This window comes from Mustela putorius, unplaced genomic scaffold, assembly GCF_011764305.1.
Source record: "Mustela putorius furo isolate JIRA1106 unplaced genomic scaffold, ASM1176430v1.1 tig00003859_pilon_pilon_pilon, whole genome shotgun sequence".
Taxonomy (NCBI): domain Eukaryota; kingdom Metazoa; phylum Chordata; class Mammalia; order Carnivora; family Mustelidae; genus Mustela; species Mustela putorius.
The window spans coordinates 26,261,807-26,333,895 of NW_025422011.1; the positions used below are offsets into that span (position 1 = coordinate 26,261,807).

The window sequence follows — 72,089 nt, forward strand, 5'->3', positions numbered from 1 at the left end:
AAAAAAAAAAATGTGATGTACAGATTAAAATATTAACCTGATATGCTTTCTGCTTCTTGCTGGCTCTATCCTCATGAGTGGCCTTAGTTTGTTTTCCATTTCTTTGGAAAATCCCCAGTATCAGCTCTTGATCTTGCTTGTGTTCACTTAGGAAAAGTTTCTCCTGCTGACAGTCCCTTGACGCTTGATTGACTTTGGAGGCCTGGGAGAAGAAGGCCTGTGCTTTTGGGTCTTTAGTGGGGCTTCAGCTGCTGCTCACAGTGGTTCCCCCCAACACCCAAGTTGAGGGGCCTCTGGGCTATGGACTGCCATGTGGGGTTGGTTTGGCGGGCAGACTGCAATCCAAGATAGCAGGATGGACGCCCGGGGACCATTTCCAACCCACACGCCGCCAGCTCATTCCAGTGAAGCGGGTTAGTGACGGACCATTGCAAACTTGATTTGTATTTAATTCTTTTTGACTTGTTATGTAGGCTTAAAACAGAAGCCAAGCGGCTAGTTCAGCTTGGGTATGTGTATTTCCAAGTTTGTTGTTATGGTAGTTTTTCTTTATTGCCAAGAAGAGTACCCAAGGTTTAGAGTGACTTTCCAACTATTAATACTGGGGAGAATAGGTTCCAGGGCATTCTGAGCAGGGAACACTGCTGTTTTTTTAGCTACCGATCTCTTTTTGAATTTTAAAATAAGAAAAAAACCTCCCTGGTTTTAAGCATTACTTGAAGGTCTCTCCAAAACAGATGAAAGAGATTTGGGCGGGGTGGGGGGGCATGGAAGAGCAGATATTCCTCAATAACTCAGTACAAAAGTTAAAATATAAAGGAAAAGAAGATACAGAAACCAATACCCCCTACACACAGTGTGGCCATCAGCAGACATACACCTTTTTCAGCAAAAACGTGTCTGCGGTTTTCTTCTTACTGTTGGTCTCAGTTTCTGTTTCGCACATACAATCCGATGTAGGAGAGAAGGTGGCGGCTCTCTGTTTTCTCCAGCTCCAGCCAGGAGAAGGGTAGCCTCTTCTGTAAGAACTGTGACCCAAACGTCAGTCTGCAGAGAGCATGACAGGCTCTCAACTCAGACTCCAGGAAGAGCGCGTGTGTTTTGGAAAAGGCCTGCTGCAGCCATGACGTGTAAGCGGGCAGCAGGGCCTGGCCCCCTTCTCAACCCAATCAAGAGGATTCCTTACTTGAGGTAAGATGGGGCTATCTGTGAAAGTACGCACTGACTGGGGACCTTCCAGATGGGGACCACGCCGGAAAACCCTGCATGGCCTCATGATTCCAGCTTTGCTCCTTAACAGGGGCACAGGGCCCGAGCAGAGTTTGATTGATTGATTGGTTTTTATTTATCTTTTTCTGAGCAGAGTTGTGAACAAGGGGATCGTGGTTGACAAATGTGAGCTCGGTGCTCCTGCATCCATTTGCGACATTCCCCTCCCAAGCTATAACTTTTAACCTGGGCTGGGTTGAGCCCAGGATGTCTATCTAATTTTAGCAAGAACAGATGGGAACACTTTAGGATCTAGTCTGCAGTGGGGGATAGGGATAATTGCCACTTTAGCTTCCTGAACTGCCCAGGTCTTCAGCATGTCCAGGGCATTGTTTCAGTGATACAAGCTGAGATCCACCTGCATTTCTGAGTGCATGTGAAGTAGAGGTCCCCAGACTGGTGGAGGTGCTGAAAACCTTTTGTTTGCTCCCCATCATCCACTTTTCTGCCTGCCTTCATGGCGGGCTGTGAGAGTAGAAACTTCCCTGAGTCTATTTGCTTTCCTCTACCCCCTTGGCTGTGGTTTTCAGTTATACTGGATTCTCTAGAATTTTCCTGGCTATTATAGATTGCAGCCCAAGCCCAGGGAAGCCTCTGTCTTCCCAAGTCAGTCTGGGAATGGCAGGGGTGGGGGTGGATGTGGACCCTGGCTCAGCCCAGCAAGAGCCCATTTTGGGCTTTGGAATTTTCTTCTGCCCGTGGTGATAGTCCTCCATGGCAAGTCCTTTTGTGTTCGCACCAAGGGTGGGAAAGAAGCAGCAAATTATTTGTCTAATCCACAAATCACATTTCTGAGACATGGTAGGCAAATTCTGGGAGCCCCTTGCTTCTGATTCAGCATCAGACGCCAGGGTGCACAAGGGGCTTTGCCCATGTGGGTTTCGTGCCGTTATGAAAAGAACAAAGAGACAAGGCTGGGGGGCTCTGAAAAAATGGCAGCCCCTCCCAGCCCGGTAAACACGCCATCGCTTTGCCGCCTCCACTCCAAAGGCTATCACTTTCATTGCTCTCCGAGCAAAGAAACCTTTCTTCAGAGTGAGTGGCGGGGTACAAAGGCAGAGTACAAAATGTGTGCACATCACAGTCCCTGCAATTCTGTTTGAACAAGCATATTGATTGGGTCTGACCCTGTTACATTTTTTCCCTATTATTTGAAAAGGTGCATCTAAGTGTAGTGAATTGAACCTGTGCAGCTGAACTTTCCATGAAAACTTCTCGAGATATTTCTTGAGTTCAAAGCTTTTGAATTTTAAAGGGCATTTTTAATATGAGTCTGTTGAGTATTCTCTTCTGCAGCCCAACAAGGGATGTTAAATGCAGATGAGGCGGGAACCAGGACACAAGTGGGGGGCGGGGAGCCTTCCTGTCCCATGAGGGGTGCAGGTCATGGTTGGAGGGGGCAGAAGAGCCTAGGAAGGGCTGAGCTTTGGAGCAGCCCCTAAAAAAGGACCCTAAAAAGGACCCCTCTGAGCTCACTGGATCCAGCTAAGGGGTCAGACAAGAGGCTTCCCAGCTGAGCTGCTCAAAGGCTTTTACGTGGAGAGCCAGAAAAAGCACTTGCTAAGAGCGCCTCCTGATAAACGAGGATTTTGGCCTCATGCTCCTGACTGCTCGGCTGCTAGCTTTCTCTCACACTCTGCTTTAGAACTGAGAGGGAATGAGACACAGTCCCTGAGGTCACAGAGTCAGACATGAGGCTCCCATTGTCCTCAGCCCTTGGGCTGACATCACTAATCAGTCGCAGCTGCTTTCCCAGAGACCGGAGCCACATCTCAGTCCTTAACTGACTTGACATCTTGGGGTGTTCTGCTAGTTATGTGGGCTGTCACCGTGGTTCCTCTCGTCATCCTGGTCCTGGGCCCTGGAAGCTTCCACAAAGTCTCATTTTCCACACACATACCGGTTCTCCTTGCCCCCTGAAGGCACCTAGTCCCCTTTGAGTCCCTGGCTCCTTGTTGGTCCAAATTCCTGTTTGCCTTTGGAGGCCTCTTGGATCTAGAAAGCGTCTCCTTCCTAGACCTCAAATCCATGTTGAGAGGCAGAATTGTCCCTCGGAGAAGTGGAGCTGTCCTATGGCTCTGGATTTGGGTCACTTGAAATAGAATTGCCCCTGGTAAGAGCAATGAGCTCATGGATAGCCTGCAGAGAGGCCTACGGGAGAGTGCCTAACACAGTGCCTAGTGAGTAATGGAAGCTGCCGTTTTGGCTTTGATCTGACAGTGAGCATCTCCTGAGGATTCCACATAGAGGTGTTACTTTGGTGTGCTTGACCCAGTCCTCCATCCCTGGGCTTTGGGGCTCAGAACCCAGATTTGTCAGCCACAAGACTTGGGGCTGTTTCCCAGGGCAATAGTCACACTCACTGGGCTCTGAAGATAGACGGAGAAAATTGGGTGAGAATCTAAATCCCAGGCCACTAGTGTTCACTGACACACATACGCTTCCCAAGGCCAAGTCTTCCTTGGAAGGTTGCCTGGCAGTCTTGAGACCAGGGCAATCTTGGACAGTCCTGGTGTCACTGAGAAGCATCAGCTGAGGACCTATCGCCACTGTAGGCTGCTCCCGTCCTGAGACCTGATGCCATGTTTCTGGACCACAGCTTCCTCTCTAGGGACAGAGTCAGATGAACGGCCCCTCAGATGCTCCCTTCCTCTGTGACTGTGGCTAGCCAGTCTCCTGTTAGTAGGTTGACACCACAGAAAGGAGGCAGTCAGGAGGCAGAGGGAACAATCACAGGCTTTGGGGCCAGGCTGCCTGGAATCTAAACCTGGTTGCTCTATTTGGCCAGCCACGACCTTGGGCAAGTTACTTAACCTCTTTGAAACTGCCTCAGTTTCTTGCCTGTAAGATACAGGTTTATATTAGCAACCTCAGTAGAGTTGTTGTGAGGATCAAATGTTATTACACAGAAAATGCTAAGCACAGTTTCTGGCCCCATAGGAAGCACTAGAGAAAAAAAATGTAGTTATTCACATGCATTTAAGTTATGATCATTAAATACATATCATGCTTTTATTCTTTGTTTACGTAGTCATTGCCTGTCTCCCTCACAAGAATATGTTTCATGAAAGCAAGAGTATTGTCTTGTTCAAAGTATCTCTAGGTCCTAGAATGATGTCTGCCACAAGAAGGGGCTAAGAAATAGTGCCTGAATGAATGAGAGAAAGAAGTCAAGCCTTGTTGACCAGGGAGGCGCCTCTCTTCTTCAGATGATGTTGCCTATCTCTGCTCTACTCTGTTAGGTGCTTTATACTCTAGGTCCCAGAGATCATTTCTAGTACCCTCTTCAGAAGTTCCTTGAGTAGTAGCTAAGAGAAGAGAGTATGCAATTCAAAGCTACCCTTATTAACTCTGACCTTGGGCAAGTGCCTGAACCTCCCTAAGCCTCTGTTTCCTCCTCTGAAAGATGGGAGTAATAGTACCTTCCCTCCTGGGGGATCGCGAGGCCTGAATGAGATCATGCTTGGACGCCGTAGCTGGCATGAGAGCACTCAGCCAAAGTTCACTGTGCTGCTTTGCCCTCATGCATGATCCTTGCTGTGAAGAGAGGGGATCCAGGTGGTTCTTCCACATTTGTACCGCTCCTTTCCCTGATTTGGCAGGATAACCAGGTTTGGGGTCGTCTGTTATCCTCAGTCTGCTGCCCTCCACCATCTGTCTGCCATTTTATGTATTTATTTATTTTTAAAGATTTATTTATTTGGGGGGAAGTAGGGGCAGAGGAGGAGAGTACTCAAGCAGACTCCTGCTGAGCCCAGCGCGGGGCTCCATCTCACGACCCATGAGGTTGGGACCCGAGTGCCATGCAAGAGTTGGATGCTCAACCAACTGAGCCCCTAGGTGCCCCTGTCTGCCATTTCTGACAGGTGCCTGCAGCAGGTGAAAACAGCCTGGGGCTTTGAAGTTGGGGTTCACAAGGCCATGCCCCTGCCAAGCTGCCTCCTTGAACTCCCCAGGGACCGAGGACAGGCGGATCCTCTGAGGCCTCCCCGTGCAGCCCTGCGGCTGTCCACCCAACATGAGATCAGCCTGGGCCTGCCCCTTTGATGTCAATTCCCAAACTGGAGCCTCGTGCCCTGCTCTGAGGACCTGGGCTTTGAAGTTGGCCTATAAACTGAGCTTTCAGGAAGAAAGTTCTCTGTTGTGCCTCAGAGCACGGCTGGGCCCTGTAAAGGCACTGGGAGTGCCATGAACACTTGATAAATAATTCTTTCTGGGCCCAAGAAAGATTCATTCCATTTAAAGGAGAGGAAAATTCCCTTGACCTTTTCGTTGAAGTTGTGGGGGCAGGGGTGGGGGGAGGTGGATGGAGAAGGATTTTGCAGCTGCTCGCTGAAGTCACGTGGGGCAGGCAGGTTGTCTCTGAGAGCTGAGCTGTCCCTGACTCCTGACCTGAGGGCCCCTCAGCCAGTCCTGCTCCCCCTCCCATTTGCTGCCTCCTGTCTGGAACAAGGGAGAGACTGGGTCCTCTAAGGGGAAGAGGGGCTGCAACAAATGGCAGGCCTTCCTTTCCTTCCAGAACCTGTCATGGTCAAGAGGTGAGGCAGACAGGATTTCCTACCTGCAGGAGTCCTGGAAATGGTCCTTATTTCACATCCCCTGAGCACTTAGGCCAAACCCTTCACGGGCCCCCTTTTGTGTGCAGCCGGATAATAGGATGTGTGTTTGTGTGCAGTTTTGTGAAAGCTCTCTTGAGGGCAAGGTCTAACATACATATGTATGGTACACAAAATCACAATGTACAGCTCTGTGAAAGGTCAGAGCACCAGCCCCCGTGCAACCGCTGCATCAGTCAAGAATTCCTTTGGGTGTGGTGCATAAAAAATGAATTCTGGAACACTGAAAAGAAATAAAATGAAAAAAAAAAAAATTCTGTTGGCCAGGAAGCCGGAAGCCCCTCTCACTCTCCTTCCCGCTCAGTAGGCCCTCCCTCCCTCCCTGTCCTGTGCAAGATGACTTTTGTGGTGACTTCTTACTTGCTTTTTCTTCACAGCTTTACTATCCAAGCAGCCATCATCACAATCTGTAGCTTAGTTTTGTTTGTTTTCTGAAATGTGCACGAATGGACTAATAAAGAATGCATTCCCTTGTGTCTGCGTTTTTTTTCACTAAACACTGTATTTATGATAGTCATCCTGGTAACTCTATCCCACTTGTTTTGTGTTGTATAGTATTCATAGGAGGAATATTCGATAAGTATTTATCATTCTACTGTCAAAGGACATTTGGGCATGTCCAGTCAGGAGCTATCACAGATAAGACTGCTACAAACATTTGTGTATGTGTCTCTTGGTGCACGTACATCTTTTGGTAGGTACCCAGTGTAGAGTTGCTAGGTGATAAGATAAGCATATCTTCAGTATAGGTAGAAAAGGCAAACTGTTTTCCAAAGTAGGAGCACTAATTTATAGTCCTAGGATGAATGTGAGTTGTGCCACATCCTTGCTGTGGTGGCAGCCTCTAAGATGACCCCCAATGATCTCTGCCTCTGGTATTTGCATCCTGTGTAAGCCCCTGTTATGAGAAAACATAACAGGATGTCACTTTCAAGATGAGGTTACAAGAAGACTAGCTTCTGTCTTGAGCGTTCTCCCTTGCTTTCTTACTTGCTCACTGTGAGGGAAGCCATGTTGTGAGCTAACCCGTGGAGAGGCCTGCAGGGCAAGGGACTTATGTCTGACCAATAGTCAGCAAGGACCTGAGGATGGCAGCAGTCATGTAAGTGAGCTGGGAAGTGGGTCCTTTCCTCAGGGAGACCTGGAGGTGATGACAGCCCCAGCAGCCATCTTGATTACAGCCTGGTGAGAGACCCTCCTCCAGAGGCATCAGCTAATCAGATTCCTGGCTCATGGAAACCATGAGATAAATGTTTATTGGGTTAAGCCGTTAAGTTTGGGGGTAACTTATACAACAATAGATAATCTACACAACAGAACTTTCTTGTTAACGTTAGCCATTTTGATGTGTATGAAGTAGGTTTATTAGTGTCTCTCTGATTATTAATGATATTGAGCATCTTTTCAAAGTTCATTGACCATTTGGATTTCTTTCTTTCTTCCTTCCTTCCTTCCTTCCTTCCTTCCTTCCTTCCTTCCTTCCTTCCTTCCTTTCTTTCTTTCTTTCTTTCTTTCTTTCTTTCTTTCTTTCTTTCTTTCTTTCTTTCTTTCTTTCTTTCTTTCTTTCTTTCTTTCTTTTCGTGGGTGTGGGTAAAGTACCTGCCAGGAGTTTTGTTATTCTAGGGTTTGCTAACCTTTTCCTTGTTGATTTGTAGGGTTTCTGAATATAAATCTATTTTAGCTTGGGTTACTCCTAGAAAGCAGGGCCTAAGGCAAGGGCTTGCAGGAAGATGGTTTACTTGGGAAATGATCCTATGGAACATAAGTGGAAAGGAAAGAGAAGAAACCAACAGAAGAATGCCTTTTCAACCTGGTGACTGTGGTGGGAAATGGGCTCAATTTTATTGAGGCCTTCTGAAGAGCCATGTAAAATGCACCTCAAAATTATCTGAGGTATGAAAGAGAAGATCACTTATCTAGCTCAGGGACTCCATTGACCAAGGGTTTTCCCCATAGGGTGTCCCACATATCTCCATATCCCACCTGTGTTTCCCAAAAGATCCCTGTATTGGGGCAGCCAAGAAGCCATTGGGCATCAAATGAGAGGTGAGGCTAAATGAGATCCCACAGCAGTAATAGCTAGAGTAAAATGGGGGCCTAGAGGATGTGCAGTGGAGCACGAGAAGTATCTGACACAAAGCCTCATATTGATTATAATGAATTGCTAGATTGCTAGTATCTTCTTACACTCTGTGACTTGAATTTTTACAGTGTCTTTTAATGAATAGACATTACTGATTTTAAGGTAATCAAGTTTGTAAATTTTTCCCTTTGTAGTTTGTGGATTTTGTTTTTTGTTTTTTGTTTTTTTTTAATCTTGTTGAGTCTTCCTATACTTGTCATAAAAATGTTCTTCCATAGTATTTTTTTTTCCCCACAGTGTTTTCTAAGCTTTATTGTTTTGCCTTTTACAGATCTACAATCCACCTGGAATTGATTTTTAAGTGAAGTGGACATCAGTTTTCATTTCTTCTATGTATATATCAAGACTATTGAAGAATCTATCATTTCTCACTGTTGTACTGTGCCACCTTTGTCATAAATCAAGCATTTGTATGTGTGAGAATCTATTTCTGGGCTACTTTTTTTTCCTATTCCATTGTCTATTTGTCTGTTACTCTATCACACTATGCTGATTCCCAGAAAAGCAAGGTGTCTGTTTTATTCTTCACAAATATCTTACCAATTTTTGGTCTTTTCTATTTCCTTACAAATTTTAGAATCAACTTGCCAAGTTTCACCCCCCGCCGTCAAATGGATTTTTTTTTTTTCCTATTGAGATTGCATGATGTGTAGATTACTTTGGAGAGACGTGTATCATCTCTATAATATTGAGTGTCCTAATCCTGAACATAAGTTCATTTATTTAGGCCTTTAAAATTTTCTTTCCAAAATATTTTATAGAAAGAATTCTGCTTCTAGCAATGGTGGACAAGGTGACTTTGAATCAACTTCCTCTATGAGAACAAATAGAAAAGGAGGCTAAAGTACAAAAATAAACAACAAACAACCCCCCCCCCCCCACTGGAGAGTTGTCAAAGCACTGTATGGAGCCAAGATTCAGAGGAAAGGTAGAAGCGGGAGGTCAGCATTTTGTGCCATTTCCCCCTGGAGGTGCATCACCCATTCCAAAGGCTGTCAGCCAAGGGCCCAAAGGAGTGCTTTTGTAGATTTGTAGATTTTGACAGCTCCCCCATTGCCAGGACTCTTACTTCCAAATCCCAATCTCCTTGACAGTCTTGCATGCTGGTCTGTTTTTTCCACCCAGTGAACCTGCTGCTTCTGTCTACACTCCTTTACTGCGGTTGGAAAATGACCTCAGGAGCAAGGAGGGTTGGACGTGGAAATCAGAATGTGCTTCCTTTCTCTCAGTGATCAGAAGTCCCATGTGGGTTGGCCAGCACAGATATCTTTACTCTTGAAAGATATTTTCACTGTGGATAGGATTCCTTGTTGGTGGGGTTCTCCTCCCCCGCCCCCCGCAGTGTTTTGAAGTTACCATTACCTTGTGTTCTGGCTTCTTTTGTTTATGGTGAAAGGTCAGTTGTCTTATTTTTGCACCCTTAAAGATAATGTGTATTTTCTTCTCTGTCTGCAGTTACTTTTCTTCTTGTCTTTGGTTCATAGCACTTTTACTAGAATATGTCTAGATGTGAGTTTGTCTTTATCTACTTTGGAATTTAGAGATTTCAAGTCTGTAAGTGTATATCTTTTGTAAGTTTGGGAAGGTTCTTTTATTGCTTTAAAAGATAGATTTTCCTCGTATTCTATTTTCTTTCTTTAAAGGATGTATAATTGTATGAATGCTAACTCTTTTCACTCTGTTTCCCTGCTAGGCAACAATACTGCATTATGCAAGAATTACATCTGTGTGAGAAGGATTTGACAAATCAATTAGTCTTTCTCTTACTGAAATGCTTTTGACACTCAGATTCTCTCATACTCTAAAGCAGTGTCTGTCTCTGACATTAGCAGTGGCAAAACCCATCCACCATCATGGAATTTGGACATAGTCACCTCTTGTTTCAAGCACAAAGGGCAAAGTATGTGGAGGATTTTCCTGGTCACAAGGTTGAATGTTTAAGGTTTTAGGCTGTACTATGCCAGCCCCAAGTGGCAGATTCTGAGCAATAAAGGCACCTATTTGCCCTTTGATAAATGTATCTGTGATATGCAGTGCCCTTTAAGGCTTGGGCTCCAGAGTAGGAGCCCATCCTACCTGGGTTTAAGGGTAGCATTTCTCAATCTCAACACTAACATTTGGGGCCAGATGATTCTCTGTTGCGGGGGTCCGTCCTGTACTATTATAGGAAATGTAGCAGCATCCCTAGTCTCTGCCCACTAAATACCAGTAGCACCCCCCAGTATCACCAAATATTAGTATCTTCAGACATTGCCAAATGTTCCTTGGGAGGCAAAAATCCCTCCTGGTTGAGAACCACTGGTCTAAGGATCATACTCCAGACAAGACCCACATTAGAACTTAATACCAGTAGTCTGCTTTATAAAGGAAAGCACATAGCCAGTTTAACTAGAGGCCATGGGTTATAATGAGTTGTGTTTTCCTTTGGCTTTGGAAGGAAAGTCTTCCTGTGTAGAAGCTTTTCAAAGCTTAAATTTCATGTTTATTACATTAACTGTAAGCCTCAGTTTTCAGGACTGATCTTTTATCTCTAATATAAGAATCCTTTTGGAAATGGCTTTACTTTAATTTGAAGAGTGGCAGGCAGAATGACTCCATTTGAAGTCAGCCTGAGGAGGCAACATCTTAGTACTGGTAAAGGCGCAAAAGCCACGGTGTTTAGTAGAGTGAATTAGGCTCCTGAAGCAGCTTTGAGCCTTTGAGGGCAGTGAACAGCAGTTTGGTGAGATGGAGAGAAGAGGGAAGGCACTGTTTGGCATCTGTGGGAGGCATACGTTGTGGGGAGCATACAGATGTTCCTTTGGTTTATCCTGTGCCAGAAGTAATTGTGGAATGCCTTCTGAGAGTGGGCTAGGGAGCTGAAGTTTAGAAATCAAACTAGTGGGGGTTTAAGCAGTAATAATTTTGGTGTGATAAGTTAATGTGTACTTCCACTTCTCTCTTCTTTTGGAAATCACCCAAAAGCAGTAAGGAAAATGAGAAATGGAACCTCAAACTCTAGCTTCAACAAGCCTAGGAGACATGTGACACGTGGAACTCTCAAGTGAGTGAGAGTTGAACAAGTAGTGAATATCAAAAGAAGAGTACAGGAGACTTGCTTCTGCAGTATCTGAGAAACCTAACTACTGTCTTTTCGAAGGTGAGCCTATTTGCAGGACCAGTCTGTTAAAGTAGCAGGAAGAGAGGAAAACCCTGCATGTGAAGAGCCCTCTACTGTAGCATATGATCTTCACTGGCAAGGCTAGAGGGGTTCACACACATAACTCTGGATCACAATAAAAAACTGTTAGCTTATCTCCTCCTCAATATGAAAATCCTGCAAATATCTGGGCAGAGCTTAAATTGAAGATGAGTCATCAGTTTTCTTCATACAGGTAAATGGGAACTCATTTTTGACTCCCCTCTCACATGCTACATCCAGTCTTCTGGCAAATACTGGTGCCTCTACCTTCAAAATACATCTCAGAATCAATTTCTCATTACTTCCACCATTACCCTCTAATCTACATTCCTGTGCTCACCTAGAATACTACAATAATTTCATACCTATGCTCTCCATTTTGACGTTTGACTCTCAATAGTATTTTTTTCAAACAGAGCTGCCTGATTACATTAGATCATGTCACTCTAATCAAAAACTCTCTCCGTTATCTCTTCTCAGCATAAAATCCAAAGTTCCTTTTGTGGCTTTAATGATCTTATTCCTAACTGCTATCTCTTTGAACTCATCTCACAACTCTTTGTGACCCCTAGCTTATTCAGTTACTTACATTGCATCCCTTTACCCTGTTTTCTTATGTTTATCTCATTTGATACGTTTGTGTATCACCCCTCCATGAGAATGTAAGCCTCATTAAATCATTAAAGATTTTTGCTCACTGCTGTACTTCCAGTGGCTAGAACTGTGCTGACACACTGTAGGTGCAATAAATATTTGTAGTTGATAAAAGTAAAAACAAAAACAAAAACAAAAAACAAACTAGCACAGGCTTTATATGAAGATATTACAATAGAGGAAAAAAATCAAGAAAAATAGACATTACATGAAGCACACACACAAAAAATTGCCTCAAAGTAGTTGAGAATTGGGGCATGTGGGTGGTTCAGCGGGTTAAAGCCTCTGCCTTCAGCTTAGGTCGTGATCCCAGCGTCCTGGGATCGAGCCCCGCATTGGGCTCTCTCCTCGTTAGGGAGCCTGCTTCCCTTCTTTTCTCTCTCTTTGCATACCTCTCTGCCTACTTGTGATCTCTGTCAAATGAATAAATAAAATCTTTTTAAAAGTTGAGAATTATGATCAAACATTTCATAACCTGAGTATCTTTTTTTTTTAAAAAGATTATTTATTTGAGAGAGAGAAACAGTGAGAGAGAACATGAGCGAGGAGAAGGTCAGAGGGAGAAGCAGACTCCCCATGGAGCTGGGAGCCCGATGTGGGACTCGATCCCGGGACTCCAGGATCATGATCTGAGCCGAAGGCAGTCGTCCAACCAACTGAGCCACCCAGGCGCCCCTTTAACCTGAGTATCTTAATGGAAGATTAATCTCTATAAAATAAGAGCAGACATCAGAAATACAAGAGGATATGATGAAACAACAAAGAATGACATGTGAGCTGCTGGAACCCAGGAATAAAATTTACAAAAATGAATATAGAATTGGAATGACAGAAGATACAGTGCTCAAATCACAATATGGGGAATAGAAAATAGGGTTTAAAAATAAAGAAAAATGACATGGAGAATAGAAGCAACATGTATATAACTTGAATTTCTAAAGGAGAAAATTTATTTTCTATTTTTATAGGTGAAAGCACTGAGAATCCTTGCTCATATGAAGAGTTGGCAATAGGTTTTAAACTTCAAACCTCTGTGGAACTAAGGGTATTATGCTAAGCAAAATAAGCCTATCAGAGAGAGACAATTATTATATGATCTCTTTGATATGAGGGATTGGGGGGCGGGGGGAGGTTTGTGGGGAGTAGGGAAGGAAAAAATGAAACAAGATGGGATTGGGAGGGAGACAAACCGTGAGAGACTCTCAATCTCAGGAAACAAACTGAGGGTTGCAATGGGGTGTGGTGGTGGGGGGAAGGGATAGGGTGGCTGGGTTATGGATATTGGGGAGGTATGTGCTATGGTGAGTGCTGTGAAGTGTGTTAAACCTGATGATTCACAGACCTGAACCCCTGGGGCAAATAGTACATTTTATGTTAATTAAAAAAAACAAAAAACAAAAACCTGAACTCTTGGCATCTAGGCCAAACATCATTATGATCTTTCACCAAAATGTATCCCTAATAAATCAGCTGACAATTCACTTTCTCTACTAATTTTATTAAAGGCATAGAACAGGAAACCACCTGACTTGCATTCAGGCCTCAGTATCAACATTTCAAATTGTCCCCTCTTTTGGAGCCTTAATTTTACCCACAGGGAAGATAAATCACTGTGAAGTTTGGGATGATGAAGAGGTATTGCCTTTCCTTCCTTTCCTGAGAAAGTCAATCATGAAAGGAGAGGTAGGTTTGAGAGAGATCAATTTAGGAACAAGAACATAGAGATGTACAGAAATTGATTCTATTGAATCTCTGTGTAACCCAAGAGTAGATATTCATCTAAAGATTGATGGTTAACAATGCTTAGTACTGCTAACAGGTCAAGCAAGGAATTAACTGAAAAATCCGTTTTAGGAAAATGAGAATCACTGATTTGATGCAAGTTTTCAAAGTAGTTGTGTGAAACCATATTGAAATGAAGTGAGGAGGGAGGGGATGGCAGTGATAGAAGCAAGTTATTAAAACTGGATGTGGAAGGCATGAGGTAGGATGACAATAGCTCAAGTATGTATTATCTAAGAACAATTATTTTTAAGATGTAAAATACTGGGGGTAAAAATGTTGACAGAAAAGGGCCAACAGATTAAGGGAGAAGTTGAAGATGCAAAGGAAGATAATCAAAAGCACTAGGTTCACAAGAAGATTCAAAGGATTAACTATAGCTAGTATTTATTGAGCACTGAATACCTACCAGTGTGAAATGCTTTTAATCTGCTTTATCAAATTGTCACAGTCACCATACAAGGTAGTTGCTATTGCTATCTTTTTACAGACAAGGAAAGGAGACCGAGAGAGATCTAGTTTGCACAAGGTCACTCAGCTTTTTTACTGTGGTGGTAGAGCAGGGCTGTGACCTAAAAGGCCTAAAGCTGTGGAACTTGTCCATGGTTGTGAATTTAGAAGACAGAAGTTGAAGGAATTTCTGCCTGATAAAATCTATTTCTTATGTAAGTTAGGGCATGTTAAGAATGAAGGAGGGTTATAGGTTTATGAATAGAGGCTTTAGACAATCGCTAACAAAATGGGAAAAGAGTTGACTAGAAAAAAACAGTATTGTTAACATGCAGTGTTTAGGCCAGTTAACATTGATTTTTAGTAATACTGGGTCTTCTCCAGAAATAATCCATAAAGGACTGGATAGATCTACACATGGAATTTCCCAGGAAGGTATGACTGAAGAAGATTATTTAGGACACTGACAATAGTGCTATTGAATGGACAGACCAATTAATAATCTAGACAGGGATTGTGAAGGTGAAAATAGATTGACAATGACTTAATTTGAACATATATAAAGAACAGAACTGTCATGGTCAGAGGTAATTTCTAAATTAGCAATTTCAGAGGTAAAGTTGTTTTTGGATATTGGAAGTATCCAAGATATGGCTGTTGTTGGAGACAAAGTAATGGAACCAAAGCCCGGTAAGAAGTGGTCACTGAAGTCAAACAGGTATTTGAAAATTTTTCCTCAAAATTTACTCAAAGAATGTGACCTGTCTTTCTGATCTCAAACTGCTGTTTAATCAGAAAAACAGTAACTTCAAACTTTCTTCTGTAACTTCATTTCTCCCAGGTTTAAAAAATTATAGATTTGAGGACTTTTACCAATTACACAGAAAATTGGAAATTGTGTTCCTAAAAAGCTTTCCAGTAAAGACTGTTATATCATTGGTATAGATAAACAGGTGGGAGAAGCGCATTTCAGTTAAGAAATTATCAGTGATAGAAATTTGCCATTAAACTTTTGACTGAATTAGTCTTTCACTGTACCAAAATAATTTGTATTTTCCAACCTGATTCTTTAATAGGGATATCAAGATGGCAAAGCGTCTGTCTCCGTTTTTTCCCCTAAAATTGATAATGAAAAAAAAAACACAACCCTGATATTCATGCTTAAAAGATAGCCATGATGTTTAATGTGGTGCTGGGACCCTAGGTTACATGGACCAATAGACCTAAATTTATTCCAACCCTGAATTATATAAATGGTCCAATAATATATGAATTAGCTGGAATAAGAACTTCTCCATTTGGTCATGAAGAAAAAGGTCTTTCAGTGAAGTTATTTTAGAAGAAGGCTCTTCTATTTACATATTAAGAACCAAGACTTATAAATAACCCAGCATGTTTCAATAATAAATGGAAAATACTTTTTAAAACGTAATACTGATCTCTCCCACTTCCATTCTTAAACATAAATCAGCCTTCATTTACTACTTCATTTAGTTGTAATAAGGAACCCTAGAAACTAGATATTTAAAAATCTGTGGCCAACTGAAATTTGAATAAAGCCAAACCTATTCAAACCAAGTATCTATTAAAGGTCATATATCCTGTCTACTACCCCCTGACTTGATATATTTTACTATGTGGGGTAGCAACTACTATAAAACAATGTAAGAAATAAGAAAAATCAAAAGCCAAATGTTGGAGGGCTCTAATCTATGAATGGATTGCATGAACCGGATTATCACCTGTTCAAGTTGCTAATACTCCTAAATTTTAAATTTCAAAGTGACATAGGAATTTGTTTTTTAAGTCCAACACATCGAACACGTAAGTAGCTAGATATATAAAAATTCAGCAAACAAACAGGTTTGACTCATGCCTCTGAACATGTTACTTAGAAATATTTTGGACCCAAATATTCAAAGATCATGGACTAGCCCATAATGCAGCCTGTTAATCTGCTGTACACATCAACCACTTAACACCAGGCAGAGAATTCTAATCTCACTCCCAAAGCAGCAGCAACAAAATCAGAAAGCAGTACTACTTTCCAGTAATTCAGTAACCAAGGTAACAACATTGGGATACAATGAAGAAAATTTGTTTCAGCTTCTTCTTAAATAAGGCTATTCCTCATTTTAGATAATGAGGATAAAGGTATCACAAACCAAATATGGGAAACTGCTTTTTCTTTATTTAGGCCTTAGGAAGAAAATTAACTTTGGTCACATATTACCTTAAAAAAAATTCCAGTTTTACATATTCCTAAATAGATAGGACCAAATGATCAGAGAAATAATTTCTTCTGTAAAAACTGGCCAAATTTTATCAAAAATCTAACATACAATGTAATTCAAATTATATAAAGACTGCTTGGGATCATAACATGCCAAATGTATGACAGTTGCAACTCCATCCTAACAGGTGTGAAAGTATTTGCTCTCATGTTGCTTTGGTCCAAAAGAGTAGAGCTGAATCAGTAAGAGTAAACTAAGTACCTAATCTTTGCAAACAATTTAGATAGTTACTGGCAGCAGAAATACCCATGATGAATACTTCTACTGTAGCAAAGTATAATAACTGAGTAGTTTTCATGAACACATCACAGTATCAGATTAAACTTCTTCTAAGAGAAAAATATGAAGGAACAAAAAAGATGAAACAGCTACCACAAAAAAGTGTTTCCTCCATAACTATCTGAAGGGGTAAAAAGGTGAGATTAGAGTTTGATGATGCTAATATGAAATGAAATTGAGTACTGTATTTATTTCTTATTTTATACAACTCTTACTCTTTACAAAAATGGTTATAGTCATGCCCATAAAAGTGTAATCCATGGCATCTGAAAGCAAACACTCTTTGTAATTATTTAAAAGGGCCTTTTTAAAAATTATAATACAAAGGTCTGTGCTCTATAAGCAGTCCTCCACTGTGCATTATAACAATAAGGCTTACTTTTAATACAAAGACTAAGTGTTTGGGAGTTATGAACCACTGGATTTAACAAACATCATTTTATAGTTGCTTTTTGCATCTTTTTTGTTTTTGGGATCCTCTACTTCATCAGGGTGCTCAGTAGCTTGGAGTTCTTCAGCAGACTCTTCTTTCTCTGACTCTGAATCACTTTCAGAGTCATCTGGACTTTCAGGATCAGGTGAATCATCATCATCATCATCATCTCCAGCCACATCACCTTCTCCATCATGATCTTCTACCTATGAACATCAACCAACAGGTTCTTCTTAAATACTACAATTACCCAGCACAAAAACTGGGAAAGACACTAATTTTTGTCACAGTCTCAGAACACCTACTCCCTAGCCATTAACATCAAGTTTTATGATCGACTCAGGCATCCCGGTGTTTTACCCATTAGACTTAAATTAGGATTTTGTTTTAAGAAACAGCTCTGAAGACCACTCACTTGACTCCCCTCCCCCTGGTTTGAAAACTACCATATCTTCCTGAAATAAACAGTATTTTTTTTAAAAGTAAGACAAATTAACCACTGACCCATGGAAATGAGGAAAAGTGATCAATGTTTTACATGTTGTATTACTTTGGTGTACTTAACCAGCACTTATAATATGAAAAGAGATCACAGAGAAAACTGAGAAAGATCCTAAACTAGTATTTACATGAAATATTTTCTCTAGCTTGTATGTTGTTCATGCTTATTAAAGATGTGCCATAATGATTATCTAAGTTGAATTTACATTAAGCTTCTATCAGAAAACGTTTGTAGAACTCAAAAATACCTTTTCTCATTATCTACAAAGACCTATTTGGGCATATGGAAAATTAAGTGACTGTAAAAAGAAAGGCTTCTACATAGGATTCTTGACTGCTGGAGTAATCTAACAGAAATTAAGGTATCAATTTAGAAATTATATTCCCATTTAATGAAAATGTTAATTACTACCTCACTGAAGCCAAGTCCACAATGTCGTCGATATCTTCCTGATAATTTACTGTCCATACTTTGCTGATATTGAGACTCCAGTTCTTCATTAATTTTCTTGTCTTCTTCCCCTGCATGTCCAGTGTACTTTGGTTATGTTTTAGTCAAATTAATAAAAACATTTGATTACACAGAAAAAACCCATATTACAAATGCTAATATATTCAGGGCTGATTTCTCTGTGACTAATTTTAAAACGCATTTTGTGGATGGGTTTCCGCTATACAGTAGATATAATACGAATACCTAACCGCTATTAAAAAACCGAAGGATGTATTTATGATTACTTCTCTAGTAACCTACCCTCTGAACTACAAAAGTGTTGATAAAAGATGAAGAACTTATATTTTTCTATGTGGTAAGTTAAAACTACACAAGTCTCAGAACTGCCTGAAGTTTAGGTATTATAAATACTAATTACCAAGAACTCTGGGCCTTAAAAATTTTAGCTTAATTAGTCTAATAAATAATTGTTCCCAGAAAGTGAGTTTTCTCTCACATTTAAAGCACCAGCAACAAACAAAAAAGTTTGTCTTTTAACAGACATACAATGAAAAGGCAGGCAATTCTGTTCAGAGAATGGCTAAATAAATAATGGCTCTAATTCACGCTTTTCTTACATACCAGTTTACTGAAACAACACAAACTTAATTACAACTAGAACATTACTAATACCATCAAAGCTTTCTGAGGGGTTGCCTGGTTGGCTCAGTCACGTGAGCATCCAACTCTTGATTTTAGCTCAGGTCATGATCTCAGGGTCCCAAGATCAAGCCCTAAATTGGGCTCCCCACTCCGCAGGACGTCTGTTTGAGATTCTCTTTCTTTCCCTCTTGCCCTCCCCCTGCTTGCAAGTGCTCCCGTACTCTCTAAAATACATACATAAATCTTAGGGTGGGGAGAAAAAAAGCTTGAGTATGCCATTTTAATTTGTAAATATAAGAGGAATTTCATTTTAAGTCACAAATGGTGGTGCCTGCACTATTTTTATTCATAAAGTCCACAGTTTTAAAAGAATAAATGTAGTAGTTAAGTATTTTTCCATTCTAGAAAGCTCAGGTATTCTTTTTGCCTCAGAAATTCTTTTTCTAAGAATGCAAATCAATTTGAAATAATTATTTGGAAAAATAAAAAACCTGTTAATTTCTGAAATGTGCTACATATTCTAGGTCAGTATAAAGTTAATTTAAATAATTTAACTAAAAAGTTCGTTAACTATGATCCAGGTCATTATGCCCTATTATTAATAATGTCCAAGATTAGTGTCAATTTTATATAGGAGAAAATTTCATTTTTTAGCAGCCTGAATTCAAATTCAAACTCATTGTTAGTTTTTATTTTAAAACTTTTTCCACTAAAATTAATTTCTTCAGACTTTGCAACAAGTTTATATTCTTTATTAAGGATTTCAAAACAAAACTCAGTGAATAAATTCAAAGCCAGTTTAATATGCCAACAATAATACTGTATGTTAAATAATTTCTGTAAAAAATTCATATATACATACTACATAACAGTTGGCAAGATAATGCATAAAACCTCACTATAATAAGAATGATCAATAAAAACGAAGATAGAAAAAGGTCAGTTTCTTGGTCAGAATATCATTGATATATACTCTCAAATCTTTAAAGTATATGATAATTGTTATATATACACATTTACATATACATTTCCAGATCTAATATTTTAATCATTAACACAATTATACAGAGAATATCCCGCAATACATACGAGTATTTCATGTTCCAAATGCAGCACTGCCTCTTAAATTATATTTTACTTTCTTACCTGTTCGGAAGTGAGATGTTGATTTGTGGTCTCCTATAACAAGACGACCGGTGTGTTCTTTCTATAAGAAAGTAGAAAATATATTAGAATTTGAGACCACAAACTTAAAATAATTATTGAGTGTCTACAATGTGCCCAACATTATTCCAGGCTTCTGAGATAAAGTGAAGAAAAAGAATTAAATCGAGATCCTTGTCTTTATTATAGTCTAGCAAAGATAAAGATGAGGAGGGGAAATGAAATCAGTTAAGTAAATTATAGTACGGTAGAAAGCTGTAAGTGCCTTTAAAACACACAGAGCATAGAAGGGGAGTGGAGAGTATGAAGAGGTCAGGCTGGAATTTTAAATGGGACGGATAACTAAAAAATTGCAGCAATATAAATATTTTCTTTCCTAAAAGGCCAATTAAATGAGTTGCTTTAACTTTCCCATCTCCTCTTTCTGATACCTTTCTGATACCTATACTTTATAGAAAGAAAGCAAATGAAATTATTTAGCTAGATAAAAATAAAGTAATAGACTCATAATGAAAAAAGTGATAGATCTTTAACAAATAGCCAGCTCATCATTATTTGACTACAATAAGTACCTAATCTTAAACTGTCAAGAACATAATTTAAAGCAATCTATTCTACTCTAAAATATACAAATAAATCCTGATTCAATGTTACTAATTAGTTACCCCACACAATTACTCTCAATTATCAGTTCTAATTCACTCCTTATGGTTTATATTTAGTTTCATAAACAAAAGAAATTCTTCACTAAAACACAGTGAAGGGAAAATAAATGTGACTGCAAAGTAATCTTAACCACCTGTGAAGATATAGTACATAACAAATCTTCCTATTGTGAAAGGATGACAGACACATTTTCCATACTCCAAGATATTACTGAAAGGCTTCAAGTATTAATACTTAACTGCTTTACAGGCCATTATCACAGAAGCAAATCAATGATTCAATATGCTGCTTCTTTAGATTGCAAAAGACACTCCATTATCAAGATTTGAAAATGTGTAATACATTGTTATCTGAGAATGATGACAGTAGTGCACTAGTCTATTCACACTTTCTCCTAGCTGGTTCTCCCTGTGACCAGTAAAATACTCATGGTAGCTGGCTAGGGTTAGGAATATACTTCATTGCCACAGAACGGAGTAAAACTAAACAGCCTATATATAAGATCAAAGCTACAATCTTGGCCTTGCTAGGAAATAATTTAATGTATGCTAAATAGCTCATATACTGGTAGTTAATTTTTTAAATTGTTCAATCTGTTCTTTCTTCCCCACAGTTCTGAGATACATTTGACTATATAACTGGTATATAAAACTGGTAGCTAAATCTCATATACTTTATGTTAGGGTATTCTTCCTAAGTACTCAAGGAGTTTTCATTCTACTAGGTTGAGCACGTCCCCTAAATTATTACTTACTTCATATATTCTTAACAAATACTTAATTTGCATAAATCAAGACAAACTTCAGTTTACTTTCCATGATAAATCACAAAATTATTGGGAAATCTGGGTTAAAAAGATATTATAAAAATGCATCCTTGTACAGGTCTTACTGTGTTGCATGATCTCTCGCTACCCTGAACCCCACTATTCTAATCTGGCTAACTCCTCTTTGTTTCACCAATTCTATTTCTGGGATGCTTTCTTGTACCACTAAGGCAGACTTAGCCACCCTTGTCTGTTGACTCCACAGTTCTTTCATAGTACATGCAGAGTTCTTTCATAGCAATTATAATTCTAAATTATCTGGTTTCCTCTATTACATGATGGCTCCAAACATGCAATCTATGTAACCTCTAGGACCTAGCATGGTCCCTGGCATCTTGTAAACAGTCAATAATGGTTGGTAAAATGCATGAATGAGTCCCCATATGAATAACAAAAACAAAGGGCAGAATTTAATTTTGAGGCACTTAAAAAAAAAAAGCAAAAAAAAAAGTTTTCTTATTTTATCCACATAAATTGACTTGCTTACACAAAATAAATTGACTTGCTTACACAAAATAAATTATCTAGAAATAACTGAATTTGCATGTAAAAATTATTGCTAGGAACAAGACGGGTGTTTTTCCCCAAAAGGTGTTTTCCTGGCACCTATATTTTCTATTTTCTACCACGTTAATCAATTTGAAAGGGATTTCAAAATATATTGAACATTTTAAAGATTAAGTTTTTGATAAAGGCTTGACTAGTACTTCATGGGCTAGAGGGAGCTATAAAATATGAAAGGCCTACCAACTGGTCTGCCCAGAAAACTATTAAGTCATTAAGCTAACAGATAGCAAATTATAAACTTTCTTCCACAGGAGTCTCCTCAAACCAAGGTTTCTCTATATAGAGTCTCTAAACTTTACTGCTCAGTGGCACTGAGACTCCCAGAAGTGGTTCAGAAATAGTATAAATTTTAAGCGCTTGGTTAGGTCAGCTGTATTTCCTAAGCAGAACAGGAAAATGGGATCCAAGTATATTCAGTCTGGCTCACTCAACAAAGTAAGGACATTATTTATACAGAAAGACTAAAAAAACACAAACTGTTTGATGCTTACCTTTCCTGCACCCATAAGTCTCAAGAACTTTTGTTTTCTTTCTTCATTACCTAAGTCTGCTGCTTCCCAATTGCTAGATCCAAGCTACAAAAGAAATCAGCCATTAGTTCTTTTGCATACTAATACTTAAAAATTTAAACTCTCCCCACAACTCCCAAGGTTTAAAAAAAACCCTGTCATTTTTAAATATAAACAGGGCTCATTGATTTGGTTTAGGTACCTAAGCGTATATATCATACTCAATATATACTCCTTTTCTATTACCTCAAGGCAGTATCCTTTATTTCTTTTGCAGCCAGAGCTTTGATTCTGAAGATTGCACTTATCAGAATCACCTGGAGGGTGTGTTAAAACCCAAACTGCCAGACTACACCCCAAGAGTTTCAGATCCAGTAAGTCTGGGCTCAAGTAAGGTGGGCTCAAGGATTTCATTCCTAACAAATTCCTAAGTGATGATGCTGTTGATGCTCATGTGAGGACCACACCTTGAGACCTACTATCCTAGAGCTTTGCAAGGCCCCGGAGTACCTAGGATTTCGAACCCAGAGCCTGCCACGGTCATTACTTAAAAGTTAGTCTGGCTTTAGTGCTGTCTAAAGGACCACGGAACACAAAATGGACCCAATTTTAGGTTTTCAACTTCTTTTCTGTGCAGTTTGTTTGTAAGGATTGATATATTAAGACTTATATTCTTTTTTAAAGGTCTTCTGAAAGAGGAAACAGAAAACGGAAACAGAGAAAACTTACTTTAAAAAAAAGTAAAATGTATTCTACCTTGCAATTACCAAATGGTCAGTTGGGCCCTTTTACAATCTTAAGAAATATTATGGAGTCCTAGTGATCATATTTTTCCCTACATCTTGAAACAAATATAGGAAATATTATGATTCATTAGTTTTTGCCAACTATACTAAAAATGACTAAAATAAGGAAACAGAAAAAAACAGCTAAAGAGTTTTCTCATCCTGTTGTCCAAGGTAGTGCATCATCTTTCAAGATGTCACTCCCCATTGTATACTTCTAGCTTTCATGGACACAGTTGAGTCCAGAATTTTCATTTCTACCCATAATGGCAACTAGGTAAAAACCAGAAACTGACAAAAGCCATGTCACAATTATTATATGAATAAAGTGAATGCAAAATGATAGGTGGTATACCCTAAACAAATGATAATGGCAACATTAATCATATATGCAAAAATCTTAAAGACTGAATTTTTGAATGCTGAAATACTACATGACTTCTCTCCAATCAAGGAATCAAGAGACAAAGAAAAAAAAAGAAAAAATTCAATACTCTCATCTAGAAAGTCATTCAATAGGGATTCTTCATCTTGAATACTGTGCAGTAAGAGCCTGGACCATCCTGTTTTTCTAAAAAAATGTGACTGCTTCAGCTTTTATATTTGTACACCAATATTTATTTACTTGACAGGATCTGAAACTGAACAAGTGCTAAAGGAAGATGTATATACAAAGGTGACTAGAAGGAATGTAGAAAGGAAACATTCATTGGCTTGATCATTCTAATTGAGTTTATAATCTAAATATGAAAATGTTTTGCAATTATGGAGCAAAGATGACAACCCCCCCTTTCAGCACAAAATTATGGGCACAAAGGTTTAAATTCTTCATATTATATTTTGATGATGAAAATGCTAGAACTACAAATAATGATAAAGCTAAAATCTATTAGAAATTATTTGAAATCTGAAACTATGTGTTCCAGATTTACACACAAAAATTGATAAGCAGTTAGCGGACTCAGAGGATGCTAACCATTTTAGGTATGTATGTCACAAAAATCAGAAAGCCATGTAATAGAAATTTGGGCTTGCTATGGTTACATTCATATTGAAATTTTCAATAAAACTGGTTTTCACTATTTTTGTTCTGAAAATTATTTGTAGAAGGTTTAGAAAATATAAAAAAAGAATGGTGGGCGCCTAAGTGGCTCAGCTGCTAAAGCGACTGCCTTTGGCTCAGGTCATGATCCTGAAGTCCCAGGATTGAGTCTGCATCCAGCTCCCTGTTTAGCAGGGAGTCTGCTTCTCCCTCTGACCCCTCCCCCTTCTCATGCTCTCTCTCTCTCATTCTCTCTAATTAAAACAAAACGAAACAAAAACCAAAACACCAGAAAAACAAAACAAACTCAATGGTGACCATTTCTCTAGGGATATGAGTGTTAAAGTATTTGTTCATGGAATATTAGCCATCAAAAAAGTGAAATCTTCCCACTGGCAATGACGTGGATAGAACTAGAGAGTATTTTGTAAAGTGAAGTAAGTCAATCAGAAAAAGACAATTATCATATTTCACTTATATGTGGAATTTAAGAAACAAAACAGAGAATTATAGGGAAGGGAGGAAAAAATAAAGATGAAATCAGAGAGGGAGACCAACCATAAGAGACTCTTAACTACAGGAAACAAACTTGAGAGTTGCTGGGGGAGGGGGGTGCTGGTGGGGAGGTGGGGTAACTGGGTGATGGGCATTAAGGAGGGCACTTAATGTAATGAGCACTGGGTGTTAATATACAACTGATGAATCACTGAACTCTACCTCTGAAACTAATAATACACTATATGTTAACCAATCGAATTTAAGTAAAAATAAATTTTAAAAAATTAAGTATTTGTACAACACTGGTTAATCACTTGTGGTTCTTGCAAATTCCTTTTTTTGGGAAGCTTATATGCTTTCATGATTTTGGCTACCTAACTTCCAAATCTCCACTTCTTTCCATCTGACAACTCATTATCTTTATATAAGACAGTTAGTTCCTAACTTTTTCTGGCTCAACACAGTTAAGCAATAAAAAAACCAAAGTACTAGCGAAAGTTAAGTTATGATTCTCACTAAATCACTTGCTCTTGGAGTCTGGACCGCACATTTAACTTCCCAGTTTCCACTCTTAATCTACACAGAGTAGCTTCTTTAAAAGACTGTCTTAAGAACACCACCACCTAAGAACTGCAGTGTTTCACAACTTACAACATACTAATGACTGCTCACTTATGTTCTCTCAAGAGTCCAGTTAATAAATAAGAACACTGAGGCAAAGTCACTTAAAAGTTTAAGTGACTGATCCTCTTGCCTTAAGTTCTATGCTCTTTCCACATCATGCTGTACATGATCAAATGAGATAGAATATGTGATAGTTTATGAACTAGTTATAATAGTTACAGAATCAAGTTAAAAACCAAACAACTTTCTGAAAGCCAAAACTTTTCTATTAAAAGAGCAAATATCTTCCGAAGTCTTTACAGAAATAATCCTACCATTAACAGTATTTAATCCTATTGTTTTTTTCCAATCGTCAAGTCCTTCTGGTTCTTCCTTTCAAAGACCTCAGCATACAACAGCAACTACCTTGCTCAAGTGCTGCATTTTCAAAAGCACATGGGTGCCTGATACATTCTTGGAGGGTCTCTGCCAGTTACTAAAATTAACTTCCCTTCACCTCCCATTCTCTTAAAAATAGTTTTCATTTCTCCACTCCAAATAAACCAATGAGACCATTTTTAAGTTATCCTTAATACCTTTCATTATAGAACTGTAGTCAATTTACTTCCGCCTGAATACATAATGTAGTAACTCTTAGAATTTATTTCTAACACTGTCAGCATTTTCTTAAAGCCGGATTCCATGCTTAATATCTATTTTGAACATCTTTCTTTCCTTTTAAAATATTTTATTTATTTGAGAGAGAGGCAATGTGCATGAGGTGGGGGGAAGAGCAGAGTGAGAGGGTGAAGCCAACTCCCTACTGAGCAGGGAGCTTGACATGGATGGGGCACTATCCTAGGACCCTGGGATTATGACCAGAGCTGAAGGCAAATGCTTAACTGAGGTGTCTTCTACTTTTAACATCTTTCAAATGTTTTGTTATCTCCATTTAATATGTGAGGTGAGTAAGCAGAGAAACTGATTATCTTTCACATGCAGTGTAAGTTCATTAGAAATTGATGATCAATTACAACTTCAATTATAATTAACTGATTTTCTACAACTTAAATGTATATTTAAAAAATAATTTTTAATTTTGTATATAGTATTTAAAGATGTTTTTAAAACAAGTAAACTCCTAATTACCAGTAAAAGTAATAGTCACATGGAAGAAACTGACTTAAAAAAATCACTATCAAAAGACAATTACTCTACTGCACTTTAAATTAGCAACATAATCATTTTTAGATAATGTGTGAAAGTTGTAGGACCTAATCTTGAATTGCAACTACAACCATTCCCTCCAAAAGAATGCTTATAAGATTGGAAAAGGTCTTAAAGGTCATTTTACACTGATCCCAATAGAAGCTGTGGAGTTATCCCTTTAACGTTCTGTTAAATTACCTAACATCAACAGTTTTCTGTCAAGCTAAAAGATATTTCTGAGTCTAGCAAAACAGGTGCCTGACATTCTAGGAATCAAGTCACAGTTATATGCCAGGAGGAAAACAATGTAATTGCTTTTAAAATGGCACCCAGGTTACTCAAATGCCTTAGATAAATGCCTAACAATTACTGGATTACCATATTAACAAGATCTAGGAGGCAGTAGAAGGGAAGAACAGAGGGCACCAAAAAAATCTCACTATATAATTCTTCATCCCCAAATCTTTCCTGATTACTAATCTTTCTGCAAAATTAAATTCAATTTAAGAACCTTGGTATTCCGGTCGTAATCCCACCTCCCATCCGAAGAGGGGTGGGTCTTATACAAATTACGCACTAGTAGTAGTCTTTAGTGAGCTTTTAACGGTTCACAAAGGTATTATGAAAGTGCACCGAACTGCACTATAAAGAATTCTACATATTCAGAAATAGTACTTTAAACAATAACGTAAAGAAAATTAGATTTAGTTCTTTTTTCATCCTTAAAGATGACCTCTCCACGCCCCCACCGACCCGTCCCTAAAATTTCTTAGTCAACGTTTCCATGGCGTTTATCCATTGTATGAAGGACCTAGTTTTCCGTTTACTGCAGTCTCCATGACACTGCGCTAAGAGCTAGGACAAATATACAGAAAGACCTAGGATAAGCACCGTACTCATTCGTCTTTGAATTCCCAACACCTGGCATAGCAGTAAATATTTAATGGATTACTTTAAGGAATGAATGGTTTGCTATTTAAGCTGACAAGCTTGGGTGGGGGGAAAAAGGAGAAGGTAGCTGAAATCAAAATGGGCTTCTAGGTCCCAACATTTTAGACCTCATCACCATGCGTCAGTACGAAATGCCCCTCCCGGTACAATTTTCGGTTCAATACTGTTTTCGGTTTATTCCCAATAGTACACTGGGCGAAAATAATTCCGGTCGGAAAAATCTGTCCAAATGTGCACCAACATCTTGACATTGTCACAGGAGCATTTTAAATCTCAAACAGGAGGGATCTTGCCATCCCTATCCCAAGTAGAAACGCCCGACAAAGAAGCTTCATCAGCCCCGAGATACGCTTCCCGACCCTCTCAGGACCTCCTTCCTCGATCCCCCCTTCCTACGCAGGTCTCTGGCTCTTAAGATGTAGACCTCTACAAACCTTCCGACCCTAAGTTAGGAAAGGAGACATTTCCTATTCTTCTGGTTCCTCCCTCTCGACCCTCCCCCTTCGGGCCACCTCGAACCCTTCCTCCTTCTTAAACCACCCTTCCCGGCCTACCCCAGCCTTTAGTAGGCCTCAACCCTCATCCACTCCGCCATTGTTATTTACATCGTCGTCTGGGGAGGCTGAACGCTTCACCCCGTGCGGATGGGACTCCCTGGCAGCACTCATCGTTGCTGGGACCCCGACGGGAAACGCCGAACCCACTCGCCGTTCTCTTCAGCAGCGGCGCCAGCAGTCTGCAACCTGCCACCGGCCCAAGCAGCGCCACTCCAGAACGCCGAGCCCCTCCAGGCCTTCGCCGCCGCGGTCGTCACCGCCGCGGCTACTCGCCGCTACGGAGCACTCTGGTAGTTGTAGTTTTCTGGCTCACTCCATACCGATCTGAACAAAACGCATAGATAAGAAAACTAAAACTACAATTCCCAGGAAGCCCAGCGGCGCAGATCGCGCTGTGTGGCGGGAGTGCCCTCTGAAGTTCCGCCTTCTTCAGCTGGTGATGGGAGCTTTCCCGCGGATGGGTATGGCGGTGAGAGTTCATTTAAAGCGTCGTCGCCACAGAAAGCGGCTTAGAGACTTAGTCGCCACAGAAAGAGGCATTTCGCCGTGAGATGCTGTGCGCCTGACAGATGCATCTGTCACAGTTAAGCCTCTAGGTTTAAGTGTAATGTTTGAAGATTTTTGAATCCTCACTGGTACCGTCCCCCCGCGACAAAAACCTTAAAAAAAAAAAAAAAAAAAATGGCTTCTACTGTTTCCACCCGCATGTTCGCTGTTGCTCCTGAGGGTGACCGGCGGTGCGGCTTTCTAGAAGATTCTGATGAATATTTAGCCGCTTTCTCATTCTCACCGAAATGAGTTCAAGATGGTGCAGGTTAATTGGCTGTTACTGAAACTAGGGTCTGCCAGAGGGAATTCTGTAAACTGCCCACACAGCGTTTTGTGAGGTGGGAGTGACCCTAACCGACCTCCCTGCGCTTCGGGGAGGTGTTGTACTTCTTGGGGCCTTCACGAAGTAAAGTCCCTTTCTGCCAGAAGGCCCTGTATCTTTTAATTTTCATTAAAATTTTTTCGAATTGAGGTGAAATCCACACAATGTAAAATTAACCACTTTAAGGTGTACAATTAAGTGGCATTTGGTACATTCACAATGCTGTGCAACAATCACCTCTATCTAGTTCCAAGTTATTTTCATCACCGCAAAAAGAAGGTCAGTACCCAATGAGTAGCTCTTCCCCATTTCCCCCGTGCGGATGGGACACCCACAGCAGCTACGCTACTAGTCTACTCAGAAAGTGTTGTATCTAAAGGTTTTATTCAACTATTGAAGATTCATTCATGCAGGATCAAGGTGTCTGATTTTTTTTTTAACCAGGCCTGAACCTGTGTGCTTTCAACCCTAACATTCTTCCAGGATGCTTGTCCTTATTTATTCTGAAGCTTTCTGACCTTGATTAAATATTTAATTTTTTTAAAGCAAAAATCAGCTAAATGGCACGACAATATAGATCTAGTGTGCATTTTGGTAATGATAGCAGCCTGTGAAACTGCTTAACTATCGGTTTCTGAATTTAGCAATTATTGTAGCTTTGACTGCCTCTGTAGAAATAATATTACTGTACTAGATTTCAGATGATCTTTGTACCATTTACAGAACTGTGACAAGTGGAAGATAGTTCTTTAATTTTGCAGTCATGTATCCAAATTCTCCTTTATTCTGGAAGCAAAGGAATGACAATGCTAATTAGGATTATATGAAAAAAATCTCAGGGTCATATTTTATAACCAAACAAGGGATCTTAATCAATTAGTTTCTATGGTAAGAATAAAACAAGTGGAGGAGAAGAGTAAAGCTATGAGGAGAAGTATTTTGGGGAAGTGGTTACTTGCTGTTTACTGTGAATGAAAATAATTTGCATATTAACTGTGATTCTACAAAGATTCTATAAATATAATTATAATGAAATTACAGTTAAGTTACAGAATTTTCAAGGATGAACTATAGTTCATATCCAAATGATTTGACAGACTGTAAATTATACAATTTAGAACTTAGCTTTATTAATAAATAAATAAATGAGATGGCTGAATATGTAATTTTGAACTGCTAAAAGAATTCAGAAATAAAAAAGGACTATCAATAAGGTTAGTAGTTACTAAATAGTTTTAACTTAAATTGGTGACCATCAAGAAGAGTTTAATGAACTAGCAACCTGCCTTTTATTTCTTTACCAGAATTGTTGGCACCTGGATGACTAAATCTTCAAGTTACCGTAAATCAAGATCACAAGCCAAAAAGTAACATAGGAAATAAAAAGGACTGGATCATTTTACAGTTTTACTCAGTTTGATTGCAGAAGTCTATGTAGGTAAGGATGGAATTATAGTGCAAAGGATATTCATATATGACACAGAAACTCAGTAATACCCTTCCTCCTTGTACTGTGTGCAACTGTTCCATTTTGGGAGTCAGGGGGGATGGGGCAGAGGCAGAGGGAGAGAGAGAATCTTAAGTAGGCTCCATGCCCAGCGTGGAGCCCTATGAGGGGTTTGAGCTCACAACCCTGAGACTGTGACCTGAGGTGAATTCAAGGATCAGATGCTTAACTGCTTAACTGAGTGAGCCACCCAGGCACTCCGACAGCTGTTTGTCTTAATTTTTTGTTTCTGTATCTTCCGGTACAATGTGCCATGGAGTAGTTAATAAGTTTTTTTGAATTAATGAAATAAGAAATTATATAATGTAACCGAGTGGTACCTCATATAAGTCCTGGAAACTCAGCAATAGCCATACTTATTGGATAGTAAAGACAAGGAGAGGAGGACCTACATGTTCCTAATAGCATTTTGAAATACTTTCCTGACCATGCCTTCTTCATTTTTTAATATACCCAATGCTTTAGCATATAGTAGGCTTTCGTAAATGTTTGTTGAGTGTGTACATCAATTTTTCTTCAACCATAACTGAATATAGTTAACAAATCTATAGAAGACATAAAAGCTCTGATGAATATGCTCTGTACAAAAAACTTGCTGCTGTTTTATCTGAGACTAAAAAAAATTCCTCAACCCATAGTTATAACTACTATTTATTGAATATCCACTATGCACTGTGTACATTGCTAGGTGCTTTCAAAGCTTCTCAATTTGCAAGGATTTTTTATTTTATATATGATGAAGCTTAAGAAAAGTTAAATGCTTGCTCATAATCATATAGCTAATGAGTGAATGGCTAATCTGCAGTTTAATTTTTAAATCTAACTCCAAAAACCTGTGCATGTTCCTCTGTGCCAGTATAACTCATTGTTTATATAGGGAGCTTAGTATGTGTCAGGTAGTATGCTAAATTTGAAGAAAACCAGAATAAATAATGTATAATGCCTTACCTCAAGGAGTTTATAGCTTTGTGGGGGAGGAATGACTAAACGGCACCAGGAAGTTACAGATAAAATGCTATGGAAGCAGTTTATTTTAGCTGAGGGCAATAGGGAAATTCTTTCCTGAAAGTTTTTGATTTAGATTCTAAAGAACTGTGGAAGCAGGGTGGGGCATGTATTCAGGAATGGTCAGTGTCTTGTGCAGCTAAAACCCGATAAACACAGAAGTATATTCTGAGACAAAACTCTATAGGCTGATCAAAGCCTTGAATTTGAATCTCTCACTGTGTTCAGGTTCAAATCCTCTGTTTCATCAATTTATAGTAACGTTTTCCCATACTCTAATAGTTCCCCACTTAAATCCTTTTTTACATATCATATTCAGACTCATCATCTGAAAATGAAATGTAGAGACTCTCTGCTCAAAAACTGCTTAGAGTTTCCCACTTTTACACAATTAAGTTGATAAAGTCGATATAATTAGCCTATAATTGAAGGTCTATATTCTGACCGCAATCATCCACTCCAATCTTATTTTCCACTGCTACCTATTATTTATCTTGGTTAGTCAGTCATTGCTAGTTAAAATAAAAATATGTGTGCTATAATAGAGGTATGAACAAAGATATGATGTCGTTCTGGACTGGCTATTCTAGACCATCTAAGAATCTTTTGAGTAGAATCTAAACTTCGCACCATGACTTGTGTATAAACCATGACTCAACAAATTTTTGTTGTATTATATGAATGAATGTGGTCAGAGAGGAGCAGGTTTACATGGTAAGATAATGAATTTTTTATTTTAGACAGGTTAAACTTAAGGTATTAGTGGGGTGCCAAGTGGAACTGTCTAGTAGGCAGTTAGAAATACTGGCTTCAAAGTTGGGAGAGAGCCATAAATTTGTAAATCCCCAACGTAGAGATGATGGCTAAACTAGGAGAGTGACTGAGCTTACTGAGTGATCACATAGAAGAGAGGTCCTTGGAAAAGGGAAAAAAGAAAATAACATTTAAGGGTAGGAAGAGCCTGAGGTTAAAACATAGATGAGAACAGTGAGAGTTAAATATCATCGAATCCAAAAGAAAAAATATTTGAAGAATGCATTGTTTAATTGGGAGACTAAGAGATGAAACTTACCTTAAACCTGATTTTAAAGGTGTCGTATAAAGAGAACTGTAAGGCCTAACATACAACCCTGAAGACAAGGAATAAAAAAAGTATTTGTGATTGATGATGGTTGATGATGATGAGATCAGTTCCCATTCTGTCCATGGAACATACACATTTACCACATTGCTACTATAATTTAAAATATGGTGGCATAAATATTGGGTTGATTATTTTACATATACCTAGAAACTTTAAAGACTAGAAAATGAAAAGGGAAGTGAAAATGTATTTGCTTATAAAATTGCTTCAATATAGTTGTTGATATGTCTCTTTAATATGGTCATAAGGTCTTCAGATACAAAAAGCAGCAATATTCCAATAGTTGTTGTCAAAAAGAATTTGTGACTTTAAATCAATGGTGATACCTTTTTTGGGTGGGAGTGGAATTTGAGAACATTTTAGTTTATTCTCCCAAGTTACTTTGTTGTTCTTGCCAAATATAAAAGTATTCTGTCAATATGAGACTGGCTAAATGTATTATGGTAAATCCTTACTGTAGATCACCATGCAGCCATTAAAAGGAAAGAGGAGACTCTCAAAAATTAAAAATGGAACTACCCTATTATCCAGTAATTGTTCAACTGGGTATTTACCCCAAAATATGCAAAAACAGTAATTCAAATGGATACATTACCCTATATTTATTGCAGTATTATTTACAACAACCAAACTATAAAAGAAACCCAAGTGACAATTGATTGATGAATGAATAAAGAATATATGGTGTGTGTGTGTGTATGTATTTATATTTATATATAATGGAATATTATTCAGCCATAAATAGAATGAAATCTTGCTGTTTACAACAACATGGATAGAGCTAGAGAGTATAATGCTAAGTGAAATAACTCAGCCAGGGAAAGATAAATACTTTATAATGTCACTCATATGTGGAATTTAAGAAACAAAATAAATGAGAAAAAAATAAAAGACAAGCTGAGAGAGAGACTTAACTATGGGAACAAACTGATCGTTACCAAGAGAGGTGGATGGCAGGATGGGTGAAATAAGTGATGGGAATTAAAGAGTATACTTATCATGATGAAAAAAATAAAGTAAAAAAAAAAAAAAAAAAAGGAAAGGTATACCTGGGTGGCTCAGTCAGTTGTTTCTGCATTACCTCAGGTGATGATCCCAGGGTTCTAGGATTGACTGCCGCATCATGCTCCTTGCTCAGCAAGGAACCTGCTTCTCCCTCTGCCTGCCACTCTCTCAATTTCTCTCTCTGACAAATAAGAAAAAAATGAAGTAAAATAAAAATAAATAAAACAATTTAAAAAGGGAAACTTTTTAAGAACTGATGAGGGACAGTCTTGAAGACATTGTTGAATAAAAAAGTGAAGTGGAGAACAGTACTTATATTACACTGTATTTGCATTAAAAAATGAAAGAGTCAATATATATGCATAAATTATTTTCACAAAGATACCCAATAAACTGAGAATATTTATAGATTCCATGCTAGAAATGGTGGGCTGGGGCAGCTGAGGTGCAAAGGTGGCAGGGATACTTTTCAACATACCTTTTTAATCTTTTGAATTCCAAATTGTCTGACTATATAAACTTATTAAAAATTAACCATAAATGAATGCATAAGTAAATTAAATTGGGTTTAAAAAAAGTCAGTTACAAAGAAAAGCAGATTCATACAAAGATAAACCATTATAAAAATGTGGAAAACAAGGTATAAAGAAGAAATACAAATCACTCATAGTGTCATAGTAATGAGGTGACTACACTTAACTTGTAAGTGTAATTCCATCTAATTTATTTTTCCTAGTGATTTGGAGGACATACATTTTGGTCTCAATACTATTAAGGTTGTATTTTAGTTTTTACTCTAATCAAGGGTAAAACAATATGTAACTGTCTCATGACTCCATGTATGTGTGAGAAATTTCACACCTCTCCTTTTGTCCTGTTCTTCCCTCCCTCAATTCCAGGATATTTATATTTATGGTTTAGGTGCAGATTATTGTTATGGCATCAGTTTTTTTTTTTAAAGATTTTATTTATTTATTTGACAGAGATCATAAGTAGGCAGAAAGACAGGCAGAGAGACAGGGAAAGCAGGCTCAATGCTGAGCAGAGAGCCTAATGCAGGGCTCAATCCCAGGACCTGACCTGAGCCAAAGGCAGAGGCTTTAACCCACTGAGCCATCCAGGCACCCCTATTGCATCAGTTTTTATATCACATATATTTTCCATGAATAATATTTGGGCATGTACCTTTAGCTTTTTAAAATACAGCTTTATTGAGATGAAATTCACATGCCACATAATTTATCTATTTACACAATTGATTTTTTTTAAAGTAGAGTCCATGTCCAATATGGGGCTTGAATTCACAACTCTGATATCAGAGTCACATGCTCTACCAACTGAGCCAGCCAGGTGCTCCACAAGTTTTTAAATATAGTCTCAGAGTTGTACAGTCATCATCACCATCAATTTTATAGCATTTATTATTATTATTTTTGTTAACATATAATGTATCATCTGCCCCAGGGGTACAGGTCTGTGAATCATCATGCTTACACATTTCACAGCACTCACCATATCACATACCCTCCCCAGTGTCCCTAACCCAGCCACCCTATCCCTTCCCCCCCACCCCCCGGAACCCTAAATTTGTTTTGTAAGATTAAGAGTCTCTTATGGTTTGTCTTCCTCCTGATCCCATCTTGTTTCATCTTTTCCTTCCTTACCCCCCAAACCCCCCACCCTGCGTCTCAAATTCCTTATATCAGGGAGATCATATGATAATTGTCTTCCTCCAACTGACTTATTTTGCTCAGCATAGTACTCTCTAGTTCCATGCATGTTGTCACAAATGGCAAGATTTCATTTCTTTTGATGGCTGCATAGTATTCCATTATATATGTATTTCCATTATATATATATATAAAATATTATATATATTTTTTGTATTTCCCTGATGCCAAGTAATGTGGAACATTTTTTCATGTGTCTGTTGGCCATCTGGATGACGTCTTTGCAGAAATGTCTGTTCATGTCCTCTGCCCATTTCTTGATTGGATTATTTGTTCTTTGGGTATTGAGTTTGATAAGTTCTTTTTTTTTCCTTTAATTTTTATTTATTTATTTTTTATTTGACACAGACAGAGAGAGCACAAGCAGGTGGAGTAGCAGGCAGAGGGAGAGGGAAACACAGGCTCCCCCCTGAGTAAGGAGCCCAATGTAGGGCTCGAGCCCAGGACTCCGGGACCATGACCCGAGCCGAAGGCAGTTGCTTAACCAACTGAGCCACGCAGGCGCCCTGAGTTTGATAAGTTCTTTACAGATTTTGGATACTAGACCTTTATCTGATATGGCATTTGCAAATATCTTCTCCATTTCTGTTGGTTGTCTTTTGGTTTTGTTGGTTGTTTCCTTTGCTGTGCAAAGGCTTTTGATCTTGATGAAGCCCTAATAGCTCATTTTTGCCCTTACTTCCCTTCCCTTTGGCAATGTTTCTAGGAAGAAGTTGCTGTGGCTGAGGTCGAAGAGGTTGCTGCCTGTGTTTTCCTCAAGGATTTTAATGGGTTCCTTTCTCACACAGGTCTTTCATCTGTTTTGAGTCTATTTGTGTGTGTGGTGTAAGGAAATGGTCCAGTTTCATTCTTCTGCATGTGGCTGTCCAATTTTCCCAACACCATTTGTTGAAAAGACTGTCTTTTTTCCACTGGACGTTCCTTCCTGATTTGTCAAAGATTAGTTGACCCTAGAGTTGAGGGTCTATTTCTGGGCTCTCTATTCTGTTGCATTGATCTATGTGTATGTTTTTGTGCCAGGACCATACTGTCTTGATGATGACAGCTTGTAACAGAGCTTGAAGTCTGGAACTGTGATGCCACCAACTTTGGCTTTTTCTTACAAAATCCCTCTGGCCATTTGGGGTCTCTTCTGGTTCCATATAAATTTTAGGATTATTTGCTCCATTTCCTTAAAAAAATTGATGGAATTTTGATAGGGATTGCATTAAACATGTAGATTGCTTTAGGTAGCATAGACATTTTCACAATATTTGTTCTTCCAATCCAGGAGCATGGAACATTTTTCCAATTCTTTGTGTCTTCCTCAATTTCTTTTTTTAATTTTTTATTTTTTATAAATATACATTTTTATCCCCAGGGGTACAGGTCTGTGAATCGCCAGGTTTACACACTTCACAGCACTCACCAAAGCACATGCCCTCCCCAATGTCCATAACCCCACCCCCCTTCTCCCAACCATCCCTCTCCCCAGCAACCCTCAGCTTGTTTTATGAGATTAAGAGTCACTTATGGTTTGTCTCACTCCCAATCCCATCTTGTTTCATTGATTCTTCTCCTACCCACTTAAGCCCCCATGTTGCATCACCACTTCCTCATATCAGGGAGATCATATGAGAGTTGTCTTTCTCCGCTTGACTTATTTCGCTAAGCATGATACGCTCTAGTTCCATCCATGTTGTCGCAAATGGCAAGATTTCATTTCTTTTGATGGCTGCATAGTATTCCATTGTGTATATATACCACATCTTCTTGATCCATTCATCTGTTGATGGACATCTAGGTTCTTTCCATAGTTTGGCTATTGTGGACATTGCTGCTATAAACATTCGGGTGCACGTGCTCCTTCGGATCACTACGTTTGTATCTTTAGGGTAAATACCCAGTAGTGCAATTGCTGGGTCATAGGGCAGTTCTATTTTCAACATTTTGAGGAACCTCCATGCTGTTTTCCAGAGCAGTTGCACCAGCTTGCATTCCCACCAACAGTGTAGGAGGGTTCCCCTTTCTCCGCATCCTCGCCAGCATCTGTCATTTCCTGACTTGTTGATTTTAGCCATTCTGACTGGTGTGAGGTGATATCTCATTGTGGTTTTGATTTGTATTTCCCTGATGTCGAGTGATATGGAGCACTTTTTCATGTGTCTGTTGGCCCTCTGGATGTCTTCTTTGCAGAAATGTCTGTTCATGTCCTCTGCCCATTTCTTGATTGGATTATTTGTTCTTTGGGTGTTGAGTTTGCTATGTTCTTTATAGATTTTGGACACTAGTCCTTTATCTCATATGTCGTTTGCAAATATCTTCTCCCATTCTGTCAGTTGTCTTTTGATTTTGTTAACTGTTTCCTTTGCTGTGCAAAAGCTTTTGATCTTGATGAAATCCCAATAGTTCATTTTTGCCCTTGCTTCCCTTGCCTTTGGCGATGTTCCTAGGAAGATGTTGCTGTGGCTGAGGTCGAAGAGGTTGCTGCCTGTGTTCTCCTCAAGGATTTTGATGGATTCCTTTCTCACATTGAGGTCCTTCATCCATTTTGAGTTTATTTTTGTGTATGGTGTAAGGAAATGGTCCAATTTCATTTTTCTGCATGTGGCTGTCCAATTTTCCCAACACCATTTATTGAAGAGGCTGTCTTTTTTCCATTGGACATTCTTTCCTGCTTTGTCAAAGATGAGTTGACCATAGAGTTGAGGGTCTATTTCTGGGCTCTCTATTCTGTTCCATGGATCTATGTATCTGTTTTTGTGCCAGTACCATGCTGTCTTGATGATGACAGCTTTGTAATAGAGCTTGAAGTCCAGAATTGTGATGCCACCAACTTTGGCTTTCTTTTTCAATATCCCTTTGGCTATTCGAGGTCTTTTCTGGTTCCATATAAATTTTAGAATTATTTGTTCCATTTCTTTGAAAAAGATGGATGGTACTTTGAAAGGAATTGCATTAAATGTGTAGATTGCTTTAGGTAGCATAGACATTTTCACAATATTTATTCTTCCAATCCAGGAGCATGGAACATTTTTCCAATTCTTTGTGTCTTCCTCAATTTCTTTCATGAGTATTTTATAGTTTTCTGGGTATAGATTCTTTGCCTCTTTGGTTAGGTTTATTCCTAGGTATCTTGTGGTTTTGGGTGCCGTCGTAAATGGGATTGACTCCTTAGTTTCTCTTTCTTCTGTCTCGTTGGTGTAAAGAAATACAACTGCTTTCTGTGCATTGATTTTATATCCTGACACTTTACTGAATTCCTATACAAGTTCTAGCAGTTTTAGAGTGGAGTCTTTTGGGTTTTCCACATATAATATCATATCTGCGAAGAGTGGTAGTTTGACTTCTTCTTTGCCAATTTGGATGCCTTTAGTTTCTTTTTGTTGTCTGATTGCTGAGGCTAGGACTTCTAGTACTATGTTGAATAGCAGTGGTGATAATGGACATCCCTGTCATGTTCCTGACCTTAGCCGAAAAGGTTTCAGTTTTTCTCCATCAAGAATGATATTTGCGGTGGGTTTTTCATAGATGGCTTTGATAAAATTGAGGTATGTGCCCTCTATCCCTACACTTTGAAGGGTTTTGATCAGGAAGGGTGCTGTACTTTGTCAAAAGCTTTTTTCAGCATCTATTGAGAGTATCATATGGTTCTTGTTCTTTCTTTCATTAATGTATTGTATGACATTGATTGATTTGCAGATGTTGAACCAACCTTGCAGCCCTGGAATAAATCCCACTTGGTTGTGGTGAATAATCCTTTTAATGTTCTGTTGGATCCTATTGGCTAGTATTTTGGTGAGAATTTTCGCGTCTGTGTTCATCAAGGATATTGGTTTTTAATTCTTCTTTTTGGTGGGGTCTTTGTTTGGTTTTGGGATCAAATTGATGCTGGCCTCATAAAATGAGTTTGGAAGTTTTCCTTCCATTTCTATTTTTTGGAACAGTTTCAGGAGAATAGGTATTAATTCTTCTTCAGATGTTTGGTAGAATTCCACTGGGAAGCCGTCTGGCCCTGGGCTCTTCTTTGTGGGGAGATGTTTGATGACTTCTTCAATCTCCTTACTGGTTATGGGTCTGTTCAGGTTATCTTTTTCTTCCTGGTTCAGTTTTGGTAGTTTCTACATCTCTAGGAATGCATCCATTTCTTCCAGATTGTCAAATTTGCTGGTGTATAAGTTGCTCAGAATATGTTCTTTCTCAGAATATGTTCTTGTATTTCTTTGGTGTTGGCTGTGATCTCCCCTCTTTCATTCATGATTTTATTTACTTGGGTCCTTTCTCTTTTCTTTTTGATAAGTCTGGCCAGGGGCTTATCAATCTTATTAATTCTTTCCAAGAACCAGTTCCAAGTTTCATTGATTTGTTCTATTGTTTTTTTGGGTTTCTATTTCATTGACTTCTTCTCTGATCTTCATTATTTCTCTTCTCCTGGTGCGCTTAGGCTTTCTTTGCTGTTCTTTCTCCAGCTCCTTTAGGTGTGGGGTTAGGTTGTATATTTGAGATCATTCTTGTTTCTTGAGGAAGGCTTGAATCACTGTATACTTTCCTCTCAGGACTGTCTTTGCTGTGTCCCACAGATTTGGAACAGTTTTGTTTTCATTTTCATTTGTTTCCATGAATTTTTTCAATTCTTCTTTAATTTCCTGGTTGACCCATTCATTCTTTAGTAGGATGCTCTTTAGCCTTCATGCATTTGAGTTCTTTCTAGCTTTCCTCTTGTGATTGAGTTCTTGCTTCAGAGCATTGTGGTCTGAAAGTATGCAGGGAATGATCTCAGTCTTTTGGTACTGGTTGAGAACCTGATTTGTGACCCAGGATGTGATCTATTCTGGGGAATGTTCTGTGTGCACTAGAGAAGAATGTGTTTTCTGTTGCTTTGGGATGGAATTCCTGAATATATCAATGATGTCTGTCTGGTCCAGTGTGTCATTTAAGGCCTTTATTTCCTTGTTGATCTTTTTCTTGGATGATCTGTCCATCTCAGTGAGGAGGGTGTAAAAGTCCCCTTCTATTATTGTATTATTGCTGATGTGTTTCTTGATTTTGTTATTAATTGGTTTATATAGTTAGCTGCTCCCATGTTAGGGGCATAGATATTTAAAATCGTTAGATCTTCTTGTTGGACAGACCCTTTAAGTATGATATAGTGTCCTTCCTCATCTCTGATTATAGTCTTTGGCTTAAAATCTAATTTATCTGATCTAAGGATTGCCACCCCAGCTTTCTTTTGATGTCCATTAGTACGGTAAATTGTTTTCCACCCCCTCACTTTAAATCTGAAGGTGTCTTTGGGTCTAAAATGAGTTTCTTGTAGACAGCATATTGATGGGTCTTGTTTTTTAATCCATTCTGATACTCTGTGTCTTTTGATTGGGGCATTTAGCCCATTTACATTCAGGGTAACTATTGAAAGATATGAATTTAGTGCCAGTGTATTGCCTGTAAGGTGACTGTTACTGTATATTGTTTCTGTTCCTTTCTGGTCTACTACTTTTAGGTTTTCTCTTTGCTTCGCGGACCCCTTTCAATATTTCCCGTAGGGCTGGTTCTGTGTTTGCAAATTCTTTTAATTTTTGTTTGTCCTGGAAGCTTTTGATCTCTCCTATTTTCAATGATAGTCTAGCTGGATATAATATTCTTGGCTGCATGTTTTTCCCATTTAGTGCTCTGAGTATCTCATGCCAGTTCTTTCTGGCCTGCCAGGTCTCTGTGGATAAGTCTGCTGCCAGTTTATATTTCTACCGCTGTATGTTACAGACTTCTTGTCCCGAGCTGCTTTCAGGAATTTCTCTTTGTCACTAAGACTTGTAAGTTTTCTATTAGATGATGGGGTGTGGACCAACTTTTACTGATTTTGAGGGGGTTTCTCTGCATCTCCTGGATTTTGAGCCTGTTCCCTTTGCCATATTATGGAAATTCTCTATTATAATTTGCTCCAACATACCTTCTGCCCCTCTCTTTCTTCTTCTTCTGGAATCCCAATTATTCTAATATTGTTTTGTCTTATGGTATCACTTATCTCTCAAATTCTCCCCTTGTGGTCCAGTAGTAGTTTGTCTCTCTTTTGCTCAGCTTCTTTATTCTCCGTCATTTGGTCTTCTATATCACTAATTCTCTCTTCTGCCTCATTTATCCTAGAAGTAAGTGCCTCCATTTTTAATTGCACCTCATCAATAGCTTTTTTGATTTCAGCTTGGTTAGATTTTAGTTCTTTCATTTCTCCAGAAAGGGCTTTTATTTATCCAAGAAGGGTTTCTCTAATCTCTTCCATGCCTTTTTTGAGCCCAGCCCGCACCTTGAAATCATCATTCTGAAATCTAGTTCTGACATATTTCCAATGTCTGTATTGATTAGGTCCATAGCCATTGGTACTCCTGCTTGTTCTTTTTTTTGTGGTGAGTTTTTCTTCCTTGTCATTTTATCCACGTAAGAATATATGAATGAGAGAATAAAATCCTAAGAGGTTGCCAAAGCTGCAGAAAAAATTACACTAACCAAATTAGAAGAGACCCAAAACTGGTGGGAGAAGAAAGGGTGAAAAAAGAAATAAAAATAATAAAATAAAAAAAATTAGAAAATGTATATATTAGATTGGTAAATAGAACAGAGCCAGGATATATATATTCTTTGTGTGTGTGTGTGTGTGTGTGTGTGTGCGTGTATACAGATACACATAAAGAAAATATTATATTTTTTTCACACCAAGGTAAGGGTAAACATAATGAAGGGATAAAATATGACTGTAAAGATGATAAATTTAAAAAAAATTCTAAAAAAGCAATTGATAAGATAAATTGGTTTAAAAAAGAAAAAGAAAGGGGAGAGAATGTGCTCAGGCTGGAGAGTAGAACAAAGCCATATGCTAGATTTAGGGTTTATTTTGATATATTAGAAGAGATTTTATCCCCAAATTTTAAAGAGAAAATAAATTATATGTATATAAAAAATAAGATTAAATACAATGAAGTGTTAAAATATGACTATAACAATGAAGGTTTATAAAGATTCTTTTTTGAAAGGTATTTTTAGGAAAACCAGTTAAAAATGTTAAAAGAGGAAAGAGTAAAAGTTCAACAAAATAGAATATAAGAAAATAAAATAAAAAAAAATTTTGCTTTGCATGACTAAAGAATTCTGGGGCAAAATGCCATGAATTCTATGTGTTGCTTTCCTCTAGTCCTGGAGTTCTGCTGTTTTCCTTGATTGTGTGCTTGGTCTTGCCTGGATGTTCTTGCTGATCTTCTGGGGAAGGGGCCTGTTGCAGTGAGTATCAAATGTCTTTGCCTGAGGTGAAATTATACCACCCTTGCCCGGGGATAGGCTATGTAATCTGCTCGGGTTCACTCTTGGTAACTTTTGTTCCCTGAATGCTCTCCACAGAGCTCTGGAAGATAGGAATGAAAATGTTGTCCTCCCAATCTCCAGCCTGGAGGAGCCAAGAGCTCGGGGCCCCACTCCTGTGTGCCCTTGGAGAAAAGCAGTCCATCCCTTCCATCTCTCTGATCTTTAGCCTCACTCTGTGCTTACTCAGCCTGTGACCAAACATTTCTGTCTCTGGCACATAGCCCTGCTTGGAGCTTCCAAACCCAGCAGATTCCTGCCACATGTTCCTATACTACTCTTTGTAGAGGAGGTAGGAGGAAGTCTTTCCAGATCTGCCACTTGTGGGTCCCTGCTTATAAAGCAGCAGTCTGACTGTGCCTTGGATCACAGTTTAAGGTAACTCCCATTTGAAAGCTCACTCCTTGGCTCTGTCTTTGTAGTCGGCTTCCCCGCTCTGATACCTGGGAACTCTGTCACACTCAGAGACCTCTGATCCTTCTGTGATTCTTCAGGACCTGAGACCACATTGTCTACATGAGGGCTCAATCCCTGCTTAGCCTCTGGAATGATGTCCCTCAGTGGAGCAGACTTCTAAAAGTTCTGATTTGTGCTATGCTGTTCCACCACTTGCCGGGAGCTGGCCCCTCCCTCTATGGTCTATCTTCCTGTTGTTTCAGACTCACTTCTCCACACATCCTACCTTTCACAAAGTTGTGAATTTTCTGTTCCTAGAATTGCTGATTTTCTTCTCTTCTATCTCCTGGTGAGTCTGTAGGTGTTTGGAATGGTTTGATAACTATCTAGCTGAACTCCTGGGACCTGATGTCATTTCAGTCTGCTACTTTCTGCCATCTTGGCCCCAGCTCTTTTATAGGATTTTTAGCACCCCCAAAAGAAACCTGGTATCTATCAGCAGTCACTCTATTTTCCTCCCACTGACCCTAGTCCTAGACAACCACTAATCTACTCTCTGTCTCTATAGATGTGGTTATTCTAGCGATTTTATGACATGGTATCATATAACACATGGTCTTTTGTGGCTGATTTCTTTTACTTATAATATTTTCAAAGGTTCATCCATATTGTAGCACATATCAGTACTTTATTCCTTTTTATGGTTGAGTAAGATCCTGTTGTATAGATATACCACATTTTGTTTATGCATTCATCACTTCATAGATATTTAGGTTGTTTCCATATTTTGGCTATTATGAATAATGCTGCTATGAACATTTGTGTACATTTTTTTGTTTGAACATGTTTTCAGTACTCATGGGTATATGCTGGGTCATGTGATTACACTAGGGTTGATTTTTTAAGGAGCCATCAGACTGTTCTCCAAGGTGTCTAGACCATTTTACATTCTCATTAGCATTTTACATTCTCATTAGCATTGTATAAGGGGGCCAATTTCTCCATACTCTGGCCAACACTTGTTATCTGTCTTTTTGGTTATAACTATCTTAGTGGATATAAACTTGCCTTCAGTTTTGAAACCAAGTCTTTTAAGTAGTTTTCTGACAACAGATGAAATATGTAAAGCATCAAGTATACTAATGGCTTTATATACTAAAGGCTTTATAGAAGTCCAGAGAGAAAGGGATAAAAATCTTACTAATTTTCACCAATTGTTCTCAAGCTTTTATGTGCATTGGAATCACTTAGAAGACTTTTTGTGAATCTGTATTATTGGGTCCTACCCAGAGCTTCTAATTCAGTGGAATTGCAATGGGTGAGAAAATTTACATTTATAACAAGTTTCTATATGTTACTGTTGGTCTAAAGACCAAATTTTTGGAACCATTGATTTAATACACATGATGGTAATACTTACTTTGAGCCCAGCTTCTTCCTTAAGTGTTTTACGTATGTTACTTTATGTAATCTTCACACAGGTATGCTCCACTATTAGATCATTTTACAGATGAAGAAATTGAGTCATGGAGAGATTAAGTAACTTGCTCAAGGAAATTGATTATATAAAGCTTAAGAAATTTTCTCAAGATCACATATCTGAAATTAGTGGAGCTGATACCTGGTTTGGTTCTAGTATTTATGCTCTTAATCACTATGTATTGCTGCTATACATAAAGTTAATTCATATGGTATACATGTTTATTGAGCGAAAACTTGAGAATAATCCATTTCTTGCAAATTTGGGATGCTTAGTTCCAAGAAAGAATTCTTTTCTTTCAAGACAATAATCTAAAAAATCAAGGATTTCCTCAGTGTGCTTATATCTACTAATTCATTCATTACTGTGTTCAGTTATTCTCAAAGTTCTTTTGTGTTTATGATTCAGTTTTATGTAACATAGAACTACTGTGAATTATAATTTTTATGTTAACAAGTATTATTGAATATCTAAGTAATTGTTATGATCTTGGAGAATGCCTGAAATTCTCTGGGCCTCAGTTTCTTCATCAAACTATGCCTTTATAATTTGGATTTAGTTGTCCTTTTATAAAATTCAGATGGCAATCATTTCTTAGTTGAGAGGGGAATTTAGTTAAGTGGATGCAATTTCCTGTTTTAAGATTTTCTCCTTTGACATTTTCTCAACTTTGGAAGTTACTGATAGAAAAAGTCAGAGTTGATCAAGCTTTCTTTGAGACCTTTTTTTTTTTTTTAAATGAACATTTGTGTTTGTGATTGTGATTTTGTATTCCTTACCTATAAATTGCTCATAATTTCTTACACAGTTTTTCCCATTTTGTATTAGTACTTCATAATTTTTTAGTTTACTAATGTGCAATCATTTAAACTGGTCTGAAGTTTCTAAAGTTTGTAGTACCTCAAATATTTTGTGATATACCTTGATTGTATACATACTAAGTTCAGAACACTTTACTAAACAGTTTTAGAACATAGGTTTGAAAGAGACACACTATATTTTCTGCCGTAGAAGAATTTACATTTTAATTGTAACAGTTTTAATTCAGTTTACTAATTAGTAAAGCATATCTGGAAAATTCATCAGACTTGGGCATGGACAAAAGTGATTACTGGATTTCCTTTCAGGGAAATGCTGAATGTCTAGAGACCCTGAAAGGTTTATCTGATTCTAAGTAAGTGTGCACTTTGGATCATCTTTGATCGACCAGGCTATTTTATAACTCTAAGGATAAAATTTAAATTGTAGAAAACAAAACATTGCAAACATTTTCTGCTTTTGACACTGCAAATGATTCTTGTTCTTGGCAATACAAATGGGTTTTGTCCAGGAGAAAATATAAATTTCTATAAGTCAGACTCTACAATTTGGTTTTCACTTCTTTCTGATTTTCTCCTTAATTAATAAGGAAATGAAATCTGACAGGTAACATTTTGATTCATGGTCTTTTAATATTTACATGAGAATCATGATTTTATAATTTTGGAATTTATGCTTTAGAATTTTTATCTACTTATATAATGCATATGTAGTTAAATATAAATATATATGAATTTATAAGACATACCATTATATATGCTGAAAAGTAGTAAGACAGCACTAATTTTTTTAGACTAAGAGTGATATTTTCCCTTATCACAAATAAAGCATGTACATGTAAGATGAACTAAAATATATTCATAAACAAGAAGAAAATTAAAAAATAAAAGCATTTTATGGCCTCAACATCTAGAAATAATCACTGTTAAGACCTTGGGATACAGTATTTCTGACTTTTTTTGTATTTATGTAGCTTTTTTCTTAAGTAGGATAATACTATGTCCTATATTGATTTAAGCCTTTTTGTTTTAACTCAAAAGTATATAAATGAGCACCTTTTTGACATTTTGTTTTTGAAGATTGTATTTAGCATTTCTAAGGAGAGGGGGCTAACAAAGGTTCTTGTTATCTATCTTAACTCTAATTACTTAGTAGGTAACATGTCATTATTTTTAACATGACAACATGTTAAAATTGGCACATGAAACCACCATGTGTAGAAGAAATTAAAGCAAAACTGTTTGAATACTTTACAAGAGGTAGCCACTCTGTTAGGGATCTTCTCCCTGTACACACATCATGATTAAATATTTTTTGGTTTGTTTTTGTTTTTGTTTGTTTTGTTTTTTAAAAAGAAGCTGGTAGGGGTACCTAGGTGGTTCAGTGAGTTAAACATCTGACTCAGCTCAGGTCTGGATCCAAGGTTGTGAGTTCAAGCCCTATGTTGGGCTTCATGCCAGGTTATTGAGGAACTGAGGGTGGGGAAGAATCTAAGACTACAAAGGAAAGGAAGCCAGGAATATCAGTATAGGAAAGCAGTCCTATCCTAGCTGTTAACATTTAAAAAGCCCTTTCAAGGACTAAAGAAATAAAGGCTACAAATGTCTGCAGCTTGAAATGGCTTTTATACTTTTGAACCTGTTATGAAAGCTTTTCTTAGAATTCTTTCCTCCCCCTCCTCCAAAACAAAATAGTTTTAAAAAAGAAATTAAACAGGAAAAGACCAGATAAAAAGGATGTTGCCACATAGTCTATTTTAAATTTCGGAGCCAGAAGAATAGCTTTTTGAAAAAAAAAAAATTGAACAAAGAATTGCCATATTTGAAAGTCTGAAGGAAACAAAGAGAATAAGTTGTTTTATTCTTGAATCTTGTGAATTGCTAGCAATTGAAATGTAGGTGCAATTCCAGCAGGGATCAACACCTCTTGATTTTGTTGCTCTTACACTTGTTTACAAACGTGTTAGAAAAAGTAAAAGAGAAAGAAGCAATATATACCCAGACCATTCTGTTTTTAATACAGTATTTGGTTGAACACAAAGGTTTTGTATCTATCTTCATAAAGAGTAACATTTACTTCATAAAGAGTAATAGTTCAACATTTAAAAAAAATGTTGAAAGGACATGGATTGCCAATCCTTATAAAGTTACTCACCAAAAAGCTAGGTATGACTTTCTTCCCTTATTTTATGATTTATTTCTTATTATAAATGAAATGGAAAAATAAATGACAGACATGTAGTGGCTTACAGATTTTATCCTTTTAGCCTTATAAACCATCAAGATTGCAGAGGTATTTCCAGTCTCTCTAATGGAGTCTAACTCTACTTAAATTAAAAACTTTTAAAAGTCCTGCAATGTGATATGGAAGTTCTGAATTTTAGTCCCATCACTTCTATTAATTTAGTCATGGCACAGTCACCCAACCTGTCTCAGAGCCAACTAGTTTATTCTGTTTTTTCCATCTCTAAAGCTCTGTAATTCTGTGAATTTTAAAAAGTGAAAGTAATGTTAAGGATAAAATTTTCCTAAAGAAAAATTCTCAACAAATATTCTTAAATTCAAAATGATGTTTTCTTAATTGGCAATATAAAACAAAATTTTAGTATACCACAGAATTTTTTTGACCACCTAATTTTTTTTCTTTTGAGCCCAATTTCATTGTTTTTTAATATTAGAAGGGCTACTGCTCCTTCTACATTTGGCAAAAATGGAGTACCTGGGTGGCTCAGGTCATGATCCCAGTGTCCTAGGGTCGAGCCCCACATCGGGCTCCTGCTCAGTGGGAAGCCTGCTTCTCCCTCTCCCACTCCCCCTGCTTGTGATCCCTGTCTCACTGTGTCTCTCTCTGTCAAATAAATGAATTAAATCTTAAAAAAATTTTTTTTGATGTATATTAGTTTCAGGTGTACAATATAGTGATTCAACAATTCCCTATATATTATAAAATGCTCACCACAGCATACTCCCCATTTGTTACCACATAGTTAATACAATGGTACCGACTATATTTGCTATGCTGTACATTTCAGCGCTGTGACTTATTTATAACTGGAAGTTTGTACAGATTAATCTTCTTCATCTATTTTTTCATTGAAATATAATGGACATATAGAAAAGTGCACAAAGCATAATTGTGTAGTTCATTGTTACAAAATGGGTATATCTATATAACCACTGCCCACATCAAGAAATAAAATATATTTAGTGCCCCTTATGTCTTCCTTCCCTCCCAGTGACTATTCTCTTTTTCCCCAAAGATAGCTATCTTGACTTCAAAGAACATGCATTAATTTTCCCTGTTTTATTGTTAAAATGTAAATCAAGTCATATTAAAAATTATAAGACTTTATTTGAGTGAAATTTGATTTGAATCAGGCAACATCCAATCTAGCAGATAAAATGGAGCTTTGAGGAGCTATACAAAATGAAAGACTTTTATAGGCAGAAGGGAGCAAGAACAAGGACGTTTTATTAGCAAAAGCTGGATTACTTCTGGCAAGGTCACTTTCTTTTAGGGTAAGCAGGGGACCTATCAGGCAGATTACCTCACTGGTGCTGACCAGGTGATTTTTTTTTTTAAGATTATTTATTTATTTGAGGAGAGAGAGAATGAGAGAGAGAGCATGAGAGGAGAGAGGTCAGTGGGAGAAGCAGGCTCCCTGCTTAGCAAGGAGCTTGATGTGGGACTTGATCCTGAGACTCCAGGATCATGACCTGAGCTGAAGGCAGTTGCTTAACCAATGAGCCACCCAGGTGCCCTGACCAGGTGGTTTTTGATTAACTGGTTTAAGATTCTGAGGGGTGCCTGAGTGGCTCAGTGGGTTAAGTGTCTGCCTTCGGCTCAGGTCATGATCTCAGGGTCCTTGGATTGAGCCCCCACATCGGGCTCTCTGCTCAGCAGGGGGCCTGCTCCCCACTCCCCTCCCTGCCTCTCTGCCTACTTGTGATCTCTCTCTCTGGCAAATAAATAATTAAAAAAAAAAAGATTCCATTTCTGAAAGGTCAAAGCTCTAATTAAGTTAGGGCACCTAGGTGGCTCAGCCATTTAACCATCTGACCTTGGCTCAGGTCATTATCTCTGGGTCCTGGGATGGAGCCCTGAGTGAGGCTCTCCACTTAGCAAGGAGTCTGCTTGTCCCTCTTCTTCTGCTCCTTGCCCCACAATGCTCTCTCTGTCTCCCTCTCAAATAAATAAAATCTTTAAAAAAAAAATCTATCCATCTGAGAGAGACAGAGAGAGAGAATTGGCAAAGGGAGAGAATATCAAGCAGACCCCCCACCAAGGGCTGAGCCTGACCAACCCTTGGTCACTCAACTGACTAAGCCATCCAAGTGCCCCAATAAATAAAATCTTAAAAAAAAACCCTGTAATTAAGTCTTGGTTTAGTGATGTGAGGCTTAGCATAAGTGACTCAATTTGGGGGCCGTTGTCTTGTTTTTAACATGAACTTTATTTAAATAGACCCAGATAGTATACTGAGGTACCTGGGTGACTCAGTCAGTTAAGTGTCTGCTTTCAGCTCAAGTCATGACTCCAGTGTCTTGGGATCAAGGCCCACACTGGGCTCCCTGCTAACTGGGGAGCCTGCTTCTCCTCTCTCCTACACCCCTTGCTTGTGCTCTCTTTCTCTCTCTCTGTTAAATAACTAAAATCTTAAAAAGAAAAAAAAAAGAACCAGACAGTATGTATTCTTTTGGATCTAGCTTTTTTTTTTTTTAACTACACAATATTATATTTGTGTGGATCATCACTGTCATTATGTAGTAGTGGTTGGTTCATTTTATTTCTGTATAGTATTCTACTGTATGAATTCACCTATTGATAGGTCTATGGATTTCTGGTTTGGGACTAGTATGAATAATGCTGCTGTAAGATTTTGTGTAAGTTTTTTTTTATATAAATGTGCATGCTTTATTGTTGGATATATGCTTAAGAGTAGAAAATAACATGAAAAGCTTTTCCAAAGTATATGTACAAATTTATATTTCCACTTGCTCAGGCCATAGAATTTTACCATTTCCTTTATGATTATCAAAATGAATTGATCTCTAATATGAAGCATTTGAATTTTCCCAAGAGAAAATTGGTATGTGGACACTGATTAAACTTATTAAATCTTATTTTTTTTTAAATGTCATAGCCCTACTCTTTGGTGACTAGGACTCTGGAATTTCTCACTACCTATTATTTGATACATGGAAAAGCAATCGATTTTTTGCTAACTTTTGTTCCCTCAGAGAACTAAGAGTGGTTGGAAAAAGAAAACCTCAAAATCATTGAACTGTTTTTTTCATTTTCTTTTTTTACTCCCTTGGCTAAACTAAGCAGTGTTCTAATAATAAACTCCTTTAGCTGTCATAACATTCTTGAATAATATAGTACTTTCTGCTTTGAGCAGAGAAGAGATTAGTATTTATTTTCTATTCCTATGATGTTTCTCCCTCCTTCGTTCTCTCTCTTTCTCTTTGTGCTAATTCTTATATAAAATATTCTATATTTTCATTTAAGGACCTTGCTGTGGTCTGTCCACCCACCAGAACATATTAATCAAAAGCTGTTTCTTTAAGACAACTATCATATGATCTCCCCGATATGAGGAAGTGGAGATGCAACGTGGGGAGTTTGGAGGGTAGGAAAAGAACAAATGAAACAAGATGGGATAGGGAGGGAGACAAACCATAAGCGACTCTTAATCTCACAAAACAAACTGAGGGTTGCTGGGGGGACGGGGGTTGGGATAAGGGGGGTGGGGTTATGGACATTGGTGAGGGTATGTGCTTTGGTGAGTGCTGTGAAGTGTGTAAACCTGGCGATTCACAGACCTGTACCCCTGGAGATAAAAATATATGTTTATCGGGACGCCTGGGTGGCTCAGTTGGTTGGACGACTGCCTTCGGCTCAGGTCATGATCCCGGAGTCCCGGGATCGAGTCCCTCATTGGTCTCCCGGCTCCACGGGAGTCTGCTTCTCTCTCTGACCTTCTCCTCGCTCATGTTCTCTCTCACTGTCTCTCTCTCAAATAAATAAATAAAATCTTTAAAAATATATATATATATGTTTATAAAAAATAAAAAATTAAAAAAAAACAGTTACAAAATATAATAAGTGACATAAGGAATCAAGGGACTCTTGACAGATTGGCTTAGGAATATTTCTTTGAGTTAATGACTCAAGGATGAGAAATTGCTAGATAGGTAATTAATGGGGCAGTGTTTCAGGTGAAAGGAACAGCAAATGAAAAGGGCTTGAAGCTGAAAAGAGCTTAGTGCATTCTGGGTGCTGAAGAAAGACTAGTATAAATTAGAGTGTAGTGAAAAGAGGGGAGAGTGGCATAAGATGAGATTGGAAAGATAGGCAGAGTTTTGTAGATCAGGATAATGGAGTTTGGATTTTATCCTAAGTGCAATGGTAAGCCATTGTAGGGTCTTTCAGCAGAGGAGTGATTGATTTAATGTTTTAAGAAGCCCCCTCTTATTACAGTCTCAGGAATTGATTAGAGGAGGTTCAAGATGAGAGGTGAACCTGTTTCATAGTCTAGGTGAGAAATAATGAAGACCTGGGCTAAAGTGGTAGTGGTAGAGATAAAGAGATGTGGAGCAGTTTAAGATCTATATTACAGGAAGAAACAACTGAATTTGCTACTGGATTGGATATTGAGGATAATGGAAAGGAAGGAACAAAAGATGGCTCTTAGGTTTCTGGTTTGAACAACTTTTGGGACTCGGTGGGGAAAGATGGACAGATTTAGGTGGATAGGTATCATGATTTCTTTTTTGATTCCTTCTTTGGACATACTAAGTTTACAATGTCTTTGACATGTTTAGGTGGTGATGTAAAAAACTAGTCAATTAGATATTTGAATTTCAGGTTTTCTGACATTCACAGAAGTCAGGGCTAGAGATACATGCTTGGGAGTCATGAGCATGAGGATAGTATTTAAATCCAAGGGAATGGATGAAATGACCTAGGAAAAGAGACAAATCTCATGGGCTCTAGCCTGAGTCTGAGGGATCCTAGAACTTACAAGTCAGGCAGAAGAGGTAGATTAGAGTAGAGGCTGGGGGGTACTGGTAGTGAGAATGGATTAAATCAGGAGAGTGTAGTATTTGGAAGCCAAGAGAGGTCAGTGTTTCAAGAAAGAGGGAGCTGGTTGCATTGATTTTGTTTAACACTTGTGAGAAACAAAGATGATCACAGAGAAATGATCATTGGATTTTGTAACATTTGATTTTAATTCCAACTATGCTACTTACTAGTTGTGTGAACTGGAACACTATTTCACATCATTGTCTCAGTTTTCTCATCTTCAGAAAAGGCAATAACAATACTTCTATCATGTGGTTATTGTAAGCGTTGATGAGCTAACATGTGTTTACCTAGAACGGCATCTGACAAATTTGGGATGCTCAATTGATATTAGTTAATTCCTTTCTTTACTAGGTCTGTGATGCCTTTTGAAACTTTGAATAAAGTACACCTATCCCTTATTTAAAGATGTTAATTTATTTCTGGAAATTCTGTTGCTTAGTGTAAATCTATAAAATAAAAAATATTGTCATTAATTTAATTGTAAAAATTATGATGTATTTCATCTCAACCCAAGATACCCAAATATTTACACAGATAGAAAAATGTATCATTTAGGGAACAATGAAAACAAATTTATATAAGGAGTAGATAATATTTGAAAGTAAATAGATAGATTATATATAAGCTATTAAGTAATAAAGGTTTATTATACCTACCAAAGAAGGAAAAGAATTGATAATGGTTGTCGGCTGGTAGAGGAGGAGTGTGAGGTATTCATTTTTTGGAAGGTATGTTATTCTTTCTGAGCCATTTTTCCCAATCAATTTTTTTTAGCCCTTTAGGGGCTTCTGATTACCTTGCCTTCATGTGAACTTAATATAAAATTACAGCATACTTTTAGAGTTGTGTAGGATGCTACCTTTTCATTCCTTTTTGGCAATGCAGAACATTTGGGTCATCTAAGCATGCAATGTTTAGGTACACAATGCAAAATTTTCCACATGATATTCTTTGATGAGGAGTTGTTATATTGAATAAATGGGTGAGTGTTTTTGCCTGAAAGTGTAACATCAAAATATTGTATCTTATAGTGTATTTATTTAGTGTATTTTGGGTGAGAAAATATTTTGGAAAAACAAAAGATGTCATCTGAAAGCAATAAAACTTTTTCAGAGCCATTTTAAACTAATAATTTGCTATCTATTGTAAGTATTTACTGATCATCTACTCCATGCATGGCTATGATAGGCTCTGGGGAGATAGCTAATATGTTTATAATTTAGTGAGTAACTTTTAGCAAGCAGAAGTTTTAGGTGATTTTTAATTTTTTAAAAATATTTTATTTATTTATTTGATAGAGAGAGAGAGAGAGAGAGAGAGAACAAGCAGGGGGAGCCGCAGAGGGAGAGGAATAAGCAGGTTCCCTGCCGAGCAAGGAGCCCAATGTGGAACTCAATCCCTGGACCTTGGGATCATGACCTGAGCCAAAAGCAGAGGCTTAACCATCTGAGCCACCCAGGCACCCCTGATTTTTAATTTTAAAGACAAACTATTGAAAAGGCAAAAGCCGTTTATTAGTGGCATCTCTCTAACAACGTGAAATACTCTCTTAACTGAGGAAAAAATATGGAAACCTAATGTATATAAACTGGAAATAAGAAATCCAATTATAAAAAATGAAGTTACACTTTTAAACTATGTATTTTAAAAAGTATATTTTTAAAAATTGCCACCTATACCCCCAGACTGGCAAACCATCTTGTGGGGACTCATAAAGCCACTCTGGCAGATGGATAGGAGTATGGTTGCACCAGAGAACCACTGTCCAGACAGGTTGGATTTCCATTTCATGCCGAGTTTATACATCTAAGGCACATGTATTTCTTGGCAAAAGTCTGAATTTCCTGCTGAAAGTCTTGGCATAGATAAGCGTAAGATCAATGAGTTCCAAGGTAGGGTTTTTGCTTTAAGTATCTGTGTATAACTCCTATTGGCATGGTGTTTTAAAGGGAATATATTTGATAAGTTACTCATTTACCCCTCTAAACTATAAAGTTACTATATGATAGTTTTAATAATATACCATACAACTGTTGTTACTGGTTGGTGTTGTACATATCTTGGTCTCAGAGCAAGAGTATGTGCAGATTGGAAATCAACCCAAAAGACTTCTTGAGTGTTTATTACAAACTGAGACTTAATTCTGTTTCTCTCTAATCATTTTCTTTTTGTACTGATACTAGACTCAGTATCTACCCTAGTAGCCCATCCAGTGGTGGGGTTTGTAGGCATCCCTAAACCTGAAAAAGTGGCTGAGATGAACTCAGGGGTGTTCTTTACTTTTCTGAAAGTAATTCTGTGTGGCTTATTTCAATTTATTTACTTTTTTCTCTAGAATTACTGTAAAGGTTTTCTATTTCACTCATTACAGCACAGTGTTTTTCACATTTGAATAGACTGCATCAACATGAATTCTTTATAAGGACCTTAAAAACAAACTTTGCCAAGTCCCCGAATACAGAAGTGAATTCACATCCCAATACTCAGCTGGCTCATGAATAAAGGAGAGCCTGTGCCTGACACTTTGAAGCTGTAGCTGTTAAACCATACAGAATATTTACCTCAATAAATCATTATAAGAAACTAAGGTACAATTATACCCACAGAGAAAAAGAATTCAAAACACTGATTTATGTGTTTCAGTGCCTATTCCCTTTCCCACTATGTTTTGAATTTTATGCGTGTTTGTCATCTTTGGCTGCTCCTATGTATCTTTAAACTAATGGGTTCTGATTTTTTTAACATTCCTCATTAAGTTTGTTATTTTTCTTAGACACACAGACATGATTTGCATAGTGTACAAAGTTTTACATTCAAAATGAACTATATCTCATTTCTTAGGACTGAAGCATAAAATGGAAAAAGTGACTTACCTATTTTAAATAAAACACTGACTTTGCTTAATTTGTGGACATTTAAGCACAGTTTCATATAAAGAATTTCATTTGGCATTTATTTAGGAGTACTGGGAAATAGTAAAGAATTGGTATATAAGCAGGACATAGACCACTACCTTAAAGAACCACCTTCTACAGAACTGTTTTGCTTACTTAAAATAACAATAATACTGTGGAAAGAACATTTGTTCACCAACGTGTGTTTTGTCTTTCTGAAAATAAAGGCCCCAAAGCAAAAGTTAACCAGTAACATGGAGAAAGGAATGGCAGTTAAACTTGACAAAGAATCAATGTACAGACAGAAAAACTTTTGCCTAGAATAATTTACAATGTCATCTAGATGTGGTAGGAAAAAAAGGTTTTCTAATGACATGTTGTAAATTGAAAAATTATAAAAAGTACTTTAAAGAAGTGAAATAATTCATAAACAAGGATAAAAATGTTATATCTTTAATTTAATTTAAAGCAATTTAATCTTTATGATTTTAGAAACATCAGAGTACATACTATTCCTGAAACTTATTGTAGAAATCAGGGACTGAATTTAACTTAATTATGTGATCAGTTTGGATCACAGGGTTGTACCTTCGAACAATGTAATGTTATCTAGATGTTATCCCCTTTTGCAATCAGTGTGAAATTTTGGATATTAGTTGGATTAAAGTCAGGCCTTTAATGAATTCCTTATTACTCAAGTAATAAGATAACTCTTATTGCTTCTTATCCTTTTCTAATGAGAAGAATTTAAGGATGTACATAAATTGTAGGTTATTTGGGATTCTGGAATCTTCTCTTCCCCCACCTCTCTAATATTAGGACCAGCTTATTTCCTTCCAATTACTAAGTATAGTTTATAATTATTTTATCACGATTCATTTATTGTACATCTTCCCAGTAAGAGCACCATATAGCAAGGTCTTGGTTTTTTTATTAATGATATATTCCCACCACCCAAAGAGATGTTCCTGGTGCACAGCATGTGCCTAATAAGTACTTATAGAATGAATGAATCAAGGGAGCCAGTGTAATGGGCATTCTTGTTTATTTTCACATTTATTTGCTATGAGTACAGGGTGGCTAAGGTAAGTGGAATTAGATCGTGAGGGGAATGAGAAAGCTAAAGAAAGAACCAGCATAAGACAAGAGAAAATGCAAATAGAGAAAAGAAAATAAAACCTAGTTATTGAAGAGCAAATATTCAAAATTTGTTGACTTTTCAAGTAGAAAGTGATTCAGCATAAGAAGTCATATGACAGGAGTAAGATCAACAAGTCAAAAAGGAAAAAGTAAAGGAGAACCTATACTGAAAAAATAACCCCATCCAGTCATTCATTTTGAGTACATTTTTATCAGGCACCTACTCTGTGTAAGGAACTGTGTTAGGCACTGAGGGTGTTCCCAATACACTTTTGCCCTCAAGGAGCTTAAGTCTAGCAGAAAGATAAAACTGTGTACATTAGTAATGAAGAAAAACAAAAAGCAGAAGAAAAGTACAAGCAAAATTCGTGAGTTTAAGCTAGTCAGACTACATATTGTTTGATTCCATTTATATGAATGTCCAGAATAGACAAATCTATAGAAACTAAAAGTAGAGCAGTGGTTGCATGGGGTAAGGTAGGAGGAAATACGGAGTAACTGCTAATAGATACAGGGTTTCTGTTTTGGGGTTTTTGATAAAGATGTTTTAATACCGATTGTGATGGCTCCACAACTCTGAATATGTTAAACTCCACTGACTTTAGCACTCTAAATGGGTGGATTGTGTGATATGCGAATTATAGCTCCATAAAACTGTTAAATAAATGTTTTCAAGGCATTTAATGGGGGTTCTGAAAAGGTATGGGCAGAAGGAGTGAGGAAGGGAGAATTAGAGGAGGTTTTGAGGATAGGGAAGATGTAATGAAGAAACCATGGGTTATCAGGTGGCAGATGAATGGGACAATTTTGGGGTGCTTAAGCAAGATTTTCCTTTCTTACTTTGAAATAGGAAATTTCTGAGAATGGGGAGAGAAATGATTAGGACTGGCAATAAGAAGACACCATGTGCTTAAAGGAAGAGTGAAAAATGTATAGAGAAATTTCACTTTGGAGTTAGTCCTCTGTGTGGTTGAATGAAAGAGAGTGGGGGTGAGAGCTAAAACTAGAGCACAAATAGAAAAATAAATGCCTATGTCAGAGTACAGGAGGTTGAGGGGAAAAGGAAAGTAAGCGTAGGAGAATTAACTAAGTGAGGAAAACAGTGATAGAAGAGGTAAGAGGCAAGAAAGACAAAGTGATGTTAATGATCTATTCCTTTGTTTTCAGTTCAGGTACTCATTGACGGTCTCTGTTCTGGTTCTGGTCCTTTGTCTTTTTATCAGCAACCCTATTCTTTCAAATATGCAGTCCTTGCCTGTTAGTTACTCTGGGATCTGATCAACTTATTTACTCTTACGAAGTAAGGATTTCACGCTATTCCTACTTTCAAGATCTTTTATTTTTAAAGTGTACTATAAAAAAAAGGCAGTGTTTAACACAAAGATATTAGTGATGGAATTTAGACATCTGATTAGAAACCTTGACTTTTTCATCAAAGAGATAGAAGGGAAATATTTTTATCATACAATATAAGCAACTGCCTATTTCTTTATGAATATGAGCAGAAGGGATGGAAATTTAGATGATCTCTAGTTTCCTTCACGTCGCTTCATGTCAAATAGATTTTTTGCTCTGATACAATGTTTTTAAAGGTTTCCAAGAGAGTATTTGAATATTCTTGCTGGAAAATTCTTTAAATCTTCTTTACCTTCCCAAATGTTATGTATGATTTTGCACCCTAGTTTAATTATCTGGAAGAATTGAGTCCTGAACTATGTTTTATGAAGTTCACTTTTAAATTTGGGAGAATCCAATCCAGATTTAACCTGTGTACTGAGAATTTGGGTATTTTGTAGGAAACTCAAGGCAAATCTAATGGGTTACCCTATTTTTAGCTATGTAATTAGGGAACTTCACTAGGCTTTTATTCATTCAACAAATTATTTATTGAATACCTACTGTATGCCATGTCCTGTGCTAAGAGTCTCAGTTTTTTTTTCACATTAACATAAGCATAATAATATCTGTTTTGCAGGGCTGTTGTGGTGGTTATATAAAATCTACTAAAGTACTTGGTACAGATGTTTAATAAAAAAAAGTTGCTGTTGTTTGCTTAGCTTGTTATCATTCTACTAGCCACTTGATTGTTTATTGCCTTGGAATTACCAGAGAAATGTAAGTGGGAGAGTAGGGACCATGGCTTATTTATTATAGTGCTTTGCAAATAGTAGGTTTCCACCTACTTCAGAAAGGAAACTCATTGTAATTCCTGAAACAAAGTAAATTATTTCCAAGTAATGAAGTGGAGGAGATCATTTTTGCTGAGTTGAGTACAACATTTGGTTTCAGGCTTCTTGGCAATCCAGAATAAATGAAAATCATAGTATTGTTATCCAATAGAAAGGAAGCATACTTATTTCTCAAAGAATACAAAATTTTCTCCAACATTCAATTCTGGGAGGAATTTGCTCTTTCTGTAACCGACTCTGTGCCTTGAATTGACAGTGCTTTCAATAGTAGATTAGATTTGTTAGTGTGACAATAGGAACTGCTCAAAGGTAAGAGGTCAAGGTAGAAATTGTATAATAGGTAAGAGAAGTTAGGACACTTCACTGAGCTTTATTCATTCATTCGACAAGTATTAATTGAGTACCTGCTGGTGAGAGAAAAATAGAATTATACATGTATTAAAGTGATTTGCACGGTGTATTACAGAGTGTTACTCTTGAGAGAAATACAAATTCTTCTGTGTTGTAATTCACAAGTGATGTTCCATGGATAAAATTTTAGAACATAATGTATCAGTTTTGAGCATGTTGTAAGAAAGATGAAATAAACAAATAAGCGCAAATAAATTTTTTAAAGTTAGTTTGTTTTTGATGGGGAGAGAAATAAAAGCCCAAAATATATTGTTTGTTTTGTAGCACTCAAGCTTTCCATTAGCATTCCCTTCTACTTTCCAGATTATATTTCTAGCTTATATTATTATGAAACACTTTGAGAAACTCAAAAGTGAAAAAGGTCTTTGTAATTTAAATAAGTCTTTGTAATTAAAAATTCCTCTGGACTAGAACTTGGCATTGAGGTTTCTTTCTATTTTGAATAGTCTTTTTCATAAAAAATATTCACCAGCCATTTTTTAATCAAATGAAAATTTAAAAGAATGTTTCTGGCAGTCATGAGACATTATACATTCATAAAAATAATAAAATGTTTTCATTACCAGGTGTTCTGAGAATTTTACATTAACTAATTTACAAGTGTAATTTGATCATTTACCATTAGCATATGAAATATTTTGTGATACCCTCATGGTCATTAATCTATATTTGTGAACTGTATATTCTCCATGTATTATATCACACTGATTAGTGTGATTTGATCATGTAGTAAAACACATTCTATGCATACACTATATAACTTACTAAAGTTCAAACATATAATGTACATTTTTAATGCCACAGGAAAGTAAATTCAAATTTGATGCCACTTGTGACTTTATATAATTGTTTTATTTATTACTTACTTATTGCTAAATGTTCAAGGGAAAACTATCCCTTAAAGTGGTATGTGGGGAAGAATTTTATATATATGTTTATTGCGTAGGTAGTTTCTTTGACATGGACTATTTCAGTTGAGATGTAAAATACAATATTCAGGATTTTTTTTCCTTGTTCATAAAATATTATAGTACAACACAGGCTTTCTGAAGGTGTCTGGGACTTCAAACACCTTTAGAAGATTAGGGACTCAGGAAAACAAGAAGGCTGGCCACTGGGTTTGGAATGGGGAATCTTCCAAATTCTCCATGCCCAGAGGGAATAAAGGATACTAATGGAAAAAAAAAGTGACTGAACTTCAGAGCTAGCCAGTGTCCTTGGACTGGAAAAAGGTCTGTCAGAGGAAGTTCTGATGTTTGTAAAAGTGCCTTCCAGCGGTCTGACTCGGGAAATCATATATAGTAAACTAATTTAATGATTTACACAGTCACTCTGTTTTCCCCAAGCAGTGTCCTTTTTACTTGCTGGTACACAGACACAATCTTTTATTTCATAGAAGGGTTAAAACAATTCAGAGAAGTTATCTCTTCTAATAAAGACCAGTGTAGCATTTAAATAAAATACATGGAAACTTTCTGTTAGACCATAAAGTCTTAGATGAGAAGGATTTGGGAGTTTGTTTTGAGTATGTATAGTGGGTAGCAAAAGAGCATAAATGTTAGTGTACATAACTTACATTTTATATTAAATATACAATGAAATAATCCATCAATTTGGACTTCTGTTTGTAAATCGTTTTTGCATTTTCCCAAATTATTAATAAAATATTTCCTTCAGGTTCCAGAAGACTTTAAAGTAATTAAATAACATTATTTAAATATTTATATTCAGACTCCTAGGTGGCTCAGTCAGTTGGGCATCTGCCTTCGGCTCAGGTCCTGATTCCAGGCTCTCTGCTCAGCGGGGAGTCTGCTTCTCCCTCTACCTCTGCCTGCTGCTCCACCTGCTTATGCTCTGTGTCTCTCGGTGTCAAATAAATAAATAAAATCTTAAAAAAATATATTTACATTTCGACTAACTCCAGGAACCAGATAATGAAGTGTGTTTAGAAAACTTTCAACTAGTATCTTTCTTTTTTCCAAACATGAGCTTTTGATCTTAGGTCAGGTAGAACTGCATGTTCATGTTATTAAATGTTAATACATTACTTTGTTTTCCTGAGCCAGATTTCTGGGGTTTTCAGAGACCATAAAATCCTTATTAAAATCAGGATAGAAGTTAGTAATAAGGGAAAAATAGCATATATCACATCTGAAAAGGTTATTCTCTATGTAGAATTTATAATGTAGGAGGTGATAACAGAGTGTGACATAGTTTAAAGTGGACTGAAATTATAACAGGAGATGCAGGGTTTAGTCCTTGATATGTGTTAGGGAAGAAACTCACCAGGTCTCAGTTTTAGATGGTTTGTTTTTGATGTGTGCTATGTTTTTAAAGTAAACTTTAGGGGTGTCTGGGTGGCTCAGTGGGTTAATAAGCCTCTGCCTTCGGCTCAGGTCATGACCTCAGGGTCCTGGGATTAAGCCCCACATCAGGTTCTTTGCTCAGCAGGGAGCCTGATTCCCCCTCTCTCTCTGCCTGCCTCTCTGCCTACTTGTGATCTCTCTCTCTCTCTGTCAAATAAATAAATAAAATCTTAAAAAAGATAAACTTTAACACTAAAACCTACAGCATTGTAAGTATGTAACTGAAAGTAAATCATAGTATGCAGAATTAGAAAACTCACAAGCAAGTTTATCAAATAATTGAAATGTATTTCCGGTGCCTGGGTGGCTCAGTGGGTTAAGCCGCTGCCTTCGGCTCAGGTCATGATCTCAGGGTCCTGGGATCGAGTCCCGCATGGGGCTCTCTGCTCAGCAGGGAGCCTGCTTCCCTCTCTCTCTCTGCCTGCCTCTCCGACTACTTGTGGTTTCTCTCTGTCAAATAAATAAATAAAATCTTAAAAAAAAAAAAGAAATGTATTTCAAGGAAAGAAAACATCTAGATAGGTGCTTCTGCTATGGTTGCCATTAACCACCTGTAGGTATTTAAATTTGGATTTAAGTGAACAAACATTAAAAAATCAAAATTGAGTTTTTTAGTTTTACTTAGCTATCTTTTAAATTTTCAATAGTTACATGTAGCTAGAGACCTGACAGAGAACATTTTCATCAAGGCAGAAAGTTCTGTGGTATAGCACTGACCTAGGTGCTATATTATTATTATATTATATTATATTATTATTATAATAATGGTCTTGATTTCTGTGGTAGTCACAGGGGCTTTATAGATATAATCTGTAATTCATATTTCTTACTAGGTATCATTCTATCATAAACATGTAGGTTGATATCTGCTTGCATCAAATGGATTATTTTGGGACTTGGGACTAATGCTGCTTGTCTAGAGAACCTCCAATATTTATTAGTCTTGGGGGAAATCTCTTTCTTTCTAATAGGCTAAGGAAGACTATGGAGTAGTTAGAACTGAGAACTTCACATCAAATTAGACTTCCTTTTGGAAGCATATATGTAATATATATATTCATGTATATATTTTATTTTATTACATTTTTAAGTTTATGCATACTTCTACCTTCTAACAATGATTTAGAGCAATTTCTCCTTGGAAATTTTTTTATTATTCTTATTATTTTATTTATTTATTTGACAGAGAGAGATTACAAGCAGGCAGAGAGAGAGGAGGAAGCAGGCTCCCTGCTGAGCAGAGAGCCCAATGCAGGACTCGATCCCAGGACTCTGAGATCATGACCTGAGCCGAAGGCAGCGGCTTAACCCACTGAGCCACCCAGGCGCCCTCCTTGGAAATTTTTTTATGCTATTTTCCCCAGTGATTCATTCAGTTCTATTCAACATATATTTATTAAATGCTAATGCCCAGTTAGATATAAAATCTCTGAGAAATATTCAGATCTTTGAAGAACAATTCCTTCCATTAAGGAGGAATACCCATTTATTTATGCTTGTAAATACCCAATTTTCATCATCTCTTTCTTTTTTACAAAAGCATCCAAATGATTACAAAACAAAGTTCATAATGCTTAGACTATAAGCATAGTAGGAATGGGGAAAATATTTTTACATGAAAAGTTTAAAAATAAAAGATAATCTGGGTTAAATATGTCATAAATGGCATAGTACCATATGTATTATAGAAGATTTCTTTTGATCTTGAGTAGTTGAAGAAGTTAAGGAGGAAAGGGACTTGAGCTGAGATTGATATGTTATAAAAAAAAAAAACCTTTCCAGCAGAAAAAAGCCAAAGAAAATGTGTAGGAATCAATAATGTATGTTAGATACTGCATTGGGTGTAGGTTAGTCTGCTTACTTTCTACTGGCTAGGATTTAGTTACATGGTGAGTTATATATTCTAAGCAATGAAGGAGACTAGGAAATGTAGTCTAATTGTGTTCAGGAAGAAGATATTTAGTGATCATCTAGCAGCCTTACCCACACACAGGAAGCCAATGAATCTAGTTTAGCTAATAATACTAAAGTTTCGTATGGGAGAATAATGAGCAGTAAGACTGGAAATTTGGCATAGGGTCATATTGTGGGAGATTTTGACATACAGTCTAAGCATTATGAACTTTGTTTTGTAATCATATGGATGCTTTTGTACAAAAAGCTTTTGTACAAAAGAAAGAGATGATGAAAATGGGTATTTACAAGCATTAGTCCAGTATACAGGATGCATTGGAAGAAGAAAGATTTTTAAGGGAAAAGGTAATCCAGATTTGAGATGACAAGGTCTTGGCCTAGGGCAATAGGAGTGAAAATGAAAGTATTGACTTATAACCTACTAGAAAGGAATTATAAAATATGATGATTGATTAATTTGGCTCCTATGGAAGAGGGAGGAATTAAAATGGTGGGGAGAAGGGAGAGAAATTTTCTTTCTGTTCTACATATTCAAGGGGAAAAGATAAACTTTCCAAGTAGTTTATGTGTATGTGGTTTTTGCCTTATTATTCTGATTTACCTTAAAAAATTCACTTTTAGTCTTTTAGACTGCTTAAGTATCTCCTAAGGCATATGTTAAAGGAGGAGATTCTGATTTAGAGGTGTGTGTTTTTTATAAGCATGCTGAATGATTATGATGCAGGTGGTCTGTAGACTATACTTTGAAAAACATTCTCTTAAAGATACTGGCTCATGGTAAGTGATGCTTTTTTTTTTTTTTTTTTTTTTTTGTAGTGAATGTTTGGAAATTAGTTATTCTTATAGGCTGATAAGAGAAACTTAAGTCTTTAGGTTCTGAGTAGAATGATTAAAACAATTCTTGACAGTGGGTTTCCTTATTCTTGCAGTACTTTTGGGACATTCAGCTTTATTTCTACTTCTTTCACTTCCCTGAAATTCTGGTATCAAGAATCAGAAATATCTCCCATTTTATCCTAAATTAGTCCAAGTCATTCTCCAGCCAGAGAAATGGAAATAAGTCTGCTCACTCTGTTTTCAAAATTGTACTTTTTTGTGGATATCACTGATATTAGGGTGGTATCTGAATTTTGGGGGATTGTTGTGATGAACACACACCTCGGAATATCTCAGTCAGAAAGAAGAGGAGTGTTGATTCTTCCCCTTCCCAATATGTATGAGTCCGTCTTCATTCTTCAAATGCAGTGTATATGTGTAGAAAATGTCTATAAAGATACATAGCCAACTTTTAACAGCAGCACACAGAAGTAGAATTGGGAGGTGAAGGAAAGAAATGGTGCTTTTACTTTTTATTTCATACTTTATATTTTTCTCTATTTTTAAAAACCATGAATATATGTTAATTTTATGAACGAGTCTTTTCCTTTTCATCCTAGATTAAATAGATGTAATAGTAATAGTAGCTACCACTTATTAAGTGACTTCTTTTTACTTACCCTTCACTTTATTTTATTTAATATTCATAAGAATCCTGAAAGGCAAGTATTAACATTCCCATTTTACTAGGAAACAAGGATTCAGAGAGTAAAACATGCCTAAGGGCATATGACTATTAAGTGGCAGAGCAAAGACCTAAATCCAGGTTTCTCTGATCCAAGTCCATGTTTCTTGGTCTACATTAAAAAGACTTTGTTCACCCTAATTCCGTTGGATGGCTAGAACCTGCATGTATGAATGGTAATGGTTTTAGTCCTTCAAGAATCTTTTATTAATTAAGAAGACCAACTACTAAGAATAAAGTAATCAGTGGAAATACATGGCAAAGAAAATTCCATGGGGTGTCCTATGACTGCAGTAAGTTAAGTTAGTCTGGTCATTTGGTTACTAGATATTTATTGTGTGTCACTTTGTATGGGTCTTTTTACTAGGCCCCCTGAATACCTCACTTGTTATGGTCCCAGCAGGAAACAATTCCATTTAGAGGAAAAGGCTTTAATGAAAGGACTACCTTCAAAGTTGTGGGCAGTGTTAAGAAAACCAAAGAGAAATGCCTAGGCACCCAGAGACAACAGGAGGAGGCCATAACCATCCTCAGGTCTGAGGGGGAAAAGGATGGAACAGGGCTATTGGAGCCCACAGCCACTAAAGCCCCAAAGTAGTATGAGTAGAGAAGAAATACTCTTTGTTTTCTTTCTTCTTGCTACTCTTCTGTAGGTGCTTCCCTTTGGCTAAATATAAGTAGAAGCCATCTGACAATGAGCCCAGGTGATGCAATATGAGGTTTTGGCCTCTCAGGGCTCTAAGTGGAGAATGAGTCTGGGCATGGGTTAGAGTAAATGGAGAATAACCAGTATATCCTTTCATTGCTTTGCTGTTGTTTCAAGATAAAGACAAAATTTTTCACATGACCTATAATACTATACACTGTTTAATCTCTGGTGACTTCTTAAGCATTTTCTCATTCTTTCCACTCTAATTTCCTTGTCTATCAGTCCTTTGTTCTCACCTTCTACAAATGCCCTGTCACATACTATACCCTTTTATTAGATATTTCCTTCTCTTTCCTCCCTTTCACCTAATGTGGTTACATATCTTCCAGATCTTAATTCAAAAGTTGCTTCCTTAGGGAAGTCAGACTTCTCTGATCAGATCAAGTTTTTTTTTTTTTTTTTGTAAGCTCTTTTCGAGCGGAATATAATTTTTCTTTATATCATGCATTGCATTATGGTAGCAATTTATATTTACTACATTTATCTAATTATTTATGTTTACATTTTTCTGATTATTTCATTAATGGATTTCTTCATGCTAGGCCAAAATCTCCATGAAGGAGCTAAGTCTGAATTTTGCTTACCAGCATAGTTCTAGTGTCCACCTAATGTCTGGCACTAAGTAGGTACTGAATAATATTTTCCAGAAGAACAAATGAAAATAAAAGATGAATAGAAGCCTCCAAATGATTCACATTCTATTTGATGAAGATAATACATGCATAAATAAAACAATATAACAGAAAGTACAGAGCAGCAATTATAGCAGTTAAGGTAAAATATCAAAGATTCCACAAAGATTCCAGTCTTCTGCACTGGTGGTATTTATATGTATCTTATTGTCATGTCCCTTGTTTGGAATCGGACACAAATGTCTCATACAAAATTATACTTAAAATAGCACCTAATATGGTGTGACTTGTACATAGTGTTCATTCATTAACTATTTAATTAGTGAATGTAGACAAATTATGAATGATATAGCAGGCTCGAGAATTAGTGAACATAAGAATCATCTGAGCAGACTAGAAAGAGCCAAGATGCCTTTCAACAGACAAATGGATAAAGAAGATATGGTCCATATATACAATAGAATACTACTCAGCCATCAGAAAGGATGGATACCCAACCTTTATATCAACATGAACAGGACTGGAGATAATGCTGAGTGAAGTAAGTCAAGCAGAGAAAGTCAATTATCATATGGTTTCACTGACTTGTGGAACATAAGGGATAACATTTATTTAAAATTTATACTCCATTCATTGGAGTTGCCCATTGCCTGATGGGCCATTGGGTTGCTTCTATATCTTGGCTATTGTAGATAATGCTGTGATGAACATAGGGGTACAAATATCTTTTCAAATTTCTGTTATTGTTTTCTTGGGAAAATACCCAGTAGTAGAATTACTAGATCATATGGTAATTATATTTTTTATTTTTTGAGGAACCTCCATATTGTTTTCCATAGTAACTATACCAATTTGCATTCTTTTTTTTTTAAAGATTTTATTTATTTATTTGATAGAGAGAGATCACAAGTAGACGGAGAGGCAGGCAGAGAGAGAGAGAGAGAGGGAAGCAGGCTCCCTGCTGAGCAGAGAGCCCGATGCAGGACTCGATCCCAGGACCCTGAGATCATGACCTGAGCTGAAGGCAGCGGCTTAACCCACTGAGCCACCCAGGCGCCCACCAATTTGCATTCTATACCTGAAACTAATACAACACCGCATGTTACTTCAATTTAAAAAAGGAAAAAAGAAATAAAATAAAATATAGACTCTACTCCATGGATACTGGGTTCAGTAGAACTTGAGTAAAGCCTGAATATCCACATTCTCAGTAAGTATCCCAAATAATTCTGATGCAGGTGTTTGAAGACTACATTTTGAGAGCTATTGGACCATAAGATCTTTAGTGGCAGCATAATATTTTGGTTAAACATGGGTTTGGGAGTCAGATTCCTGGGTGTGAATCCTGGCTCTTATTTAAACCCTCTGGATCTCAGTTTTTGGCTATAAGATGGCTGTAATAGCATCTAATTCCTAAGACTCTTGTGGGGATAGAAATAAATGAGAAAATATATGTAAAGCATTTACCACAGTGCCTGTCATATAAATGTTCAATTAAGTGGTAGAATCGGTTTTAGTAGTCAACATTTAGCCTGATGCCTGGAAATAATTGATGTTCAGTGAATGTTTGACATGTGAATGGAGTATAGTTATAAGATTATCACATTTATAGCTAGAAGGTCATTTGAAATAATCTAGTCCAATATCCTCATTTTACGTATTGGGAAATTCAAGCTAACACAGGTTCGCAGGTAACACAAGATTACATATCTACTGATTTAATTAGTGGCAGAACTGAGACCAGAAGTAAAGGGTGAAAAGAAAGATCTGGTCATGGGCACCTGGGTGGCTCAGTGGGTTAAGCCGCTGCCTTCGGCTCAGGTCATGATCTCGGGGTCCTGGGATCGAGTCCTGCATGGGGCTCTCTGCTCAGCAGGGAGCCTGTTTCCTCCTCTCTTTCTCTCTGCCTGCCTCTCTGCCTACTTGTGATCTCTCTCTGTCAAATAAATAAATAAAATCTTAAAAAAAAAAAAAAGAAAGATCTGGTCATTACTATTTGGCTGGTATTTGTGGTTGGAGTTACATTTAGATATTTAGATTACAAATAGGTAGATTGACACATATTTCTGTCCATAATACATGATGCTTTCTAAAATGGTTCTTTTTTAAAAGTAGGCTCCACATTCAACATGGAACCCAACGCAGGGCTCAAACTCACGATTGTGAGATCAAGACCTGAGCTGAGATTGAGAGTTGGATGCTCAACCAACTGAGCCACCTGGGTCCCGCCCCACAAAATCTTTCTTAAACATTAAAACAGCAAACAGATAACTAGTAAGTAAAATTAAATGATTGTGTAGCGGTTGTTGGATTCTATTTTCTTTCTAAATATTACCTCAGAGACCACAGTGTTTCTCAAATAAAGTATAGACATTACTTGTGTGCTTAGAGCAGTAGAACCATAAGCTACTTGAAGAACTGGATTTATCTCTTGCCTTTGGGCAATAATGGTGGCCTAATATTTCCTGTCTCTTTATGAAGCTCTTACAATAGTTAAATGTCAAATTGCCATGAAATATTTGCAGAAGATATGATAAATGAAGGATTGGGATCTTTATTTTGAAAATAATACTAATGGGAAAACCGGGCAAAGAAGAATTAGAAGAATTACACACACAGCTAATACTGTATATGGTGGATGAAAATGAAAAGCTGCTCATTCTCACCAGCAATTAAATTATTGCAAAGATAAACAATAGTGAAGTACTTGTTTGTTGGTCTCAGTTTTTAAGTAGCAGTAATGCTGTCCAGGGTATGATAAGATGGAGATACTCCTGAACTATTAGTAGGAGTCAGGATTGGTACAATCTTTATGGAAAGAGGTTACTTTATTATTATTATTTATAGAATTAACCTAGTATGATCTCACTTCTAGGAATAGAGCTTAAAATCTTAACCAAAGATAACATCAAAGATTTAAATTTATTACTTTTGTAACCATAAAATTATTAAAAAAAATCTCAGATCAAGAATAAAGTGATTTTTAGCTGCCTTGTTTTGTTTTAGCTGCCTTGCTCTTGACTATAAGTGAATTCTCCTTAACACAAGAGGAAATATCTCTAGCATCCCTTAATTTGTTTCCCTTTGTAAAAGGCCTAAGACACACATGACCATGCATTTCAGTTTCTCCCTTGCTTTCTGTCTTTGCCTCTTTTTCTTCCTTTTTGCTATCTACCACCTCAGAGCTATGAGCCTTGATTAGCTAATTAATTACATAGCTTGCAAAACCAGTTCTGTGACAATACTATTCTGATGGCTATTAGGATTGCACCAACTAATCCCAAGCAGGGACATGAAAACAGGAATGGCCCCCAGTTTTGAGTTTCAGTTAAAATAAAAACAAGCAAACAACACCCCACCACCAATAACCCGTTTCCTAAGACAAATGTGCAAGGATCCATACTTTCCCATATCCTGTAAAAATTCTGACTTGGCTTCAGTTAAGGAGTCCTCTGATCTTCAAGTATTACCTGATGTACTATTCATCAGCCAAATAAAACCTTTAGCATATATCTATATTTCTGTCTATGTATCTCTCTCTCTCTCTCTCTATTTTTTTAAGTAGGCTCCATGCCCAGTGTGGAGCCCTTTGTGGGCCATGAACTCATAACCCTGATATCAAGACCTGAGCTGAGTTCAAGAGACAGATGCTGAACCAACTGAGCCACCCAAGCACCCCAAAACATTGAGCCTATATTTAGATCTCTTTCACTTAGAGAATTTACTTGACACTAAAAAAATATTTGCTTATTGAAGGCTAATGCTTATTAAGGTGCTATTATATATCATATATAGTGACAGGCACTTGGTTCATCATAACTCCTTTAATCCTTACTGGATTATGAAGATTACTGTTATTCCCATTTCACAAATGAGGTAATGGAGAGTTTTAAGTAACTTGTCCCAGGTAACCAATCTTGGAAGTGGCCAGCAGTGACAATTCTTTTAGATTTCCAAAAACAATGTTTCCTTGTATTGCATGAAAAGCCAAGGAATTAAGCTGTGTAATTAGAAGAAGGAAGAAGGAAGAAGAAGAAGAGGAGGAGGAGGAAGAGGAAAGGGAAAGAGGAGGAATAAGGTAAGAGGAAGAGGAGAAGGGGAGGAGGAGGAGGAAGAAAAGAGGAGGAGAAGGGGGAGAAGGAGGAAGAAAAAGAAGGGAAAGAAGAGGAAGAGGGGGCAGGGGAAGGGGGAAGGAAGAATTATCACCAAAATATGTGTAATGGGATAGTATTTTGAAATACTACAGAAAATTTTCCTTCCTAGCAGTTCTGTTTTATCTTCCAGCCCTTACACTATAAAAACTAGACTCCAGGGCTGAGACTTTTTGCCTTAGTGAAGGGAAGCCAGAAGAGAACCCAGCAAGAATGAAGAGCCAAATTATTTCCTTTGAATTTCAAAACAAACCCTATAAAGCTGATAAGAGAGATAAAAACCCAGAGAACAGGATTTTCGAGCCTTACCAGGCTAAGAGCCCTGGGGATTCAGAGCTTTGAGTTTATACCATAAGCCACAAACTGAGGAATGGTGCATTTTCTAAGCACAAAAAGATAAAAACACTTATGGAAGCAAGAACCACTTTAAAGGGTTAGAAGGCATAATATTCAGTGATTGAATAGGGATGGGAATAGTTCCAGTTTTCCCCAGCCAGAGTGAAAAATCTCATAATACACAGGATATCAGGTGGTAAACTCAAAAAAGGTTTGCCTCAGTAGCAGGACAAAATTAACTTTAGGCGATACACTGCTTTAGTTCTACCTCATGAAGCTTAAAAGCAAGACCAAGGGATCAAACTATTTTCAAGTGACTTAACTATTTTTTTTCTTTTCTTTCTTTCATTCATTCTTTCTTTTTTTTTTTTTCAAGTGACTTAACTATTTCTTAGAACAAAGTTCAGGGATAGTTATAGGAATATAACTAGAAATATCCAGTAGCATTCAATATCTGGCATTCAATAAAAATTTAACAGGGGTGCACAACAGCAGGGATATATGACTCAATAAAAGTAGAAAAATCAGTCAATTGAAACTGACTCAAAAATGACACCAATGAATGAATTAGTAGAAAAGAACATTAAAGAGTTAATATGATGGTATTCCATAAGTTCAAGAAGGTAGAAGAAAGATTGAACAGAGGCATGGAAAATATTTTTAAAAAGACACAAATTCAATTATTAGAGATGAAAACTATGTTATATGAGATAAAAAAAATACAGAGAGTATGACTACAGTATGGTAGTCATTGCTGAAGAAAAGATTAATGAACTTGATGACAGTGGTAGAAACATTCCAAAGTGAAACAAAAAAGATGGGGGAAAAATTAGAGAATCAGTTAGCTGTGGAACAACTTCAAGCAGTCTAGTACATGTATAATTGGAGTCACTAAAAGAGAAGTGGGGAAGGGAAAGAAAAATATTTGAATGAATAATGGCCGATATTTTTTCAAATTTGTTGAAAACTATAAGCCCAAACATAAGAAACACATTATAATCAAAATTTATTAAAACCAATGATAGAGAAAAGAAATCCAGGAGAAAAAAGACATTAATTATACAGAGATACAAAGATTAAAATGAAAGCAGATTTCACACTGGACATGATGTGCATGGCAAGATGATGGAACAACAACTTTAAAGTACTGTAAGAATAATACTGTCTGCATACAATTCTATTTCCAGCAAAAATACCATTCTTCCTTCCTTCCTTCCTTCCTTCCTTCCTTTCTTTCTTTCTTTCTTTCTTCTCTTTCTCCTTTCTCAAAATACCTTTCAAAATATAGTTTTCTTTCTTTCTTTCTTTCTCCTTTCTCAAAATACCTTTCAAAAATATA

At 37.3% G+C, this 72,089-nt stretch overlaps 1 protein-coding gene and 1 long non-coding RNA gene across 2 annotated transcripts; one reads left to right on the forward strand and one right to left on the reverse strand.

The window, feature by feature from the left end:
* Positions 1–15,249: 15,249 nt before the first annotated feature.
* CUNH11orf58 (chromosome unknown C11orf58 homolog) lies at positions 15,250–28,344 on the reverse strand. Its single transcript, XM_004752062.3, has 5 exons — positions 28,124–28,344; positions 22,413–22,496; positions 19,845–19,905; positions 18,015–18,124; positions 15,250–17,307 (listed from the first exon to the last, which is right to left on the reverse strand). Exons 1-5 carry the CDS (start codon positions 28,184–28,186, stop codon positions 17,077–17,079), a joined length of 549 nt encoding a protein of 182 aa, XP_004752119.1. The 5' UTR covers positions 28,187–28,344; the 3' UTR covers positions 15,250–17,076.
* An 80-nt stretch (positions 28,345–28,424) lies between these two features.
* Positions 28,425–30,385, forward strand: LOC123387778. Its single transcript, XR_006602274.1, has 2 exons — positions 28,425–29,225; positions 30,251–30,385. It is a non-coding gene; the product is annotated as an uncharacterized LOC123387778 (long non-coding RNA).
* The last annotated feature ends 41,704 nt before the right edge of the window (positions 30,386–72,089 follow it).

Bases quoted from the DNA above. Each gene is read 5' to 3' on its own strand.
- CUNH11orf58 (XM_004752062.3), bottom strand. From the start codon at position 28,186: ATGAGTGCTGCCAGGGAGTCCCATCCGCACGGGGTGAAGCGTTCAGCC. The intron at 18,125-19,844 runs GTAAGAAAGTAA...CTGGACATGCAG, and splicing joins AACATCTCACTTCCGAACAG to GGGAAGAAGACAAGAAAATT. The intron at 17,308-18,014 runs GTAGTAATTAAC...TGATGTTCATAG, and splicing joins GTGGACTTGGCTTCAGTGAG to GTAGAAGATCATGATGGAGA.